We start from the raw sequence: 72089 nt of genomic DNA, 5'->3' as shown, positions 1-72089 counted from the left end.
GTTTTGTGATTGGCCAAGCCAAGAGTGGCTAGCATTTGTGAATGGGCAAGCCCACATGGCAGCCATTTTATTTGTGCACCCATGACATGCTCTTAGAACATTAGATGAGTCCTATTGGCTAAAAATAGTAAGAATAATTGGGAATTCCTCATTGATCACTGAGTATCAACTTCAAGGGTCTTGCTGTCTCTCCTCTACTGGTAACTTATTATTAATCAGGCAGTAATAGTAATAGCAATGTTATTACTATTACTCACAACAGTAAAGTCATTAATTCTATAATAAACCAAGAATTAATACTATAACATTCTACAATCAAGTATAACATCATAATATAAAATAATATATAATAGCATAATATATAATAGCATTATAAAATAATATATAGTAGCAATAATATATAATAGCGTGGCATATAATAGTATAATAGGATCAACTTCTATACATTCTAATTAACAGCTAAGGTTAAAACAAAACAAACAAAGAAGCATCACAGGAGCCCATGGAAAAAAGGCTTTTAGATTAATTATTTTAGCTGAGCTTAGTTTAATTTTCTATCTTTAACTTGTTTGTTTTTACTTTTACTGGGATTGTTCTTGGTCTCAGAGTGTTAATAAAGGGGTTTCTTTAAGTTGAAGTGTTCGAACTCCCGAAGTAATGGGAGTTGATACCAATGTGTACAAGCCCATTAATTAAAGAAGACTTCATTGAAAAAGGCAATCTAGTCTTGAAACTGTTGTGCCATTGCCTGTGAGTATGGAATGGGAGTGTAATAGGTGTGTGTGCACAGCAGCAGGTGAAGAAGAAGAAATGGGGAGCCTGGAAAGTCCCTTTATAGTTGCACACAGCTCCACTGGAGAATCTTACTAGATTACTAATAATACAACTGCTGATATTTTTGGCTGCCAAACTGTTTAAAAGACACTGCAAAAGGCACGCTCCTTGACAACATTTTTTAAAAATAAGCCCAGTTCCTGATAACACATGGATTGTACTGTTTTCTGTTAAATAATAACAGGATCCCTACCCTCACCGAAATTGGCAGTTGCCATCTGTTATTTAATCAGTATTCTTCAATGACTCATTCATTTTTATAATGTGGGATTAGAACACGGCCATTATGTTGCCTGCTTTTTTGTTTGTTTATTGAATTTCTATTTATGTCGTCAAAACTGTGCCAACCAGACAGAAGAAGGTAAAGAAAAGGATGGAAAAGGAATAGACTGAAATGGCTGAAATCTTCAACAGGGAACATTCCACATTTTAATGTTTAGTTGGTAACTTGGCATGTTCTTTGCTCTGAGTATATAGGTATACTCTGGAATAAATATAGGTATAGTCTGGAATAAAAACATCATTCTGGGTAGTACATTCATTTTTATCCCTGATATTCTACCAAGGAATGATGATTTCAACTTTTCCCAGTTTTAACAAGACTTTCATAATTTCATTCCACAATTTAACATAGTTATTCTTATTGGTCATAGTAATACCTAAATATTTTACCTTCTTTTCAGTTTGAAAACCAGTTTTGTCCATCAATTTATTGCAAATATTTTATACAGATAGTCCTCACTTAATGTCCACAATTGGGACTGGAATTTTGGTTGCTAAGCGATGGGATTGTTAAGTGAATCCAGACCCAATTTTACGACCTAGAGCCAGAGCCGGAGCCAGAACTAGAACTATTTATCCAAATATGTTTGGACAGACGGATGGACAGACAGACAGACAGATGGACGGACCTTGGGAGACTGGGTAAAGAGATGCTGCCAAGGGAACGGTCAGATAAGAGACCTGCAGCTGGATAGTGAGCAGGCCAAGAGGCTCAGAAGAGACTGGGCTGTAAAAGAGATGGGGGCAGATTTGTATTTTCAGACTTGCAAGATTCTGTCAATGTAGCTTTACAATAAAGTAGAATTAGCTCATCTGGGTTGATTCCTATCTGGTTTATCCTGTGAGGCCGACAATCCTCTTCTGCTTTGAAAACAATATTGCTTTCATCAGTCTGAACTGAGAACCATCAAAAAAGAAGCAAGAAAATATTTCTGCATAGTACTAAAGTGAGGCTTTCTGCCCCCCAAAACCTATTTCTGGATATTCAATGATGACCGTACTGGAGTTACATGGCAAAATCCCCATGCCAACCACATAATGCTTAAAAATATAGGCACTCTTCTATTTACCTATTCTCCCTCTCTGTAATTTCTTTTCCAGCTTTTTATATTTCAATATACTCAAAGTATATCCAACATAACGTTCTGTTGGAGCAGAATATCATGCATGAATGGCACTGATTTGTAGTGGTTGGGAAATTATAAATATATATGTGGGATAGGTAGAGAAAAAAGAAAAACAAAGGACACGTTTATGTGAGAAAGAAAGGGAATGAAGGAAGAAGGAGGAGAGAAATCAAGAAAGTGGCTTGTAGAAACTTCCATACTTGGATCCTCAATGTGGTGTTCCCTGCTGCCCAAATGGTCATGGACACTGATGCCAATGTGCTAACTGATCGTGCCATCTTGGTGGCCATTTAGTGAATGATTGCAGGTTCCACATATGCCGCAGACTAGCACTCAGTAGAGCAGCCATGAAGGCCTTGGAAAAGATTTTCAGATGCTGTGATACATCCCTACCTACAAAGATCAGAACTGTGCAAGCCGTGATCTTCCCTGTGACACTCTATGGAAGCACATTGGACTTTGAAGAAGCAGGATAGGAGGAGTATTGATGCTTTTGAACTTTGGTGTTGGAGAAGACTCCTGAGAATACCATCGACAGCCAAGAAGACATACACATGGATCATCAAACGAATCAGCCCAGAGTTCTCCCTCAAGGCCCAAATGGCCAGGCTCAAATTATCCTACTTCAGACACATCATGCAAAGACCCAGCTCTCTGGAGAAGGCTTTGATGCTGGGAAAGGTGGAAGGAAAGAGGAGAAGAGGAGGACAAGCAGCAAGGTGGAGGGACTCAGTTACAGTGGCAGTGAGTGCGCTGTTGGAAGACATAAAAGAACAGGTTAGGGATAAATCGTCATGGAGAAATCTATCTATGTAGTTGCTAGGAGTCAAAAAAAACTTGATGGTACATAATCAATCATATGCACCCAGCCAAAAAGTGTAATAGCAGTTCTTGACAACATATTCTGCATGGGAAAGAAGGCCCAATCTCTAGAAGTGCCCTATCTGTGCTACAAAAATCTCAGCAATCCTTCGAAGGCAGCCATGAGATAGATAAAACTCTAATTCTTTGAGACCATCTCATGGCCATCTAGGTTTTGCAGCCCAAATACGGCAACTTTACCAATCTCACCCTTTTTACTGGATCTAGGATGTCCGATTGGCATTGCTTAGATCTCACTAAGCCCTGACATTGCATTTTCATCTGAAAGCTGTCCCAGATTTGCATCTATCCATATAAACCAGCATATGGAAATTGCCCAGAAATGTGTGTCCTCTTTGACTGCATCCTGAGTCTTTAAAATGCCCAACCCCATCCCTGCCTTTCAGTATCTGAAAGGCAATGTCCTGAAAAGTTGTGCAGTCTTTTCTCTCTCCTCTCCCTGTCGCCCCCTTAAGGACATGCCTTGTGATACAAACTGCAGATGTTTGCTTTAGAAGCACCAACCTAGAGATTATCTGTGGTCCAGAGAAAAAGGCTGACAACTGGGGGAAGCAAATTTCAAGGCTACAGCAAACATAAGCAAGGATACAATGCAACCCACTATGGGTTGCTCTTCCCCCCTTCCCCTTGTGGTGATACCAGGATAGCATGTGTGGATGTGAGAAGCTGAGTGCCTTGTTCTCTGGGATTAGCACCTTGCCATTATTTGCTGTTGGAGGGAGCCTATGAGGTAAACAAGCGAGAAAATATAGAAACCATGTGACGGATTGTTCCATGCCCTTGGGTCGCTCAACATGGCAATGGAGTGCTTCTGGCTTCCTTGATGTTTGGTGGTGAAATGTCAGGGAGGAGATAAGGAAGCTAAAAGAAGTCTTTCTCTCTCTCTCTCTGCCTTTCCCGCTCAGGCTGCCATGTTCTATCATTGGTTTGACTGATAAACTTCACAGGGTATTTTTAAACATCAAAAGTTCAAAAGATAGAGGAGTTCTTTTTTAGGGTGTGTGTAAAGAGACTTCCACATGTTCAATGCCCACATCATTAGACCAACATATGTACTTATTATACTGTGTTTGCTGGTCAGATGCATGTCTGCTTTTATCATCACCTTGGCCACAATGCAACTGAAACTCTGTATCACCCAGAGGAGCTTCATTAACTTAATGCTCTCCAAAGATGTTGGGCTACAAATTCCATAACTCCCCACCTACCCTAGCTGAGGTTAGTGTAGCCCATAAGTTATATGGTAGCCCATGCTTTGTTTCATGCTTTAAAAAAAATGCAGTCCTCTTACTGGAGAACTTACCAAGAATCTGCTCACATTAATTGAAGAATTTCAAACTGGTCTGCATTTTTGGTTTTTATGTAGCTCAATGAAAGGACCAAGGAGTTTAATCAGGCATGACCAAGGGTAGATTTTTAATCTGGTCACAGTTCGCACAAAAAAGTGCTGCTTCCAGATGTCATTGATAACAGCCAAATTAATCATCTAGGAAAACGGGGTGCTGCCCTTTGAGGCAATAGATAATGTAGTCAGATATCATCAATCTGAGTAGTACCTCATTTTCAGAAAACTCCTGCATGCTAAGTTAGTATATCCAGGAGAAGGTAAACTTTTATGAATGAGGAAAAACATTCAAAATTAGATTTGCTGCCTGTGTTACCCATTCTCAAAAGTTAGTGCTAGCCCTGTACAATTCTCTTAAACTTTTCCACCATTCTGCATATACTTCTGTCAACATTTCTGCTCACTAATCTTACAAAGCTGCTGGGAGACATCCTGCAACCCACTTCACTTTTGTGGAGAAGATGTTGAACTCACCAGGAGCCAACCAATGCCTCTCTATTGGCATTCATCGGTGCTCCCACCTCTGGGCTGAGGCATTCTCCTCGCTCTCCTACTCCACCCAAGAAGGTAATAGGACCAACCATTAGCTTCTTTTCCATGTTTTCACTTCACATTGTCTGTCTGTCCTTTGCCCTAAAATCTGAGCAGCTAGCACAAGGGACATCTACCAAGCTGCCTCTCAACAATCCCTGAAAAGTGCAATGGAGAAAGACTAGCATTTTGGACACCTGGACACTTTTCTGAATAAGGCTCACTATGGACATTTTGCACTGGCTGCAGATGACCTGAGCTGGGGCAGAAAGTGCAGCAGCAGCAGCATAGTTCTCAATGCCCACCATGGTGACATTGACATGAGTGCTAAGTCCAGAGCAGCCCAGAGCCTTCCTAGCAGGTGACCCAGTGTACGGCAGCCCAGAACTAGAACTGTCTGCATCTCTTTGCCACCACTTTGGTGGTTACCTGGATTTTCGCCATCCAGGTCTGGTAGCCGTACCATGATGTCTTCTTCTCAAGGCTCCCAGTCATGACGATCTGTTCTGTAAAAGAAGTCCTTGCCTAAAATTTGACCCTGTAATAACAACATGCTCCTGAACTTGCTGATGTAACCAAAGTTGATAGGGATTATTCCTACAACAGCAAAAATGAAGCAAAATATGTTTGTTTTGAAGAGCCTGCCCTGAAGTGATGTACTTCTCAAAGCCAGTATCCCAGAATTCCTGCATGACATTCAACATGATTTGAATCATTGGCTGTCAAGGGTTTTTTTCCTAATTTCAGGAAAGAAAATATTTCCATTGAATTAGGTGGTAGAGAAAACCACAATGGGGGCAGTCATAAGCTTACAAGACACCTGCTGCTGTTTGCTTAGAACTGGGCCATTGTTGGGGTTGGGATTTTGGAAAAAAAGCCCTCAGGAAATTCCACAGCAGTCGGACAGCTGTTTTTAGTCATTTTCAAAAGAACTTTTGCTATAAACCAGCTCCAAAATGAAGTGGGGAGGAGAGAGGTCCATACTGTCAGGCAGCAGGGAACATTTTGAGACAAGAGGTGGGGCTGTATTCAGTGAACAGGCTCAGTGCAAATCAGAAAAGAACCAGGTTGCTGGCATTTGACACAAAATGATGGTTGAGCAACTTTTACACTGAACCTTGAAAGAAAGCCAGCAAGAGAGATGGGGAACCTTCCTGTTTGGGTTGAACCTTTCCTAGAGATGATGAGGATGAAAACATTTCTGTCTGGCTGCACATACAAGAATGGGCCATGAGTAAGAAAAAGAGAGAGAGATACACATTAAGAACTGTGATGTGCCTGCAGATTCTTCTCTTGGCACCTCTTTGTGTTTCTGCCTCACACATTTTTTTTAAATGAAATAGAGGTTAGGTGCTATAACACAAGCCACAAGACTCTCGCATCAGATTTATTGACAGGAAAACCTCTGGGACTCATTGAGGTCTTATCAGCATTTATACCAGAGAAAAACAGGAGAAGGGAGCAAAGAATCTGTAAAGGAAACAAAAGCCATAGTAAAGATGAGTAAGGGTGTTTGGAAGATTCCTAGGAAATTATGCAGAAGGAACAGTGAGGACCACCATCATAATTTTGTTTTTTGGGGAAAGAGATGTTTGTTAGAATAGCACCACCCATTGTGACAGCCATGTTGTGAGCAGGTAAGCCATCTTCATGGCCACCATTTTATGGGCACACTCTCCAAATTTCAACTATGCAAGACATGCTCACCTGTCAAGGGCCACAAGGAAAAAATGCACATGCCAGGGACATTTACAGAGGGACACTGCATATGGCATTTCTCTGCTAATGATAGGTCCTGGATCTTCTGATAGCAGGATGCCATTTTAATTTTCCACAAATGCTCCCTTATCACAGCACTCTGGGTCACGATAGGAAATTAAAATAGGATTTAGACCTTGCTTTCAGATACTACTGCTGCCTACCAACGCTATCTGTGACTACTTATACAAGAAGAAGCTTAGAAGAAGCTATAGAAGAAACATTTTACCTGGAGTCTTTCTACCTGGAATAGCACTAGGAAACCACAAAACTACTGCTAACTAAAGCCAACAACGAGGACTATTTCAGACAATCAGATTGAACATGTTAAGTCTATCATCTGGAATAGCTCGGGAGGAGTTCCCAACTCTGTTGAAGCTGGTTCTCTTTCTCTGAGGAAGGCAAGTCCTGGTACCTGTTCTGTACAAATCCAGCCTCTGCAGTTTATGTAGAATAACAATGGCCTTAGGCCTGAAAACGGCTTTTCAGTGTAATAACATCAGCCACCGCTGCTGCAGGCAGCATTTATCACTTGGACAGCCCTCTCGTCTCCATCTATCATGGGACAGTTTACAGCAGGCAATGCTTGACATTTCTTTCTGTTTACTAGATCTCCAAAGGGATTCCCTTAGGAATGAGATGACCTGGGAATGAGAAAGCCAGGGAGAGGGGGGTGATTTACTTTAAATAAAACTCTTCTTTTAAACATTGCTTCTTGACTCATCCTCCATCATGGCAAGAAGAACTTAAGTATACCAGCTTAGTTTGGAAGTCAAGTCCAGCGGTAAAAGGAACTTGGTTTAAACAAAGGCACTCAAGCAATACATTAGGAGTAATGTAAACAGATGGATGTTTAAATTAGGCCAAAGACTTAGAAACAGATTTTAACTTTGCTATTTAGAGCACTCATTTGTGGGGTCCTGCTCAGAACAGATGCCCTTGTTTGCTTTCCCTTGGTTAAGAACACTTTTGAAACTCAGGAGGTTAAAGTATTTATACTTCTCTAAGTCATGTAGAGACAAGATACATTTCACTAAGGTCGCAGTTTAACCAGGAGTTGTTAATAAGCTATGTCACCATGGTAATGGCAAAATAAATATTGAAAACATGGTTTACTCTCAGCCAAAGCATCCATCTTTCCTGCTATCTAAGGGCAACCGGTCCCCTTTTATTCTCCCGGCTGATAATTTTAGCATGCTGTCATTCCATTTGGGATTGAAATCAATCTGCAGAAATTATTTGACTTTTCTCCTCCTTAAATGGAAGCCAGGCAAAATGGTTCTCCCTGATTTGGTTTCCTTTTGCCCGTGTGGGCTTAAAAAAGATTTCATGCAACCTCAAAAAAAAAAAAAAAGGAAATTTGTCTTAAACTTTTAAATAAAATTAACCTGTGCTCTGGAGCAAAACATTGGAGACAAATTGCTGGGCAGTAATTTAAGTAAGTTTTAGGGTCTTCTAGTTTAAAAGGAACATTAAATACAGGTAGTTCTTGAGTTATGACTATTCGTTTAGTGACTGTTTGAAGTTACAACAGCACTGAAAAAAGTGACTTACAACCAGTCCTCACACTTACAACCATCACCAATCCCTGTGGTCATGTGATCAAAATTCAAGCATTGGCAACCAGCATGTATTTATGATGGTTGCAGCATCCCAGGGTCATGTGATCACCAGTTGCGACCTTCCCAGCTGGCTTCCGACAAGCAAAGTCAATGGGGAGTCGCATGATTCACTTAACAGCCGCCACAAAAAATGTCATAAAATCGGGTGCAATCATGTGATGCCTCGCTTAACAACAGATTTTCCGGTCCCCATTGTAGTCATAAGACAAGGATTACCTATACATCTTCAGATGTCTCCCATTGAAATCAATTGCACTTAAAAGCATGGACTTGTAAAAAAGCCAGAAATTTCTGGATTTCCTTGATACAAGGAATTTTAAAGATCAACATTCAATTGAAACCAGAACTTTTCTTGCTGGGATTAGTGGACAGCCACATAGAAAAGAGACATGGAAGATTATTTTTATATATGATTACTGCTGCGAGACCATTATATGTGCAAAAAGGGAAAAACTCTGAAATACCCACAGCAGAGGAATGCTTGGTTAAGATGACAGAACTAGCAGAGATGGCAAAATTAACTTGTTTGATTAGTGAAAGATCAACAACTACATTTAGCGGTGACTGGAAACCCCTTCTGGACTTCTTGCTGAAAAAAGAGAAAAATGAATTTGTGATTTATGGGTTTGAAGATTAGAAAGGGTAGCTGTTGGAAAGAAGGAAATTATGATGTAACTTTAGAGAGAGAGGGCAAAATATAAATGTATTTGTAACCACTGTCAAGAAGATCAGAAGCTGCTTCTTTATAACCTTTCTTTTCCTTTTCTTTCTTTTTCTATTTTCACTATTTACTATTTTTCTTTATTATCTTTATTTTCTTTTATGGTTTTTACTTCATTAAAAATTTCTTCAATGAAAATTACAGTTGTACTTAAAAGTGAAATGCTGAGGCTTAAATCAGCCTTTTGCCAAAATATTTTTATGGATCTGGGGAATGATCCCATTAGATCCTTTCCAACTTTGTCAATGTGAAGGTTAGCTTTCCCTAACCTAGTGCCCTCCAGATGGAGAATAGAAGTCATTTGGGCTGCTGTGCTACAGACCTGTCTCTTACTGTCTGCAATGCAGAAAAATACCAGATAATATCTGATTAGCAACAAGCAAACAGTTAAATTTATTTTTGTAGGAAAAACAAACCAACAAAGCCAACGCCTTTCTCTATATCAGTATTTCTCAACCTTAGCAACTTTAAGATCTGTGGACTTCAACTCCCAGAATTCTGGGTGTTGAAGTCCACACATCTTAAAGTTGCTAAGGTTGAGAAACACTGCTCTGTATGCTTACAAGTATTTTTTTTAGTCACAATCCTTTGTTCTTTATTATATTCTCCCTAAATATAAAAAGGTTAAAAAATTCAAGATTTGGGACATGCTAACCATGAGCACATCCATACAGACTCCTAGTCTTGGTGCAAGGACCTACAGCCACATGACCCTGCTTGTATCTCAAGGCCACTCAGAGGCTGAGACAGCCCAAGGATGACTTAGGGGTTCCAGTCCATTACTCACCTGGTGCTTTCCATCTTATTGTGGCTTGAATTGATCATGCCACCAACATGGGTGTGTGGATACATTTAAAGGAGGCATCTTGCCATGATGTGTCCTTCATCATGGATCTGATGGCTCCTACTGGTTCCTTTACTGCTGTTCTGGACCGCTCATTTCTGTCAGGTCCTGACCACTGAGTCTGCTCTCCTTCTTGTTTTCCCTGTGTGGGAGATCAGACCTTAATGTCATTCTCCTTTTTTAAAAAAAACACAATATTTTGGATTAGCAATCAACAAGTTGACCACATGATTAGACAATGCATCTGGCCTCTCATGCCAAGAACTCACCCCACTCATAAAATATTGCATGGGGGGGTCTGCTCAGCCAGGGTACATAGACCTATGTTTAAATTGTCCTGTTACTGCACAGGCCAGGGCACAAAGCACCATGCGTAATCACCCTTACCTGTAGTTGTATCAATCCATATGCAGTAGTTGAGTAGGCACATCATCATTCACTGTTCTCATTGCATCAACATTTGCTTAACAATGCACAGGTGCCTGCAGTTGCTTCACTTGAAGCATCATGTCAACCAGTTGACCCTATGAGTCATGTGGTCAATGGCACATACAAAAGAATTGCAAAAAAAAATAAAATTATGTGCCAGTTGGTGGTGGTCTTGCACAAGACAACTGACAGCAGCCAGGGCTAGGAAACCACCTACCCACTCACCCTTTGTTTTGATGTGCACTATGGGTATATAAGCAGCAGCACAGAGCCCACTTATTCCAAGTACATCGGACACATTGTGGGGGCAAGATTTAGGGTGGGCTGGGTTTTTGCTGGCTCCAGCACAGGATGCGAACAGGACTACCTGGTTGTGTGGATTTGACCCAAGTTACAGGTTATTGCAAATAACCTCAACTACATGTGAGGGGATGATGGTCTATATAGCTATTGAGTGCTTTTAGATTTCAGATTGTAGTTGACTTATCTGGGAGAAGCAAACAAGCACTAGGAATTTATGCTGATGGTAACTTCTGAAAGCAGCTTGGTTTTTATTCAAGCAAGTCGTTGTGAACATGACTACAGCCAATCAGTCCAAGGTGTTGTAGGCCTAGTAGAATTCAATCCCAGTGCATGAACTACTGGCTTCCAGCTTGTTTCTCATAGTTACATTTCTTCTGAAAATTTTACAGGAAACACCAAACCCTTCCCCGACATCTTTTACACCTTCGCTCATGAACATCCCTTAAAACTCCTGAATAAGAGCTAGTTCAGTTTGTTCTTTTTAGGAGAACAAAGTGTCTTACTCATACAATGGGCCAAATGAATCTAACCAGAAAATATAAGGATGAGTCAACTGAAACCCTGCTGCACTGGGGCTTAGGCAAAATTGTTGTTCTTATTCTACACTATGCTGTACTTGGAGGACAGAACTGGAAGATGATCAGCCTGGTACAAAAACTTTGTTTTTAGCCCTGAGAATGTTGCTGGTATTTTAAGTTTTTGTACTTAGCAAGCTGAATATGTTTATCCTGAAATTTAACCATGTTCGCATAAAAAGATATATAATTAGAGCTAAGGGTGGATTCTCTGCTAGTCCCATTAGTTTTCTGACCCCAAATTATTATCCTTTGTGTGCATGTTTTTAAATTTACTGCACTGCCTTGTTTTTTTTAGCCAAAAGGATTTAATTAAAACTCTTAATATCCCCTGATTTTAATGTTGCTCCTGTTTTCCTTTTATTAGAAGTATTTGTTTTAATTGTTATGTTCATCTGAATGTTCACTTACACTTTGAGTTAACTTATAAATCCATCAATGAATAAATACATTGGTGGTTCTACTTGCATATAGTAGTCACTGAGGAATTAATAAAAAGAAGTTGGAGGGCCTGCCATGCCCAGCCTGATGATATACTGGTGGTCCCACTGAAAGTGGAGGGTGTAATAAATAGATGCTTTGGAGGATCCTGCCAAAAGAAATAATTGGACTTTGCTCTGCAACTACAGTTGATGGGTTAGGTCAGGTGCAAAAATTATATCCCACACACAGCTCTCAAACCTCCCTTCTTGAAAATATTGGACCAACACTTGTCCCCCCTACCCAGTTTTTTTAATGTTTGGAGCTTGGGAGAGTTTAAGGAGGAAAATGGATGCTTGGATATTCCCATTTCACCTCCTAAAACTCCTGAAATCCTCTCCTCAAATGCAGACTGGTCCAACTACCTTTGGTGCAACCATAAAGTTGAGAGAAGCTGCACACCCATGGATGGGGTTGTCTGAAATTTTGTACCTGAAGACTCTCAAGACAAGTCTATTCATGAATGTGCTATTTATTTTCAGGTTGTACAGATCTAGGGAACCAGATAGTACAATGACATCTGCCCAGATGTTCCTTGACAAAAAGTAGCTCCATCTTGGCAGATTTCATCTGAGTTTATTTCATCCCATGCAGTCCCTGACAACTTCCAGATAACATTTCAGGCTTTCTGCAGCATCTCTGGCTTGGCATGGGATAGAGATATATAGCTACATGACATCAATGTACTGATGGCACCTCACCTCAGACCAAGAGATGATCTCTCCCACTGTTATGGATGTCAAATAACATGGGGAAGAGCACTTAGCCCTGTGAAATTTCACACTGGAGAAACTAAGGACTTGAATCTTTCCCCCATAACTGCATTGACAGTGTAATGGTATGCGGGAAAGACCTTAGGGGACTGGGCCAAGAGATGCTGCCAAGGGAATGGTCAGATAAGAGGTAGCATAGCCCACAGCTGATTAGTGGGTGGGGCAAAAGGCTCAGAAGGGACCCTCCCTACTGTCTTGAGCTATAAAGGAGATGGGGGGGGGAGGATTGTACTTTCAGACTTGCAAGACTGATGTCAGCCTCCTGTGGTAAACCAGATAGGAATCACAACCTGATGAGATAATTCTACTTTATTGTAAAGCTACATTGACAGAACCTTACAAGTCTGAAAGTACAACCCCTCCTCCACCCCATCTCCTCTACAGCCCGAGAAACTAGGGAGGCTCCCTTCTGAGCCTCTTGCCCCATCCACTATCCAGCTGCGGGCTAGAGAGACCCAAATTCAAGTTCCCATTTGATCATAGAGCTAGCTGGGTGAGTTTGGGCCAGCTCTTTTCTTTCTCACAGCCAAAACTATCTCAAAGGATAAAATAAGACCTTTCGTATATGCCTGATTGAGCTCCCAAAGAAAAGTGAGAATGTAAAATCAAGAATAATAAATAAACCTTATAAACCAGAAATGCCATCAATCTCCAGTGACATACAGCCATGAAAATTGAACTTGGAGGAGCAATGTAATAAGCAAAATGCATAACTGTAACCTAATTATATATACAGGAAGTCTTTGCTTAATGACCACAATTGAGACCAGAATTTCAGTTGCTAAGCAAAGCAGTTATTAAGCGAATCCAACCCAATTTTATGACTTTTTTGCAGTGGTCATTAAATGAATCACCACATCGTTGAATGAACCATGTGGTCATTAAACAAATCACGCAGTTCCCCATTGTATTTGCTTGCCAGAAGCTGGCTGGGAAGGTTGAAAATGGCAATCACATGACTATGGAATGCTATGATGGTCATAAATGCGAACCCGGTTGCCAAGCACCCAAATAGTGATCATGTGATTGCGGAGATGCTGCAACGGTTGTGTGAGCACTGGTTGTAAATTGTTTTTCTCAGCACCGTCTGAACTGTCACTAAATGGTCATTAAGTGAGGACTACCTGTATAATTTATACAAACACAGACAGGTCACATATTTTCAATTTGCTGGGATGGTTTGCTCCCCACTCCTGTCCATACCTACTAGCACTTCTCACTGGGCCAGATAACAACTCATTATATTTCCCCATCAAGCAGCCCACTGGTGTCCAAGACAATAATCTCTAATGCCACATGTTTGCCCTCATTTCTAGCTTCTTCAAGACTCACCATTCAGGGACAGCAGTGACAGCATCAGACAATCTGAATGCCCATCTTTTCTACTAAACCACCTGCTGCCTCTGAATGACTGCAGCTTGACGTGACACAGGCAATTATGGAAAATTGCCTCCTTTTTTGTTAAACCCCAGTTGACAGTGACAATAGTCAATCTTTGTCCAACCCAGGTGTGAATCAGACATCTGTGGAAAGGATAATGTTCCAGGCTGAATTAGCTGGGGGACATCCAAGTGTGTGACATCATCAGCAGATGAGTCACCACAGCATCGATAGGAAGAAATGGTTGAGATCCACCTTCCAAATGTACTGGATGCTGAGCAATTTGAAAGTGGCTAGATTACAACAAGTGACATCATTTCCCACCCCTATAGCAAAGGTTAAGGTTAGCACAGAAGACTATGAGGAGAACCCAGTTGGATCAGAGCAAAGTTCTATCTGCCTAGGCATCTATTGTGTCCGTCAATCATAGTAGATGCTGCTTAAGAAACCATCAAACCAAGCCTAAAACAGAGGTGAACAATGTGCAGACCAAGCCTTGTAGAAGAGTGTTCCTCAACTTGCTGGCTGGGAAATTCTGGAGTTGAAGTCCATACATCTTCAAGCGGCCAAGGCTGAGAAACACTGGTGTAGAGTCTTCAGTCAATTACTGTACATTGTGGCCTTTTCCTAATTTCAAAACCTTTTTGCAAGAGATCAGTTCAAATCTCCAGGAAGAGCCACCTCTCCCTTCCCCAAAGTGTGGGAAAAACACAATGATATGCAGGAAATAAAATGGAGATTCATATGATACCACAGTAAGGAAATAGTGTTACAAAATACCTAATCTTCAGTTCTGAAGGTACTCAGTGAGACTTTGTGCTTGCAATTTCAGGAAAGAATGTTGAGGCCAAAGAGCATAATTTTAAGGAAAAGAAACTTGGCAAGATACCTTGTTTCAGGAATTAACCGCTCAGTGCTGCAACGCTGACCAAGGAGAGGACACCAAATGATAGCAAATGTCTATTCCATCTCAGTATTGTTTGGTTTTGATGAATTGCTCATAGAAACATGATTGTTTGGTTTTGGTTTTGGTCCTCAACATAAACATTGAAGTACATAAAATTTAATGAGTTCTAGCTAGTTGCTTGAATGCAAAATGGTGAGCCGATAAAAATAACCGTGCCCTTCTCTTCCTTCTTCTCCTGCATTGCTTATGTCCACCCTGAGATTGCCTTCTGCTCACAGCCTCTATATTTCTGGATCTCTCAGAAGTTAAACAGAAACCAAGAAAAGTAAACCTTGGACACTTTTGAAGGCCCCAGTGGGAAGGATCTCAACAGAATGCCAGCTGCTTCGGAAATGAAAAGGTCAAGCCAATGCTCTGCCGGGCATTCGAGCTGTGATTCACAGTTTACAGAAGAGCCTTTGAAAAGGAGGAAGCTGAAGGTTGCCCAACTTGTGATCCTCCAAGCTATATATTGTGCCATCCCTGAAGCTCCATAAATGATTTGTTTTTGCACTGCCAGTAGACAATAAAACCCAGCTGGTTATTAAATCCTGACAGACAATAATACAGTGCTGCTCGGATGAGCTTGGCTTAAGAAACTGCAGGGTTCAAAAGCAGTTTAATAGATGGAAATACTTGGCAAATATAAGTATTTTAAATTTGGATTGGGTAGAGATATTCCTGGAGGAAGAGAAGTAATCTCCCCCCACTGTTCTTGTGGCACTAAAGCTGGACAGGTGTCTGTAGTATAAATCCACTAGCATTAACTGGAATCTGAAACCATGAATGCATAGTGCTTTCAAAATCAGATTACTGCTAATGAGAAAAGCAGTTGCTTCTCCTTCTAATGACACACTTACCCATAAGAACCACCATTGTGGTTAAGGAGACATGCTGACACAGGAGTTTACCAAGTTCCCAGCTAGAGTGATTTAATGCATTGGCCAAACACTTCCACACCATCAGTTTTCTCTGATCTTGCACAGGACTTCGTACGGTCGAAAAAAGTGTGGGGAATGTGCTTCCATATTCCTCCTTTTTTTCAATACTGTATACAACAGTAGTTATCCATCTCTTGGTAACAGAGAGATGCCCATTGTATATGGACTTGGAAAACTTTACTGAATGTTTTAACATGAACGTATATAGTTGTAAAACCTTTATGATACGCAAAATCAGTTGATCAGCACATGTACATTTTATTTATTTATTTGTTTGTTTGTTTGTTTGTTTGTTTATTTATTTATTTATAGAAAATGTATAAGCCACCCCACTGACAGTTTGTGACTCCAGGCAGCATACAACAAGAAAAGCGAGGGGGGGGGGGATAAAATCAAGCCCCCAAAAGGAAAACTGCCAAGAAATGAAATGTCCAAAATATGCTATTGGCTATAAGCTGTCTTAGAAGCTGGAAATATGCCTTACTAGGAAAAGCAAATTGCCAAAGTAGCTTTGCTTTTTAAATTCTTGTCCTTTTGTGTATCTATAAATATCGCATTATGAACTGCCTTTACAATTCAGGCTGCATTGCTTTACATCATCCTGGCTAGCAGCTAAAGTATCATTTTTTAAACCCATGGCAGTCACATTTAATAATGACACAGCAATCACATGAACTAACATTCAAGTCTGTTTTTTTCCAGTTTCATTTCAGAATCCAGATTCATTCTTTCTTAGAAGTAAAAAAATGTTGCCAGGTCCACCCTTTGTGCTCCTGCCAGTCTAAAGGCATGACTTTTAACACATAAAGTGGCTAAGAAAGAAGCAGGGAACAACAGGGCATCCAAAAATTAGCATGCAACCAAGAATACCAAACAGGAAGGCAGACTAGCTTGAACAGCTATTGATTTAAGCACCTTCCTCCTGGCAATTCAAATTATCCAGCAGCCCACCCTGAGTCTCATGGCCTCTATTTTTAGTGGTATTTCTTGTTTTAATGGGGCAAGGCAGGATGAGAAACATAGTATGCTGGACACTTCAAATCCCAAAATGTGTATCTAATGCCACCCTGAGACTAGAGACAGGCCTCATGAAAGTGGAGGGTAGGGTGTGGGTGGTCATACTCAACTATTGGCTCAGATTATCCTTTTTTTCCTTTGGCCTTGCCCCATTAACTACGAGGGATGACTTTCAGTCCACATGGAAATAGGCAGTGGCAACTAAAATCTCATGCCTGGGCTTTTCTCCAGGTCTTCTACTCAGCATAGGATATGATCAGGCCAAAGCATCATTAAACAGCATGTAGCAAACACAGAGCACCAACTGGATTTACCCAGGTCCCCTTTTATTGCCAGTGAATCCAACAGGGACTCTGCCTTTCCTATGACATAATTAACTAAACTTGAGGTACCCAACCATCAGAGGACCTATACTCTGGCACGATGCCACACCCTCCCCTCAGCTGTCCTTGAAAGCCAATACAGGGAAATTCCTTACCTGGAGAGACAATGCCCCTGTGACTCTGGTCCCATAGAAACAACAGGGCATGTGCTCCTCCAGTGCCTGTACTACAGAAACATTCATACTAGCCTCATCTTACCATTACTGTATAAATACCCAGGGTGCTCAGGACAATTTTACACCTCCCTGCTGTTGTCAAATTCCAACCCTGCTACAACCTACCATGTGGCCAGGTTCTGCACAGCAGCACTTAAAATTCACCAGATGATGACTGGCGCCATAAACTAGTTTTAATGGCATCTAATTCATCACACTAGAGCAGCCTCTCTCAAAGGTTTGACCCTGGAGGAACCCTTGAAATATTTTTCAGGCCTCAGGGAACCCCTGCACATTCAGGCTCAAATATAAGCTAGAAGCTACAAAATTATTATATTCATTTCATGTGTAGGCCTGTATATAGTTTAAGAACTGAAGATAAAGAATGAAACTTAGCTCTTTAATGTGAAGTTGCCCAAATTTAAAATAATTTTTTAAATAAATCGTGATCTCCCAGGGAATCCCTAGTGACCTCTCATGGAACCCTGGGGTTCCACAGAACCCTGGATGAGAAACCCTAAACCCATCTAATGCTCCTACCCCTCCTTTTAGATTTCTTTTCTTTTCTTTTAGACTTTTGTGTGATTGATTGATTGATTGATTGATATGTATGTATGTATGTATGTATGTATGTATGTATGTATGTATATAAGCTTTACATGCTTTTAACTGACTGTACCCCATCCTCCTCATGCTGCTCCTTGGCCATAATAAAGATTTGATGATACAGAGTATGCAATCACATTTTGAAAAATACTGGCAGGAGCCTGGGAAGAGAGGAACATGGTGGTTCTATGAAGTCGAAGAAACTCATCTGTGGAACTATGTGTTCTAAGTCATCCTGTGTTTATATGATTAATGGGGGCCTTTGCGATTGAAGAGCAGGATATAAATGATTTACAAAGGGGCAGGGCTTTGATCTGAGGTGGTGGCCACCATTTTGTCCCCCTTACCTCTCCCCATTGTAACTTGCTTCGGGTGAGGCTGATACTGTCTCCTGGTTTTTTTTGCATCTTCAGAGGTTAAGGGCAAATGCCATCCCATAACATTCCTAAAGGTCCTTTCCCAAATGGGTCTTGGCCTCCCTCAGTTTGCCATGTGGCCCTTAACACGTCATGCAAGGCTTGATAATGTTATGCCCTTCTAAATAAATGCAACAGCAAACCCAGCACAGACTCTTTTTCCTCTCTGAGCAGCCCAAGTTGCATCCATGAGTCATAAAAAAATGAGTTTAGTTGTGATTGAAGCATTAACACATAGAGGAACAAACAATGAGAAGAAGCGTTTGCCATAGGGAAGGTTGTTTTGTCACAATATGCCAGTTCAGCAGCCCACACAATTCTTATACTTGCCACCTCCACCTTTCAGTGGGAGATCCTCCAGCAAATCATTAGGAGCAAATTGCTTTTGCAGTGTTGTGCTGTTTGACTTCCTCCCACTGGCAAAGCATTGTCAAACTGAGCAATCCCTGCTCAGCACTGCTTTCACAAAGATAGGCACTACATATCCTAGACGTGCCATCAGCACTTTTCAAAACTTTGGTTGAAGGTAGGATTTTTGTTTTTTCTTTTGGTGCCTTCAAGTCAGTGTTGACTCCTGGTGATTACCTGAACTAGTCCCTGCAGTTTTCTTGGCAAGATTTTGGAAGTGATTTGCCACTGGCTGCTTCCTAGGGCTGAGAGAGAGGGATTGGCCCAAGGTCACCCTGCTGGCTTTGTGCCTAAGGTGGGACTAGAACTCATGGTCTCTGGAATCAACACTGACTTGAAAACACACACACACACAAAAGTAAGTTTGCATGTGTACCCTTGTGTCTGATAAATGAATAATATAGGAATCTTTCTCTGAGATATGGCATGTAGGTAATGGGTTACTAAAAAATGGAGGCGGGGATTAGTGTCTTTAGGGCCATCAGATCTGGGCTGCAGAATCACAACTCATTATTAGTTGGGATCAAAGAGAAAAGACTCTTAAATCTATGCTGGCTTGGAATCATAATCATCAGTCATTAGTTAGTTATTAAAATCAGGAAAATTTATATTGCCACAAATGTTTTATAGAACAGAAGAAACCTAATTAGAATATCTTCTCCTAGGTTGTGGGTTGAATTTTGGTTCACAGACAGCCGGTGTGGCGTAATGGTGATGATGACATTGGGAATATTTAGGTTTAAGTCTAGCCTATCTCATGGAGTTATTATACACAACCTTGAGCTCCTGAATGAAAGGTGAAATGTAATTCTAACAAGCAAACAAACACATTTCTAATATCAGAAATAAACAAACTGAAACATGGATGTCAAAACAAGAAAGTCACATCAGCATACCAGGGATAGAAAACACAGTATATATTAATTAGCTAAGGTTCATCTCAGAACTTCCAACTTTCAGAACTGCATCCCCTTGCTGAAGATTTCATAATATATTTTTTCCATGTAATAATAAAAAAATAAGTTCACACTGAACAAACAGGCTTTCATTTGTTGCTTCTTAAGGTTTCAGCTATTAGCATTATCATGTATGTTAAAGAGAAAGCAGAACTTTATACTCCAGAGATTCCACCTGGTCAAGGCAGAACCTGCTTGCTGAAACTCCCTATGTATTGAGACGTCTGGTGGGAAGGGGAATGGAAGTGGGCATTCTCCATGGGGTCTCCTTTCCTATGGAACTGCTTGCTCCTGGAGCCAAGACAAGAGCCCTTCTCTCATGATATTTCAGAGGCTTGTTAAAACTTGGTTACTGCTGAAGACCTTTGGGGACCACACTGGGTAGAGAATATGATGGCAGGAATGAACTTTGATAAACAAGCCATACTGAAATATGATTATTTTATCATTATATATTATTGTAATGTTGTAACTGTTGATTTACTATATATTACACTGAAAGCCACTATAATCCTCTGCAACTGAGGCAGTAGAATATCACGCAAATAAATAAATAATCTGGAAATTGCTTTTATGATGCATTTCTGAATTTAGGAAACCAGCTTGGCTCCCAATATCTCCAGGCTGCTCTTGCATTTATTATGAGTGCTTTTCTTGTGTCCTTGCCTAGAATTCAGAGCAGAAACATATTGATCCTGTTGTGATCTTCTGTCTCTATTAGCATTGCCATCTATTTAAGAAGCAGCTCAGGAATAAGTGATTTCTCCCCCCCCCCCCTTTTAAATCAATTCTTTTTAGGGGCAATTAAAATGGTGATTTAAAATGTATTGATTTAAAATCAATTCAACTTGCCACATACAGCTGCAAAGGATTTAAAGTGCCAGGTAACTTCCTTGTGGTTTCACTGAATAGACTAGTGTTTCTCAAACTTGGCAGCTTTAAGAGGTGTGGACTTCAACTCCCAGAATTCCCCAGCCAGCACTGGCTGGGGAATTCTGGGAGTTGAAGTCCACACCTCTTAAAGTTGCTACGGTTGAGAAACACTGGAATAGACTGAACCAAAGTGGAGTTAATGCTGAATAAAAACTCTCCTGGCTTTTTTTTCTCAACTGCTTTTTATTCAGTTGGATGAAAGAGAACTTGTTTTCAGATTTCTGTCAAAGACAAAACAAATGTCAGAGAGATTCTCATGGGGGAAACAGGGTGTTCTTGCATTTATTTAATTAACAAGTGGCTCATTAATTCATTGTGCCTTCTGTCTGTCTGGAGCCTTTCTAGTTTCCCAGCCTTCTACTAAATCCCCAAAGAGACATTCAAAGGAATTCCTCCCATTATGGCAGTGCTGACTAGGGAATTCTGGGAGTTGAAGTCCACCCATCTTAAAGTTGCCAAGGTTGAAAAACACTGCATTATGATATTTCAGCCAGGGAGCCTTCAGAGTGAGGGAAAGATGTATCACAGAAAATGATATTGGAGCAAAAGTCTTTTTCTCTACCACCAATGATCAAGACAATCTGAAGAAAATTCTCAAGTACTTTGAGCATAAGATGAAGAAAGAAACTCAGAAGCTGCTCTTGGAGGGGGTGGGGGGTGGGTAGAGAAAACTTCTGAGAAATTGCAAGGCTGTCTCTGCAGAGCATGGAAATTTCCCCTGGCCTTCCCCTTGAGAGAGAGGTTCCTCCTCCATCACGTGTGTCTTTTTTTTAAAACAGACAAGTGGCTTCAGGAACCTACCCGACCATATCTGTTAGTCAAGATTTCCAGCTAGCAATTTGGAAGCCCGGCACAGTGAAGGAGGCATTCAGTAAATGGCACTTAGATAAATGGCTATGGAAGGCAACTGGAAAGGTGGAGCAAAAGTATTTTGACATAGCCCTTGGTACCCAGTTCCCAGACTGTGACTCAAAATACCTGAAATGTCACAACAGTATTGTAAGCCAAAAGTAGTTTGACCAAACAGCTGGTCTTTTCTTAACCCTGTCTTAACTTTTTTTGTATGATGAGAGAGGCTGTAGATCCTTAAGCAGAAGAAAGCAGGATCTAGAACTGTCAGTCTGCCGCCCTTATGGAGAGATTTCAGGACTCAGGTAGACATAGAAGTTATTTGATTGTATAAAGTGGTGATCATGAGCATCTGCTCGCTGGGCAGTTTTGCACTTAAAGGCAAAAAAAAAAAAACGGAATACATTCTAAGCCCATTAAAGCATGAAGACTTTTTTCACAGGAACAGAAAATTTTCAGGAAACTTGAAAGTGTTGTGAACTTAATGATGCTCCTGGCACTGGAATGAAGCTCGAAGTTCCTATTACCCCCCCAAAGGGAAAACGGATATAACTATCCATATGGACTTTGTATGATTTAGCCCTTATAACTCAAGAGTTCAAGTTGGGAAAAACAATTTCAATTAGGAAAAAAATGAGGGGAGAAGGAAAGGCTGTTCACAGGGGGATCGAAAAAGTCAAGATGGCACCACAATCATGCAATCAAAGCCCCACTTTTTCTTAACATGCATCATGATACATGTAATAAAAATCCAGGCTTGGATTCCATGGTTTTGGCCACCATTTTTACTTTTTTGACCCCCTTCCTGCAAACATCCTTGCAAGAAGGGTTAAATGCTATCTTTCTCCCAGCACTAATCCAAATCCCTATGAAGTGCCCTCTCTCTCTATTTTCCAACAGTGGTGAGAATACAATGGACTAATTCTACACAGGCTGCCCTCTACTCACAGAGAGGCAAAGGATGTTAGGCAAGTAATTAATTGTAAGCCAAAGTTTTCTTATGCATCACCTGCTTTGATTAGAACTCCAAGGAATGCACAACTGAGCATTTTCAACAATGAAGATTCGGAGAATGAGCCAATATTTGTTTTAGGACAGGTTGCATTCTTGCATGAGTTTAAAAAAAAGAGTTAAGATGTCCATGTCTTTTGTTAGTCTGATGGTCAGTTGTGAGGCCTGGTTGCATGTCATCTTTAGAAGATGAGTCTGAGTGCTCCTAAATGCTGGCCATGGGGGTTGAGTTACCACCGTGTAGCCACTAGAACAATTTGTACGTCTGTAATATTCTATTGCGGTTTATTCACAATAGCCAAGGTGAGTTGCCAAGGGAACTAGGCAGAGAGGCAATCAGATGAATTTGCAAGGTGAAACCAGAAATGGATCGTCACAGCTTCAGCTCCGTGGAAGCTTTTACATCAGTCAGAAAAGGCTCTCTTGTATGCTGTGGAATACCTTTAAGGCAGTACAAGCTTCCAAGGACAAACAGAAGTTTTTTCTCTTTACTAAACTTGAAATCACTAGGTTGAACCCTCTCTAATGATATATTGTATGCTTGAGGGTCCTGATATTTGACCCAGAAAATTGGTAAGCATCAAGTTAGAAGGCATTCAGCTTGCTAAAATGAACAGGTATGGCATCTCTTGCTCATTGGAGATACTATAGTTCAGTGCCATGTAAGGGCAGAATAGGCATTCTGCCCAGGATCTTGAGAATGGAAGTCCTCCAGCTCTAGAACCTACAACTTGTAGCTTTTAGACTTTTTGCAGCTCCCAGAGATATATGTGAACTGCACCACAGTTTTTGGTTTCCCACCCATTTAAAATGATAGAAATGTAAACGTAGGCTTCTTGAGTCCAGAAAGCCCTTTGGAACTTCATGTGATGCAAAATGCATTCATAGGTTAGGGTTATATGCAGAGTAGGTGGCTTATTTTCATGATTTTAAAAAATCTGGCTTAGTCAGTTGGGTTCTCACATCCTAAACCATATTCTTCCTAGCAATACCAAAAGGTTATCTATCTATTCCTGCTCCAGTGAATCTCATATAAGACTTGGTTAGGGCTATTATATCTGAGCTGTGGAAAGACAGATGTCCCCTAGGTGGACATGAAGAGAAACAGAAAACTGTCTTTGCTGCCATCTAATGACTGTCAATATTTTTGCAGTCCAGATATGGAACAGCCAAGAACTGGTCAACTTAAGCAAACGTGAATGGCTTTTTCTTCTCTACCCCCACTCCCACCTGACATTTCAATCCAGTCTCTCGTAGTATATTTATTTATTTAGACACTGTATGGCCTAATTACTCAAGGTGTGAAATGAGTCCATTTTTAGCTATCTACTGTAAAGTTAGTGTTGGTTACTATTCTTACTCTTGCCATGTGTCACATATTCCCACACTAGGCTAATATTTAGTAAGGTCACAAGGGTTGAGCGTGCCCTTATCAAACACGTTCCTTGGAAACTTGGCAGGAGTTTCCACTCTAAAAAGACTTCTGATATGTTGCTTTGGTTACGTACTGTTGTCAGGCCTTGCTTCCCCCTTCCTGCACTATTTTCGTCCATGTAATTTCTCCTAACTGCTTTTTTTAAATAAAATGAAATAAACAGAACAGCAGGCAAAGTTTATATGTTAAGGTGGAGGGCATCCAACAAATTTTAATGGCCCTGGCATGGATTGGCATGTTGTGATTTTTGCATTAGTTGGGATCTTGTCAGTTCGTAATAGTGTAAAGGTAGAGAGTAGAGCAGTGTTTCCCAACCTTGGCCGCTTGAAGATGTGTGGACGTCAACTCCCAGAGTTCCCCAGCCAGCCATTCCCCAAGCAGCCAAGGTTGAGAAATATATTATATTTTGGGGATTAGCTAGTGAAGGTGACAAGCTGAAGGCTGAGTTTGGACAAGAAAAGGGCCTGAAGTGAAGGCCCATAGGTAGATATGTTGCGGACCATGTTTCTCAGCTGTAGACTCCTTTTGATCTAAACATCAGATCAGGGATGGGGTATCTAAGGTCTACATCCTGGTGGAGAACTGCCATGTGTCAGGCTTCCTACTCCTCCTGACTTTACATCTTATGATAGATCTATATAGCCATAGCCATTCTTTTAATTAACAAAATACAAAGGAAGCCAGCATGCTGCAGTCAGCCTCCCTTGGCCTCTATTTCTCACAGTGCCTGTGAGTTCCTCATGGGTTCCTCAAAGGTTTGCTTGGAAAATAAAAATGGTATTTCTCACTCTGTTGCTTTGAAAGTGGGCCCAGTGGTCCAGAAAACACACACACACACACACACACACACAAACCAAGGTAAGCTGTGGTTTCAGCAGGAATATCCTTACAGTGTTAGGAGGCTGCTGTGAATCATCCTCACCAATTTGCTTTCTGGTAAATGGGCATTTGATGATTGGCTGCACCCACCATGGCATCCATCTTGGGACTTAATGTTACCTCCCCCATAGCAAACATTTCATGAGAATACTCATGGCACAATATCAATGTTTCCAACGTGCTAAGAGTTCCATAAATTTGGCCTACCTCTGCATTAGACCTTCCATTTTATACCTGCGAGAGGCATCAATGAATATGATGGCACTAAGATGTGCAGCAACTTTCTAGTTGCCTAGTAACTGCAACCATTTTACTATTTCCTCAGGAAGGTAATCACTAGATGATTCCAAAGCTACTTTTGATGATAGAAAGATAAAAAGATAGAAAGATTTAGGTGAGCCAGATAAATACACTGGCAATGCATTTTGTGGCATAGTAGAAGGCAATGGTGTATTCTTTTTATTCAAAATTCAGTAATTTCCATGGAACTCACAGAATCCTCTGTACAGTTATCTTTAGTGTCGGTAAACCATTGATTGTCTTTTTATCTGCCTTGATTTGAAGTGGTGATGTCAACACTCCCAAACCAAAATAAGCTACCTCAACTACCCAATGAAATAGAGACACTCTTTTGGCTTAGGAAAAGAGCTTTTAATAGCAACCCCTTCGATTGGAGATACATCAACAGCTAGCTATTTTTGGCATAACCCCCCCTCCCCACGGGACTTTTGTGATCCTTGCCCTATGACATATTTTCACACACATAGCTTGGGATCTTCTGTTGCAATTAATTTTGGAGGCGAATGCAATCACTCCCTAGCTCAATGGCTTTGGACTTCCAAACCAAGAGGGCCCCATGACAGATTGGAGACGGATGGATTTTCGTAGAAGGGGCAAGAATGAAGGTCCGTTGTAGGGAATGTATGGGCATTAAAACAAACCACAAGAGAACTGTTTTTTTTAAAAAGAGTACTTTAGCAATAATTTCAAAAGCTGGTCAAAGGAACTCTCTCGCAGAGATTTTGGCATCCCTAAGAGAGTCAGTTGTGAATTAAAATGGGGGAAACAGGCAGGGGAGCTATAAGACTATCCCCTACTTTTCATAAATGACACCTTTCAGGAATTATGGTTGACCTGTATATTGGGGGTGGGATGGAGTGGCCAGAAGAATAATATTGAGAAGTTGGGAAAGTGATATTACTCCAGATGTTCAAGACTGGCTTTTGGAAATGTGCCACTTAACCCATTCTGGAAAAGGCAATATTTTCTTCTATAGTATTATATGGTATTTTTATTAAGCCAGTGCCTACCTACAAGTTTAATATATAAGGTAGACCTTTCTCATCTATTTGTTTTTCCTTTTCCTTTTCCTTTTCCTCTCCTCTCCCCTCCTCTCCTCTCTTGTTATTTTAGAATTATTTTTAACTTTAAGGATTTAGTTTAACTTTGTTATTATAGTGTATCTTGGTATTTTGGCTACATTTTGTTCTCTTCTAAAATAAAGAATAACGTTAAAAACAAACATAAATGACACCTCTGGTTCATGGGACCCAATTCAATGCCTTGCAGGCAGCTTTACTTTGTTTGTAGCCTGATGCGGTAAACTATGTCACACCTGTTTCCAAAACTAACATTGTGTAGACAAGAGGTGCCATCCTCGATATAAAAAGAATAGCTTCTAAAAGGGTGAGAAAGACTGGTGGAAGTGAAGGGGTTCTCCTCTTGAAGAAATCATCATGTTATTAAAAGGAAGTTGGGTGAGACAATCTGCTAATTGCTTATGTGGATAGTGTCATTAGATACTTCAGTGGTACTGGTCTTGTCATATCCAACTGAAGTTGTGGGTCTTTAATATTTGTTCTGCTCTGGCTAAGACCGCATAATCAAATCCCCCCCACCCTCCATGGGAAACAATTCTTTGCTAGTGAACCTATTATAGCAAAGAGTCACTTTGCTGTAGTGGTGAAGGTGCTGGACTAGAAACCAGAAGACTGTGAGTCCTGCCTTAGGCATGAAAGCCAGCTGGGTGACTTTGGGCCAATCATTTTCTCTCAGCCCAACTCACCTCAAAAGGTTGTTGTTGTGGGGAAAATAGGAGGCAGGGGTATTAGGTGTGTTTGCTGCCTTGAGTTGACTTATATATGGATAAAAATCTAATAATAATAATAATGACAAAAATGACTCTTCTGGTACTTTAAATTTGTCCTTTTAGACCAGGGGTTCCTAAACATTTTGCCATCACACCTCCCTTTAATGCAATCTTCATGTACACACCTCCCCTAAAAATCCAAACACCAAATGAACAATGAAAACAATACAATGAAACTTTATTTTTAATGTAGACATACTGTAAAAAATGAAGATCTTCATGCCTGCCCTGGACTCTGTCTGCCCTTCCCCAAGGGAGATACAACTCACAGTACAACAGGGAAACCCTGGTTTACATGATGTTAGATACTCAATAATCCCAACCAGCACAGCTGATGAGAATATTGTTGTTAGAAATGGCCAGTTCTGGTCATGCATCAGCAGTTGAGATTGCATCCATCACAGGGCTTACGCTGCATTTGGCAAGCAAGAAACAGATTTGTAACCAGTCATCTGCATCCATTTTCCATTTAAAATGAAGTGATTAAGCGGTCAGTAGAACATTTGCTCACCTGCTGGAATCTCTCTTGCTAGCAGGATCACATGGTTTCCCTTCAGTTCTTGCACACACAATGTCCCCAGTTCTCTTTCCAATTACCAGCTTGAATGGTACACTTGGCAAAAGGCCGCTGCTTTCTTGGTTACTGGGAAATTCTTCACTGAGACCTATTCCTCGCACTCTTTATATTTAACTCACGCTAAATCATTCTCGGAGCAGGAACAGTTGGCTCTATGCATAAGTGTTGCTATTCATTGTTCTGTTCCACTGTCTTGTTTACTTAAGAGCAAGAACTTTAGAGTAAACTTTCATCTTCAACTATAGAGATGGCTTGGTCCAGAGGGAAACTGGGAAGAGTCAAGACCTCTGCTGCTGGTGCTGAAAAGAAAAAAAAAATGCTATAAAACACAATGGTGTAGAGTGTTCCTTGCTCAGAAGTTGCATTCAGGCACTTTGACACAAAGACCACAGCCATACCTCTATGACCCCACAGCATTTGGCTTGCTTGAGAGCTGGATCAGCTATGATGTATTGAAACTGCAATAAAGCTAGACTTGTCTTTTCTGTGATTCTGTACAGCAGTGTTTTCCAACTTGGCAACTTTAAGATGTGTGGACTTTAACTCCCAAAATTCCCCAGTCAGCATGCTGGGGAATCCTGAGAGTTGAAGCCCACACATCTTAAAGTTGCCAAGTTGGAAAAATACTGCTGTAGAGCTTATGGCTGATCTGCTCTGTCTCACCACAACATGTGGCTTCAGCCACCCTAACAGGTGTTTTAAGGGAAAGATGAGTTGGTGACTTTGTCGCTTTCCTTTGTACAAACCACTTGAACATTATAGTTACTATTACCATTATCATCATTATTTTTGTCCAAATGAATATCACAGTCTAATCGAGTAGGTGTTGATTCCAATGGTTTGGCTCTTCGACAAAAACTTAAGAGGCATGAAGGCATTGTGGTAAATGTATGCTGTTCCAAGAAGAGCAGTCTTGCAAAATTAGTGGTGTCAAGTCCAGTAAGTTTTAACTTTCCAAATTCTTGGTGACTCCTTTTGGTATTGCAGTATGAGTTTGGGTTACAGTTGCTATAACAATGAATGTTTATCTCTATAATCTTTCAAGCTCAATTTGTTAATCGCTGTATTTTATTTTCTCCAGTTGTTTTTCATCAGCTTGACTGTCTCCAGCTACTGCCACATCAATGAACCACACTTTTTTCTTTCTATAACAGTAATATCTGGTGCATTCTGTTCTAAGTGTGAATTTGGAAAACACACAACATTTTATTGCCTCATTTTGCTAAACCTTTTTAGACCTAAAGCCCCAATTGAAGCTGAATTTTCGATGTAAATTTCAATGGATAATGTCTGCAGCCTTCTCATGGTATTGTAATACTCTGAACAATTCTACTACAGCCACTAATGAGATATGCTACAGTTTTATCTTACTTTTACATAATCAGCATTTGGCATTGTCGGAAATATGTTCAGTTTTGGCTTTTACACAAAAAACACAAAACTTTTACAAAGTTTTGGCTTTTTTGGCTTATCCTAAGCTGTCATGTTTGTTCCCTCCATTTCTTTTTAAATTATTTCAGATTTCGACCACAACCATGTTAGATTTTGATCTGCTTTTTCTTCATTATTGTGCATATACTGGCCATGCAATGGCTTGGTTTTCCAGCAATATAATCTTGCTTCCTTTTATTTATTATTTACATATATACGTACCTGCAGATATGTATACATACACACACACACACGGAAATGCATATACCTATAGAGATAGGTCAGCATCTGATTTGTAGGCTGTAATTCATTTTTTTTTAATCTATTCAATTGTGTCCGATTCTCAGAGACTGCCTGGAAAAATCTGTGCAGTTTTCTTGGCAAGGTTTTTCAGAAGTAATTTGCCATTGCCTTCTTCCTAGGGCTGAGAGAGAGCGACTGGCCCAAGGTCACCCAGCTGGCTTTGTGCCTAAGGCAGGACTAGAACTCACAGTCTCCCGGTTTCTGGCCTGGTGCTTTTAACCACTAGATCAAACTGGCTATCTATAATAATACATGATTGGAAAATAATTAGGTTAATGATTATTAATTTTAATTAAATGGAAATGGAATGAAATCAAATTTAGGTTTTATCTTAGCCTCGCCTCCAACTTTTGGGAGTATCGGCCCAAGGGGTGGCCTTCATTCTGGAAAATTTGTGGATTCTTACTGGAGATTTTTAGCAAGTAAATGGTTGGAAAGAGTTTCATCCCTAACAGCTGCTCTCAGATTTCCCTGAATATATGGATGCCAGGCTTTTGCCAAGGAGAATCATCATGCTGTACGTTTTTTTAAGTGATCATAATGAGATGAGATTTTGTTCTTAAATGGTCCATTGCTTCTATATATAGGCATTCGTCCCTCCCAAGAGTGAATACATCTCATCACAAAGCCTTACTGTGTTCAAAAATAACTTATAATGAGTTTGGTTAGCAAATGTAAAGACGATACTGACACTGAAAAAGGAAAAGTAATCCTTGTTCATTTATGATTAATGATTTTTTTTAAATGTTGAGAATTGAAATGGCATCAAGCAAAAGGTTGGTGGAAATAGCCATTCCTTTGAGTTTGTAGCTGAGTAGAAATACAAGCCTATCCAATTACTTTTTAAATAGAAAACTCAGATGCAGCAAGTGTAGCCACAAAAGCGGAAACAGAAGGAGTACTGATATCTAGAAAGAATATTATATTCAGTCTCAGCTCTCTGGATGCTGATGGCTATAAGTGGTCCATCCTTGCATAGGAGCATTTGTTCAGCTCAAGGGAACGTTAACATTTGGCCAAATGCAGAAATATCTCAGAGAGAAATACTCTAGGAACAGAGTAAGTGTGGCCCCCATGGCCACTAAAAGGGATTCACCACTGAATTATACTTCAGTATTTTCTATCATGGCCACCATTTTGACTTTTTTTTACTACATCCTAGGGAGACCACTGCCTGCAAATGAATATCACTACATCTTTTATTGCTGTAGTTTCTTTTCCAGGGCCATGTGGCTCTCTGCAACCCTGGGAAGAACCACATTTAGTTCCCCTTTCAATCCAAAGTGCTACCCAACCATAAGAGATAACAGCACAGCGGTAGGGCATTAAACCAGCATGTGCCAATCTGCATATGATACTAGAACTGTTTTCAGCCAAGGCTTTGTAGATGTGCAGTGGCCCTGGCATTTTCATAAAATCTTATTGGCAACCAGATCTTGTCATAACTCATTAGAACCCTCCTCTGTGTTCTGAATATGTCTTCTATCTTTTTTTAAATTTTCTCTGAAAATCCATTATCTGATTAAAAGTGAGTCCAATTTTATTCTCTCTCTCCCTCTCTCTCTTGCAAATAACCAACAGTGAAAGCAAGCAAGTTTTCTAGCTAGACTGTAGAACTGATTGAATTGGAGATTAACTTGATGAGGATGATTGATTAGAGTTGAAATGTCCTCCAAGTCCCTGAGTCTTTCCTAGATGTTTCTGGGGATGGGAGCAGACTTCATTGTCTATCATTTGTAATCTTTCCTGTCTTCCAGCATTTTGTCTGTTCTTTCTCTGCCTCCCCTGCCCCATTCATTAGGAAGGATTTTAGTTGCCATGAATGAACTACAAATGGTTAATGATTTGATTTATTATTATTCTCTAATACAAATCCCATGCTCTAATTTTAAACAGCAGCATACGCATAGATTAAAACCACCCACTCTTTTTCCCCTTGATGCTTGCAATGCATCCTGCAGCCCCTTGGTTTTGTAAACTTCCTGTAGTGACTTTTCAGCATCTAAGAAAAACTTTTTTTTTTGGTGCGCTTCTGTGATTTAAACAGCGGGAAAACAGTAAACAGGATGGAAGCAAAGGCTGTTAATTTGGAAGCAGGACATTTTTTTTCAGCTTGCTTTCCAACAAGAATTACCTTCTGTTTGTGTTCCTTCTTCGTTGGCAGGATAAATAAAAGATGAATCAGCAGGGGGAGCCATCGGAAGTACTCATTAGAAGCCGACAATGAAAGTAGCAAGAGAAGGTCTGCAAAAAGCTGGAAGGAGAATCCACTTTAAATTGTATTACATTAAGCTGGCAATGTAACCTAAGATGTGTTCTTCTGGTGATACCTTCAGGACAGCAATCAGAACAAAAGTCGTGATCTTAATGGTGGGGTGGGGAGTCCTGGAACCAAATACATTAAGGCAGTGTTTCTTAACCTTGAGAACTTTAAGATGTGTGGACTCAGCTCCCAGAATTCCCCAGCCAGCATGGCTGGCTGGAGAATACTGGGAGTTGAAGTCCACACATCTTAAGAGAAACACTGCATTAAGGAGAGTGAGCTGAATTTTGAAGTAAATGAAGTAACAAGGAAAACGAAGGGGATGGAGGACCAGAGTTAAAAATAAAGGTATGTACTGTCACTTGCTAGGTGCTAATCTGGATCCCTTTTTGCAGTCCCAAGAAAACGACAGTCTATGTAAGGCAGGATTGTAGCCCAGGAGTGACTCCCACTCCCATTCCTCTTGCCTCTCCTATTTGCCCATCTACCTGTTCAGAACATTCAGGGTTTATTTTAAATAATATATTTCCCCCCTCCTTTATTGGGAAAATAAAATGAAAGGTCTACAGGTTCCTTCATGATCAGTCAAATCTTCCTTGAGTCAATTTGACCCCTGATGGACATGTAGTTTTTTTGTTTTTGTTTTTTTAAAACAAGACAGCAACTATTTGCTATTACCTTCTTCTGGACTACCTGCACACACATACAGTATGTACACACATTTTCCAGTTTGGCCTACACTTCAGTGTTTTCCTAGTGTCTCCCATCAACCTATTCACCAGGACCAACTCTACTCACCTTTCTGAAATCAGCCAAGGTCAGCTAACTGCTGACCCTGCTTAGAACAATTCTACTCAATTGTTCACAGAAAACAAATGCAATTAATGCATTATGTTGATTCGTATGCAAATCTGTTTAAGTACATTGGTGCTGATTTCCAGATGAGTATATAGACCTTAGCAACATTTTCTAAACTTGCACACCTTTCTCCCCTGCAGAAAAATAAAATCAGAACTTTTTGTGAGATCTCATGGAAGACTTGGGTACTTGTCAAGCCATGTGAGGCCAGCATATTCAGGAAACAAGAACCACTTGGATTTCTGGAAAGATCTTTATTGCTAGTAAGGTAATATAACAGAATTTTGGGAGCATCTTAAAGTAATTCCCCTGCACAACTTATTTATTCATTTGGGTGTCTTCAAATCAGTGTTGACTCCTGGGGCCGCCTGGACTAGTCCCTGCAGTTTTCTTGGCAAGATTTCAGAAGTGCTTTGACCTTGCCTCCTTCCTAGGGCTGAGAGGGAGGGACTGGCCCAAGGTCACCCAGCTGGCTTTGTGCCTAAGCTGGGAATAGAACTCACAGTCTCCCAGTTTCTAGCCTGATGCCATAATCACTACACCAAGCTGGCTCTGTTACACCCAGGGTAACAGGCAGAGTTACTCTGAGTCTCTTTCTCACATTTCCCCCCTCCCCTGGACTCACAAATCCTCCACCTCCCTTAACTGTCTTGTTGCCCTGTTAGACATTCCTTTCCTGGGGGGCAGGGTGGGGGAAACAAGCAGAGCATATTCTTATGGATGCAGCAGGCTGCAGTTTTTCAAAATCCAAGTGCACAGCATTATAACTTAAATAACTTATAACATATTGGTTCACTTCTCTGGATATTCTGACTGCTCTGCATTAATTTCTCCTTTGTTTAATTTATTCCATGCAGCATGCCTTCTCACCAACTGAAAATGTCAAGCAAAATCTGTAGTGAAAGCTGTGCCCTGAAATAAAACAAAATATTTTTAAACTTGCAGTGAGGGGAACATTTTGTTTTGCATGTAGATCTTATGCTGTCTACCTCCTTTTCTTTTTCTCTGCAGATTCCTTATCCTAACAGTTCACCAAATCCTGGAAAGGAGATATGAAATTCTAAACCACTGGACTGCGTTGATCCTAACACTTGGAAGTCTTGCTAGCCAACAGCCTCCCTTTATTTATTTGTTTATCAAATTTTTATCACCGCCCATCTCCCCCCACAAGGATCCCTTTGCTATCTATGCAGTCAGTTGTGAGTTTTCTTTTGGACAAATGCGGAATTTTGCAAAGGATATCTCAACAGCTGGCATTGGCAGCTTGGAAGGGAAACAGGTTGTTAGTTATTTCCTTTATTTTGATTACTTTGTAACTCCTGGGGAGAGGTGCTTGTGGGATTTCCTACCTCAGGAGCCAAAGCAAATAAACCAGCCTGAAGCCCAGTTCACTTGATTTTGGAAAAAGGCAAGTAATGTAAGAAAAATAAGTTTTCAGATGAATGGTCCCATTTAAACCAAATTGAAACATAAAGGTATGCGGCAACAACCTTAGAAGTTATCTCACACCAGCTTCTGCAGCTTTTGCTAACTTTTATCAGGACATTCCTACAGCAACCCATGAATCCCTGTATTCAAGAAGTTTGCTCCCTCCCTTCTTCCCACTAAGACAATGGCTTTCTTCTGAGTAGATAATTAGGGCAGAAAGTAACTTGAGATCTATTGCTTATGAATATATATGCTTGCCTGCATCATCAAATGAATATGTATGCTTACATCATTTCCTTTTCTGTAATGTATGAATACCAGTGCATTTCTTTTGTCTGCAGGAGAGGCACCCACCATCTTGGTAAGAACCCCTCCAGTGCGCACTGGATCAATAAACACTACAGTCAGCCTTGATTATTTTTTGCTTTGAGTCCTGTATTGATTCCACAGAAAGTACTATCCAAGTTATACTGCACTTGGAATTGTGCTCAGACACTTCCCTTTATGTTGCAACAACCAGTGATCCAACTGGTTTCATTCACAAGGGTTTTATGAAAGTTCATTTGAGCAGTTTCATTCAACAACCAGAATGTTCTCTTGCTGTTTTGCTTGTGTGAGTTTTTCATGTTCATGCTTGCTTAACTGTAACTTATTGAATAAAACAACCTGGCTGACTTCACAGCATCCAAGAAGCCATACCATAGTTTGATCCATGGCTTTTGGATTAAGATGGAATTGCCTGGATTTACTCAGCATGCTAAATAATAAACTGTGGTTTACAAGCCACATTGGCATGCTAAGCCAAAATCAAGCAAGATCTAATAGAGCTTAGCACAACGTGTGACTCTAGAAATGTGTTTATCCAATACCCTGCTTGAGATTACAGCCTCCTCCTTTGGTGCCTATGGCAATCAGTTGCAGATAATGGGTTCCCACTGTTTTGCATCTTCTTGTTTCCTCATCCCTTTTGCCTCTTGGTCACATGAGATGCATGCCATGTTGCAGCAACAGTGATCTCTAGTTCTTAATTAGTGTCATGTGAGATTCTGCAAGGTGAGAGACATTGGTTCCCAAGTATTGAATAGCCATCAAGGCATGGTAGCATTGGTTGACCTTGTCTAGGCTCAGTAGAATCAGGACAGGTTAATACTTGGATGGGAGACCAGCAGAAAATCCTAGGACTGTAGATTAGACTAGGAAGTTGAAAAAAACATCTTGGGAGAATGCAATGGCCAACAATTTCTTCTTGCTGCTGTACACTACCTTATCATCAGAAGCTGGGCTCAACCTGAAGGAGATGTTACCTTTTTAAGGAAAAGCTAGGGACTTCTTGCAATCTTTACTGATCCCCATATGGTGGGAAGAAATGGAGAAAAAGTAAAAGCTCTCCAAAGGATGCAGCCATTCAAGATGTATAGAGACTCCCTTTTGCAAAAGCAGAAGAGGAGCCAATGTTATTTTAGGCAGCAGTTATTTTAAAACTGTTCAAACTGTTCAAATTGAGAGGGAAGCAAACATCAGTTGGTTGGTCAATTGGCACTGTTTACAACCAGAGTTTACTCAGGCAAAAAATGGTTACATAAGATGAAAAATTCATAAACTGAGCTTATTAGTTGAACTGCCAGGAACATAGAAAAAAGGGGCTGAATTAGAAAAGGAAACAATAAACATTTGCACTCACCAGCATTCCACCACATTGCTTTGCTCCTACTTGTTCCTCCAAATACTTGGCTACATGGATTGAAGATAGCTAATAAAAGCAGGCTCTGTTTCTCTTGGAGTTTTAGTGCACTCAGAAACTGGGATGTGTATGTACAGCAGTATGAACTTTTCACCATTTAACTTGCAAAAGTTTGGTCTAGGACTGAAAGGAAAAAGTGAATTCGTCCCAAAGAAAGGTTATCCTAGCTACGATTGCCTGAGATTTTGCCATGCCAAAGTCAAGAGTGACATCTTGTGGCAGTTCCTTGCTATGCCCTCTTCAAGGTTTGCTCACAGTGTGTTTCTCAACCTTGGCAACTTTAAGATATGTGGATGTTAACTCCCAGAATTCCCCAGCCAGGCTGGCTGGGGAATTCTGGGACTTGACATCCATGTATCTTAAAGTTGCCAAGGTTGAGAAACACTGGCTTAGAGAGCGAATTTTGTCAGGTTTAGGGTTGGAAGCCAGATTGAACACTGTCTAGGTAGAACCGTCTGGATGTTGGTCGCTGTAATGGAAGTCCAATGTGTCCATGTTCTGCTGGTGGGGTCCAGCGGAATCAGACTGATTCCTGATCTGCGATGGAAATTGGATGTTGAACCTGGTGTACCCTTGGCTTGAGCCAGTAGAACCTCTCTTGAGAAGCTCCCGCTAATCTCCTCCTAAACAGAAGAGAAAAAGCTGCCTTAGCCCAAATGTTATCACTTAGAAGTTGAAGGTATCCTCCGATGCTGCAGACAGCAGGACTGGAACCGAGCCAACGAAAAGAACAAGAAAGCAGTTCTTGGCTGAATGTTAGGAGAAACATCCCAAGAGTGAGCCTGCTGGTGTGATCTGCTGCTTCAGGAGGGATGACTTTCTGTCACTAGAAAGTTTAAATAAAAGCTGGGAAGACAATCCATCAAGAATGTTCAATTGCCCTTGCATCCTGCAGGGTAGATGTTCAATTTAATAGGAAGCTACGTGCAAGTCTGTACAGTGTTGCTTAATTCTAAGAAGAAAAAATACTTCTTCATGCACTACCAGGCACAAATGATAACAGGTATGTTATCATTACATCTTGTTGTAACCTATAAATTCTTCTCATTCTGATTATGGGAAGCAACTTGAGAACTTGGAACCCTAAGTAGGGGTCTCCAATCTTTCTGAACTAAGCATATTTGGAATTTTGAATGTATGTTGTGGGTGTTCTCACAAAATGCTGCTGTTGGAAAGTTTGGATGAGCTTGGCCATTCCAGAATGCCTGCTATGGAGAACATAGCCATTTCCAGAGCCCTGGTTTCCCAGAATGCTTCCCATCACCCCACCCTTTTTGCAGACCACTTCCACATCGCTCTAACCACAGGATAAACATGCCCCAGGAACCCTTTTTCTTTTTATGTTATGCCCTTGTGACATTATCTTTGTCTCCTCTCCAGCCCATAGCTGTGGCAGCCAGATATGAGCTGGCATGCTTCATTGGCAAGGTAGTTGATGATGTGGTCAGGGGTTTGGATCTGACCCCTCCAAACTATTCTCTATGGCCATCTGGGCTTGGGCTCCAGAAGGGAATAGCCACCTGGCTTCCATGTAGGAAACCATGTAATGCCCACTCAGCACTTTTTGAAGTAAAAAAGTGTCTTATGCGGGTGCCTTATGTATATGGATTTGGCACTCTTTTGGAAATACGCTAGACAATTTTTTTTAAATACTGCATGGGTTTAGTGCTCTTCTGAACAACCACTAGATCTGTTTTTAAAAAACTGTTGGCATTTTTTTCTGCTCTTGGCTACCATGGTAATTAAGTACTTCCTTAAGCATCGGCTGGGTGAAGAGGTCAAATTTAATTGTCCTCAGTTTAGGTGCTAATAGTTGCATTGCCTGAGGGGAAGGCAGCTTGCAGGACTTTTGTTTAGTTTTCCTTTTGCATAGTTTTCCTTTTGCAGCCAAGCAGCCTGGTGCTCTGAGAGCGTGTGTGAATGCACAAGCCTGTAGATATGTTTTTGTGCTTTCTGTAAATAAATTTATTTTTATAGAAATGCCTGGTGTGTGATTTTTCTGATCTCTCTGGGCCAAATGCTTTCCAGAACTCTGCAAGAAAAACAAGACAATTTTATTCTTTTGAGAGTCTGCCGGGCCTATGCTGCACAGAAGATTGATTTAAACCTGGAAGTAAAGCTGGGTACTGCCAGTTTTATATTGTTGGTTCTGTCACCGGTGAGTAGATTATAGGTTTTTGACTTCTTTTTCTGACAAGGAATTTCACATGGCTGTACTTTTTACTTTTTTATTACTTTGGCAGGAAAGCACTATTTTACTTACTCCACACAGGCTGCTTCTGGATGCTGCAGGCCAGTCACTCACCACCAACCCTGTTATGTCCAGGCAGAACTAGTGAAGGATGATGCTCCCTTATCATTGGCTTCCTCCTCTGTGTCTGTGACCAGTCAGCCAAGCTATTGGACACAAGTTTAGCACTCTTTCAGAATGGTGCTAGACCTGTATTCAGAAATAGTAACAAGCATAGAACATGGCTACATTGTGACCTGTCAGCTGAACAACTTGACAGGGGGCTAAACCAGCCATTCTGCCTTCACTTATCCATCCCCACCCTCCACCCACTGAGAGCAAGGTCACATTCAATGGGACAGAAATGAAGCTGAAGGAATATATCCATCACCTTTGTTGGCCCACATTAAACCAGTAAGGGCAGCATCACTCAACAGCATTATGAGGCAGAATAGAGATCAGCAGGGGGCAGTACAATTGATTCCAACTTACTTTTTCCTGGAGTGTAATATTTTAATATGCTTTCTGACTGTGCCCCCTCTTTTTTTTGAAAAGTGGGAAAAGTACATGATGCCAGAAAAAGCCATGTGAATATTGCAACCAAAAGCATTGCAAACTCCAGTTGCTTCTATATGTTGATTGGGTTGTATCGTACAAAATAAAGGCAGGATATAAATCTAAACATAAATACAGTATTAGTTTTTTGTTATTTCTGCAGTTTTCAGTCAACTAATGTATTTAGGTTCAAACCATTGTCCCTGCACTTTTACGTATTGATTTAAGCAAGGGTTTATCAACCAGGGTTTTGTGGAACCTCGGATTCCACGAGAGGTCACTAGGGGTTCCTTGGGAGATCACAATTTATTTAAAAACATTATTTCAAATTCAGGCAACTTCACATTAAAGAGGTAAGTTTCATTCTTTATTTTCAGTTTAAGGACACTGTTAATGCATATATACAGGCTTACACATGAAACGAATATAATTTTGTAACTTCTAGCCTATATTTGAGCCTGAATGTGGAATTCCCCAAGGCCTGACAAATATTTCAAGGCTTCCTCCAGGGCCAAAAGGTTGAGAAAGGCTGACTTAAACCCTTGCTTACTCACTTGGTTCCTCTTCCTTCCCATCTGTGGTTCTCCCCTTGGCCAATTGCTTGTTCTCTAGCCAATTTTACAAACTGATTTTATCAACCCATTTATTTTAACCCCTCCTTATCAGAGTCACACAGTCTATAAAAAGGTTTCTGGGTTGAATCTCCCTGCTTATATTGTTGATCCTTGAAGTTGAACAGTATTTCTGGTGACTTCATGGACACTTCCACAAAGGAATATGGAATTGGTTTGCCACTGCCCCCCCCCCACACCATTTGCCATTCTACTTTACAGCCCTGGTGTTCCTGGAGCATTCCAATCCAAGTCCTAACCAGACCTAACTCTGCTTAGCTTCCCAGCCCAGACAAGGTTGACCAGATGTTGTCAATTCTGAGACTTTCTATAGAAAATGTCCTGGTTTGATTTTTCCTTGCTTACATATATGGTGATTTTTTTTCCTTTAGCAGCTTCTTGCAGTGAAAATGGATAGTGCCATAACTTTGAAATACATTATGCTTAGCAATACACAGAAGCCAAGGAACCATAAAAAAAAAGTTTGAATTTTGAGGGAAAAGAATACCAGGACAATTTGGGAGGGCAGGACATATGTTCCATGAGTAAGGCAGTTGACAGATTGATGGTATATAATGCCTATACAGGTAGTCCTCGTTTAGTGAGTGCCTCAGACAGCAACTGTTCACAGTTATGACAGTGATGATAAAGCAACTTTGCAACCAATCCTTGCATTTATGACCTTCGCAGGTCTGTAAAGCAAAGCTGAAGTCAGATTGTAAGCAGTCACAGTTTCACTTAGTGACTGCTTCACTTAATGATCGAGTTGCTGGTCCCAACTGTCGCTAAATGGGGACTACCTGTATACTGTATATCTCTTTCAAGATTCAGGATGTACAGAAGAGTCTTGAAGGACAATCATGACATAACTGAATAGTCTTTTGCAAGAGAAAGCACTTACTTAGATTTTATGGACCTGTGACATGGAAGGGGTTCCCTTGAAAAGTGGTCAAAGACGATGATGGAACCAGGATGCAGCAACCTTAGTAAATCACAAGGATGGTATATTTATGGGGGAAAAAGCCCCAAATACTACTCTGCATAGCCATACCCTCCTCTTTGATTACTCGAAGTCCTTTTTTAAAATTCAGTCCGCAAATGAAGCAGACCACCTGATTTGGTGCTTCATATTCATTCATTCCAGGCACACATCCAGCGTGGTGTATTTTACACATAAGAAAAACAGCAAAACTGGCTTCTTACTCTTCCATTCGTCCTAACTTCATGCCTTTATTCCCCATTACAATAAGCTGTAAAAAATAACAAAAGTTTGAACCTATTTTTAAAAGTATATACTGTACATGTAATAAATGTTCTCTTCATTTCAATACTAGCTCACTTAACATTTAAAAATGCTTGAAGTACTGTGTTAAATTAACATTATGCACAAATAAATAGGCTTCCTCTTGAAGCAAAGACATCTGTTATATTGCAACCACAGTCCAGAAAGATGAATGATTTCTAGACATTACCGACCCCATTTTTACATAAATTGTTGAACTGTATTTAACTCAGCCACAGACCAGCTTCAAAATGTACAAAATTCTGAAAAACTCCTCTGAAATTAACCATACAGCACAGAAATCTTGCCATGAGACCCTGCATTGTTCTGGAGATTGGTCTTCAAAGACCACTCCAACTGCTTTGTTATCACTGATACTTCAATATTCAAGGATATATTTGTCTATTCTAAACAAAATAAGGGTCTACTAACATTACTGAATTTCTAAGGCTCTAGGATATTTTATTCAGCAATATTATTAAACTATATAGCCCAGAAACGATAGCCTTGATGCAGAGAATACACTCTACACCAGTGTTTCTCAACCTTGGCAACTTGAAGACACATGGACATGACTGGCTGGGGAATTCTGGGAGTTGAAGTCCACAGAATTGGATGCACTGTAACCTATGCAGAACAGGAATGTAGAAACTGCAAGTGTAAAGTGGGCAACAATTTAGGAAACAGTAAGGTAACATTGAGCACCTCAATTGAGTTGACATTTAATAGGACGCTGGTAGATCACATGGCTCTGTATGCATACATTCCCAGATTCAATCTCAGTATCTCTCTAGTTGAGAATCTATCAAATAGGTATTTTTTTGGGCCTTTTGGCTGTAAAATAAATTAATAATAAAATGAACAAATAGGTATTTGCAGTTTTTTGCATTAAGGTATCAGAAACAACCTTCAATCTCAATGACATTGACCAGGACAGCTCAGAGATACATCCTCTCCTTTTTGGAATTGTTTTGCTAAGGCAGGTTTGAGGAAAGTTCTCTGGATAAAAGTGCTGATGGGTGATTGAACCTAGGGCGAGAGGAAAAAACTCAACTGTATAAGAACATCTGCAAAATGTGCAAGAAAGGCCACAAGGAAAACTGGAGAATGAGGTACAGTCAGGACCCTTAAGGACAACTGGAAAAGGAAGGATCAGGAGGGAGCCAATAAAAGCACATAAAGAGATTGAAATAATCAAAGTGAAAAGTACATTAAACAAAATTGCTCTGAATAAAGGGATCAATCAGATAGGCAGAAAACAAGGAAGATTTAATAGATAAGGAACCAAAACAAAGTCTTCAACCTTTACAGATTAGGATAAGCCCAGGGTACCTGAAATACAAGGCAAATCCTGGTACTGTATTTGGGGATCCAGAAGTAGTCAGCTCCTACCACACATGAAAGTGAAAGCAATTAGCAAAACAGCTACAATAAGAATGGACATCATCCAAAATATTATTTGCCTATCTGTTCAAAAATAGTCAAGGCTATCAGTTTTTATCATCAGCTGTGACAATAAAAAGTTAAGCATGACTTTTGAAGCAGTAATTGCTAACAAGTCTTGTTAAAGAAAAGACCTGTTACCTTTATTACTTGTTACATTCCACTTGCTTGTAAAATGACACCAAGTGATCCCCTCTATTAGCTTGATGGAGGACAATGGAAGGTCAAAGAAAAACCTGTTCAAGGACAAAGGGCAGACTGCTCTAGCAACCAGCTGGAATCTCTCTCTGCTAAGAAACTGTTCTGCACATTTGATGCAGTCCAGTAACACTTAGCAACATTGGTTATAAAATGCAGGACCTTGATGGGTTCCCGTATTAAGCAGTATTTTATGGTTAAAATTCACTTGTACGCCAAAGCATACATAAAAGTTTTGCTTAAGCTGCTAGCAGATTAGCCCTTTATGTTTTTCTAATCCAAAATTTAACAAAAGTCTTTTTTCCCCTTTCCAAATCTTTAAGCACAATATATTGCAAGGTTTTTCTCCTTCCTACTACTCAGCTCTTCTTAACCAATTTCTTCCCCTTTCTTGTAAGTTGCAGACCACAACATTCTTGGAACTGAAAGGGGAGATAACAGGCTTCTTTTATCTACATCAAATCTAATCAACCATTCTAGCTTCATTCAGCTGCCCCATCCCACCCACTCCTTCCTTTGTGTCATTTGAAGACTTTAATTCCCTGGGCATTAGTCACAAAACATCTACTATCAGATGTGTCCTTCAAAAACTCATCTTATGGAAAATTCCACTGTCTGTCAATACAAGGCGATTGTTTGGTTTTTATGTTGAATTGGAACCATATATTTTTCTTAAGAACATAAAGTGTAATTCAGCAAACCATTCAATGGAAATGAAATACAGCATTGCAGACTTCCCTAAAATCACGATTCAGACAGTGAGTAATGTGTACTATTATAAAACACTAATCTTTTCCAGAGAACAGTCATCAACACAGTGCATTACTCATACATGACTGGTACCAGATACATATTCATTTCCATCCAGTTTTCAAACAGAATGTTAGTCAACAGTTTTTTTTAAAAAAAAGATCCAAAGTAAATAAAAAGTACAATATCTGTCCATTTCTAGGAAATCAAAGCCATTCATTTTCAACATCATGCGTTGATCCAAGGGTGCATATATATCCTTCTCTTTGCATTAGAAAATATCTTACCATTGCCTTTCAAGAATGCAGCATAGCTACAAATAGTAATCCTTTTCAAGGCTTTTTTTTTTTAAAGACAAGAGGCACTCATGTACAACTTGCTACGGTAGCAGAAGCAATCAACAAGGGTTTGAAATCCCTGAAGTAATATCTACTATCTATTCAAGCAGCAATTAACACAGCATACGAACAGTAGTACAGTCCGATTAGAAAAGAAAAGGGGTTGCTGGGCTTCAAGCAGAAAGCTAAGAGAAAAGCTGATCACATTGAACCCTCTGTTTAAACAGCTGAAAGAAACCTTCCCTATTGACATAATAGGATGAAGCAATTGAGAATCTCTGCTAGTGCCTTGGGAACAGAAAACAAAATTCAGCATTGCAGAAATGCAACGCTGTTTCAATGACCCTCCACAGTCCTATGAAAACACTTATCTTAAGGAACTCCAGAGAACTGGGGAATTTGACCCAGCACAGGTGGACATTCTCCTGGCAGAAGGACCCTGTTGGATACAGTCTATAATTCTTTGAGAGGCTCAGAGTAGCTTCCTATTTTGAGCAGCTTCTCTGCATTACAGTACAACTCAGGTTGTATGGATTGGAGTCCCCAACCCCACCACAGCCCAAATTGATCTCAGAAACACACCTAGAATAAGATAATTCATCTTTCCCCTGCATGCAACCTTTTCACCAATGACACTTCTGGAGAGCTCATAGAGGGAAAGAATGTTTGGCCATTCCAATCTATTTTAGACATTTGGATCATCACAAGCAGCTCAGAGACCACCCATCTCTAGCTACATATTTTAGGTTTCACATTAAACAACTAGCACTACCTTCTCCCAGGCATCCAATTTGCTACAAAGCCCAACTATTCCACTAAAATCAAATTATTACCCCCACATAATTTTACAAGTCAAAAATGCATTGATTTTTTACAGGAATTCAAGGCTGAGAGGGAGCTAAATTCAGAATTCATGCGCTTCGGACTCCTTCTTCATCCTCTTGGTAGTATCTGTCAATTACATCTGAATTAAAGTAGACCACTGTAACAGTGATATCATCCCTATACATACGTGCCAAATCATCAGGAAGAGTCAACATTGCCATAAGCTTTTCCTGGTCTATCTCCCCATAGTCATTAGTGCCAATGGCGTGTCGGATAACGTGGGTCGCCACGTTCTGGTCACAAGGCTGGACAATCTGGGCCTTTCTCTGAAGCAGCAGGTTTTGCAGATACCCCAGACTGGTTGGTTTCTTAAAAGCAAGCTGGGTTTTCTGGACATCAGCTTCAACTGTATGACTTGCAATGAGCTGGACCACCTCTTCATTATTCAGCATGTCCCACAGGCCATCAGAAGCAAGAACTAAGAATTTATCCTGCCTCCTGATTTTGTGGTAAGTGACCTCTGGCTCAGCAGTTAAATAAGGGGGTGTATGGTAACAGGGAGGGACATACTCATAAATGTTTAAACCCTCCAGGTTGCAGTGGTTTTTAAGGATACTCTGCTGCAGCTCCTGACTCCACTTGAACATGACATCTCCAAAAGCTCTGGAGGGCATAAGGATTCCCAGCAACCTGTTGTTCATAACGAGAGTGTCCCCTTCAGAAGCCGGGTGCTCACTCTTTAACCGCAAGATTTCGGATTCATTGAAAGCATTGTGATCTCGTGTAAGGGGTAAAGCAGACCACGTGCCATTGGCATTCTGAACTCCCAGGATCACTCTGCAGTCCCCAGCATTTGCAACGTGCAAATGAATCTGATCAACATGAGCTACACATGCAGTTGCACCTGAGAAAGCCACTTGAAGAGCTATATTTTTCAGCAGTTCATTTTTAGAAGGTGCCTGAACTTCCAATGATATGTCTGAGTCAAGCCTTTTAAAAGCACTGATCAAAGCTTCTTCCACTGTTAGTCCAAGTTCTGTGTCCGGGTTCAGTAAGTCTTGCCAATAAACTCTGAGCTGCTCCAGGTACAGGGAGGCAACCTCATGGAAGAAGCTGTCATTGGGGTGCTTGTGCCACTGAAGAATAGGCAGAACTGGTTTCATAGACTCCATGGCCAATTCAATCTCTTCCAGTGTTTGCCGAGACAGAAGAGAAACAGCCAGGTAAGAAAACAGCCTCTCGCTGACTGACTGAGCACAGGCATAGCCCGCATGGCCATCAAAGACACCAAACATCATTCCTCTGGTCTGCAAACAGGTTACAGCACTTCGGCGGTCTTCTATGGGAACATTGGCCCCCAGGTGGTTGGACTCGAATTTCAATACTGAGCTGGGTTTTTTCCCATCAAATTCAGGGACAGTGTAGGACAACTCACTTGCCCTTAAGACATCATCGATCTGTGATGGCGTCAAATGGAAAGAGAAGTCTTCTTCCTCTGTGGAGGTATGTCGGAAGGCTTTTCTCAGAGGGAAAGTATTATTGATGTTGCAACTGCAGCCTGCTGGAAACTGATTTGAATGACTTCTGGCTAACAAACTCTTCCATGCTACTCGATTCTGGGGCAGAACGTATTTGGAATATAGGCGACCTCTTCCAGGCAAAGCGGCAACAGCAGACCTTGAAATAACAATCCAAGAAGGCATAATGCCCCTCGTAGGATTCCGTAGCCTTCAAATTGGCACGTTTGGAAAGTCTACAAGTAAAACAAGAACCTAATTAAAGGAGAAAATATGAAGACCACACAATTTCTACAGCATGGCGTTGATTTTCCAAATGACCTTGCACCAAGAAGCTCCCGAAGATAAATTATAATAGCTTGTAATTGTTCTAAATAATTTAGTGTGCACAGGAAGCTTACAGTCATTCTGGCAACATTCACGTAGAAGGAATCAAACAATATGTCTGGACTCTAGCGGGGGTCCGCAGGACACCTTCATATTTGCAGTCTCCCTAAATAGCCTGTACAACCCTGCCAAATTCAGTATTTTTAAATTTTCAAAAAATGGCAATGGCAGAAACCTTTTGAGACTGAGATTGCTAGATTTTGTGAGGTTTTGGGTGTTCTCATGTCATATTTGTATGTAATGGTATGTGGGAGTGACCCTGGGAGACAGGAGGAAAAGCCGCAGACTAGACAACCATCAAGCAAAGAGTATCTCAGCCCACAGAAGGAAAAGGGGTGTGGGAAACGTTTCAGCAGGGACCCTCCCTAGTTTTCTGGAAAGTAAAAGGAAAGGAGGGGAGAAATGCTTTCAGACATACAAGATTCTGTTACTGTAACTTTATAATAAAGGTAGTGTTAGTACTCATAGTTTGTGCTTCTTGTCTGGACTAACTCTAAGGGCTGACAATATCTCAGGAGTATGGTAGCTGAAATCTTATGACATCTGGTGATCTATTTATTTATTTATTTTCTATCCCGCCTTTATTATTTTTATAAATAACTCAAGGCAAGGAACATACCTAACACTCTTTCCTCCTATTTTCCCCACAACAACCACCTCTGAGGTGGGTTGGGCTGAGAGAGAGGGACTGACCCAAGGTTACCCAACTGGCTTCCATGCCTAAGGCGAGACTAGAACTCACAGTCTCCCGGTTTCTAGCCCAGCACCTTAACCACTAGACCAAACTGGCTCAGTTTCTTTTTTAAGTAAGAGGCACGGCAAGCCACTATACATTATAGATACCCACTGCCTGAAAGGTTTGCTGGTCTCTGGACCACCACAACATAGGTAGATTTCAAAACTGCCAACTGTAGGCACTGTTGGAATGTGTTCAGACAGTAAGATAGCAAAAAGCATTTACTTTGACATCATCTCTTGTTTTCAGTGACCATTTAACATATGACTGCTCATCTGGGTTAATTTTGCAAGGTTATTTCATCAGAATGTGCTTTTTTACAATTAAAGAACCTGCATCACCCAATGCTTTGCAGAGTTTTTACTCAATGAAAGACTTCTAACTTGCTTTCTTAAATAGCTATAAATGAATGGAAAGTCAGCCATGTCACAGTCACATCTTGTAAAACTCCGTCCAGAGTCCCTCCTTTGGGGGGGAGATGGGCGGTGATAAAATTTGGTAAGTAAGTAAAACTCTCAGGTTTAAGTAAAACACTCAGATTTAAGAAATCTATTTTGTAACGTCCCACGTAAGGAGCAACAACCATGTTTAATCCTCATGGCTAGTGCAATAGAGGTCCAATGAGCGAGTAAGGCAGCATCATACATTGCTGCCTGCATCTCTTCAACTGCAATTTGATGCACATACTTTTGGGAGGAAATCAGGCCCACTGAAGTCAGCAGGACTTGTTTCTGAGTAAACACGCTCAGTAGTGAGCAAAAGACAACTTGCACGTTTTGGAAACATTCTTACCTTGATGGACGTTACCCCAACAAAGAGCATTCTATCTTGTGTACATACACACACCATGAAGCATTTTACTGTTGTACACCATTGAGTTAAACAAGTCCAGTGAGGACTCTTTGTCCCTAGACCTTCTACAGATGTTCTTCAGGGAGAAAAAGTATCCCCACCCCCACTGCCAAAATCTCCTCCAACAATCTAATTATGGTCATCTCCTAGGTAACAGCTGAGCCTGGCTTTTGAACTCTGTTATTAAGAACCATGAAACCATAAGGAGGTATGAAAGCAAAGGACACCAGCATTTCCAAAGAAATAAATGTCTGGAGATACACAACTAGTTACTTGTGGTTGTTCTCTTTTTATCCAATCTTACAAGTGATTTATTAACCTAGCTGATCAGGAAATGCCTGAATCTCCGTGGAAGAACACTGGCTTGCCATACAGAAGGTCTCAAATTTAAGTCTTCACCCCAAACTGGCTAATTGTTTCCTAAAACTCTGGAGAGCCTTTCCTTGTCAGAGGCCTGGTTCACACACTGCCCTAAGCCAGCCTGTATTTTGGTTGGTTCTGATTCAGTTGGGTGTGTGAACTATCACTGGTAAAGCATGGATTCGGATTTAGTACAAAATGGGAGCCAAGTCAAGTGAGGCTTCCTCAACAAGCATGACTTAGGACTGGGTGGGAGTGAGGAATTGTGCAGAGAACGCCATGCAAAATGGGGTTCAGGGTTTAGAATGATTAGACCAGTGTTTCTCAACCTTGGCAACTTTCCGATGTGTGGACTTCGACTCCCAGAATTTCTGGGGAATTCTGGGAGTCGAAGTCCACACATCGGAAAGTTGCCAAGGTTGAGAAACACTCGGTTAGACAAATTGATAGCTTTTCTGCCTTCTATGAAAAGTACTGAGTTAAGATAGAAGAGTTATTTCAGTATAAGCTTCTCCATACTGAAAAGCTGACTGTGATGGCCAAAAAAAGAGGAGAGAGGTGGAAAAATTACACTGATACTGTAATTTTTGTGAGAAGAAAGAAGGGGAAGCCTGAAATGATACCCCACCCCAGCCTGGTCCATCCAGCAGCTCTCTCCGTCGGGGTCCCGTTAAGAGGCTGGAGTTTCTCAGGAATATGCTAAGAGCTGGAATGAAGAGAATGTCAGCATGCAGCCATTTTCAACTGTGGTTCAAGGGAGCGTGGGAAGAGAAAGGCCAAGGAGATTGAAAGTCTGAAGTAGGAGTGGTTATAAATTTTGTGTCATCTCTCACATTTGCTCAGAGAGGGTCTTCCTTTCCTGAATTACAAGAGTTTCTAGCTGTGCTTGTCCATGTAACTGGGGAGTTTACTGCTCCCTTCAGGGTGGGCAGGGTCAAGGAAATGACACGGCAAGAAATCCAGGAATATCTTATAGCTGTAGGGTATGTAAGAGAATCTTGAAGGCTTTCACTGCCCCTTTTGAAGGACAACAGTCTCTTTCTCGCACTTTCTACGTTCCCAGGGTTGAGTAACTACCTTCCCTCTTCCTTCTCAAGGCCAGAGCTAAATTCCTCTGAGAGTTCCTCCCATCTCAGAGGAACTTGACACCCCACATGGGTTAGCACAATTTGTAAACTCAACCCGCATCATAAAGCTGGGCTGGAGGCATCAAGGTTCCAGATCTATGTAAGGCTGCTTCCGATACCAGGCGTGGGTTCAGATAAAGTGCTGTGTCTTCTTAGCAGCTCATGATGTGCAAATCCACATACGAAATACATAATTCATGAGGTGCAGAACTAATCCCCAGTTTCAATGCTGCAACTCAAGGTAGCTTTGCCCAAACTTGATGCAAAATAGAGGGAGAAAGACAGGCTGCTCCCTTCACCTCCACATAAGATCTATTATCTCCCTCTGACCTCGGGAAGGATCCCGGAAGAGAGGCAGAGAGGCAACAAACCTGCTCAACCAGATTCTTCTCCCTCCTGCCCCTGCCCCACAATCACAATAATCATCAACTGCCCGAGAAGCAAAAATGCTGTTGTTCATTGATTGATTTTTCAATAACATCCATTGCATTTTATTGACCATTATTTATACTGCTTGTAAATTGCTTTGGGAGGGTATGGAGTCATGTTAGCTGTTGGTTTCTGACCCCCACCAGCCTCAAAAGTAGGGCTCCTGGTCTAATTTTGTAAGTGGGGCAGTTTGGTCATGAGACAACTTCTGCTTGAGACATGTGGAGGAAGAAAAGGCAGTGAATGAACCCAGATAACACTCATACAGAAGTCCTGGGTTGTTCAATCATTCGGCACCCTCTCTGTTTTTGCTTTTTTACATGTGTTAGGGAGCTAATGTCTCTTAGCTGTTTCTGACTATTTACCCTAAGATTACAGCTGCATCAGTACAGTGTGCTATTCCAGGTTTATGGAGTAACCCACAATTGGCCAAGTTTATAACAACTTACTAAGCCAAAAATTATGCTTTACAAGTTAAAATGGCAGGACTTATTAATTTAAAAGCAAAAACACTACATTGCATGTCAACTCTTGGCACTGTCTATGCCTGTAAGTTTAATCTAGTTTTTAGTTGGTACTGAGCTAGACATGATTCCTGGTCATTGCATGGACAAATGCTTGCTATCTGTCCACTTATCTTCCCCTTCTGTTACTTGTATGGAACTTATGATGTATAAATTATTTTTTCTAGTCATCTACTTGCACCACATGTCCAAAGTATGCAAATTTCTGTCCGCTAATCAAAAACTCAACCTGTCTTTACTAAGTTCAGGACTGACTAGTTTGTCTTTCAGCCCATGGATTGTTTAGTAATTATACATTTAATCTATATATAATACTGGCAAGATTCATTCTCCACTTTCTCATTAAAAACAGAAGTTGTGAAGTTTCCTTTTCACAAATACAACAATTACTTCCACTTTCCTGATGTGTTTCTGTCATCTTCCCTTTGTTTGTGCTAGAAAACCTGCCAGATTTTTCAGATCACTTTTGTTCTTTAATGCTTTCTTTTTCACATAGACTCCCTTCTTCCCTTCCACTGCACTCCATTCTTTCAAATTACAATCAGTTCAGTTTCTTCTATTTATAGAAACAAAGCAAACAAAAATACAAGAAGAAATTATGAAACATTTCAAAGTTATTTACCTTGTTAACCGTTCATGTTTTTGCTTTTTCCAAGTATTAGCAGGGCAGATGTCCTTCACAAAGACCTGTTGAAAAATCAACGCAGTAAGATTTTAAAAAGACGGAAACATGCCAATTGTCAGGGCTCACAAAATAAAGCCGTTATTCCCCCTTAATTATAAATTCTAATGTATTCACAGTATGTTCCTGACCATCAGATAATGTTTGCTACCCACAAAGACTTTTCTCCTTGCATAGAAAAAGGATTCCACTACAATGCACAAAAAATATGGCAGTGCATGCCACACAATAAACAATTGCTGAGACAAAAGTAGTGGGTGCATACTGCCTTCCAGGGTTGGCTTCCCATATCATGCTGAAATACCTTTTCCTTGATTTATAGCTCAGATCAGCTGCAGAACCTGTTATACAAACACTTGTTTTAAACCTAAGTATTAAAGCCTCTCTCTTTTACCATGCTACGTATCTCGGGTTTAAAGAAGCAACTTTCCACCCTACAACCACGCCTGTGTCATTCCCTTCCCCTAATTGCTTCACAACCTCAGCGAAAAATACAATGCACAGCTCAACACCAAAACAGAACCTAAAATGTACCTAGGTCGAGTTAATCAGCCATCACATTTGGTTCCACACATGGGCACATCAAACTAAACTTTATGCTGTTTGAGTAAGAGGTCAGCAGCGGGAATGTTATTTTAGACCCTGATAACAGTGGTTGTGGCTGAGGACTGTGGTTGGTTGCCTTTGCGTTTGTAATGCTGTTAGAAGTGTATTGACCGTGTTTGCATGACCAAAAAGGTCAGCCAGCAAAAACAGAACACAAGAGAAGGTAACAGTGATAATTGGGAACATATTATGGGGCTGACGTTGTATACAAGCCTTTAAAAGTATGTAGCAAGCTGCAGTAAGAATCATGTTAAAGATGTGCTACCTTAATGAGCTGGGTCATTAAAACTCCAGAACTAGACCTGTCTGCTTTCATGGTTAGCAGACAGCTGCTGCAGTCACTCAAGCACTTGTTTCAAATCACACGTGATGCATGCACAGCTCTGAACATACCACGCTCCTTATTCCATGACAAGTTGAACAAATGTAGACAGAAACTGTTCCTCTACTAAACTTACACTCTGCAAGAATGACCACTTTGTAAATCCATTCCCAACTTGTGCAAGAGATTTTAAAAAAAACCCTCTAGCAAATGCCCCGCTACCTTCAAAATTTCACAACTTTGGAAAATGTCGGAAGATTCTTTAGAATCTTTTTTTTTTCTACTTCTTTTTTCTATGTTTCTTTTTCACTTTCTTATTGTTGTTGTTTATTCGTTTAGTCGCTTCCGACTCTTCGTGACTTCATGGACCAGCCCACGCCAGAGTTTCCTGTCGGTCGTCAACATCCCCAGCTCCCCCAGGGACGAGTCCGTCACCTCTAGAATATCATCCATCCACCTTGCCCTTGGTCGGCCCCTCTTCCTTTTGCCTTCCACTCTCCCTAGCATCAGCATCTTCTCCAGGGTGTCCTGTCTTCTCATTATGTGGCCAAAGTATTTCAGTTTTGCCTTTAATACCATTCCCTCAAGTGAGCAGTCTGGCTTTATTTCCTGGAGGATGGACTGGTTTGATCTTCTTGCAGTCCAAGGCACTCTCAGAATTTTCCTCCAACACCACAGTTCAAAAGCATCAATCTTCCTTCTCTCAGCCTTCCTTATGGTCCAGCTCTCGCAGCCATATGTTACTACGGGGAGCACCATTGCTTTAACGATGCGAACCTTTGTTGTCAGTGTGATGTCTCTGCTCTTAACTATTTTATCGAGATTTGTCATTGCTCTTCTCCCAAGGATTAAGCGTCTTCTGATTTCCTGACTGCAGTCAGCATCTGCAGTAATCTTCGCACCTAGGAATACAAAGTCTTTCACTGCTTCTACATTTTCTCCCTCTATTTGCCAGTTATCAATCAAGCTGGTTGCCATAATCTTGGTTTTTTTGAGGTTTAGCTGCAAACCAGCTTTTGCACTTTCTTCTTTCACCTTCATCATAAGGCTCCTCAGTTCCTCTTCGCTTTCAGCCATCAAAGTGGTATCATCTGCATATCTGAGATTGTTAATGTTTCTTCCAGCAATTTTAACTCCAGCCTTGGATTCCTCAAGGCCAGCTTGTCGCATGATGTGTTCTGCATACAAGTTGAATAGGTAGGGTGAGAGTATACAGCCCTGCCGTACTCCTTTCCCAATCTTAAACCAGTCCGTTGTTCCGTGGTCTGTTCTTACTGTTGCTACTTGGTCGTTATACAGATTCTTCAGGAGGCAGACAAGATGACTTGGTATCCCCATACCACTAAGAACTTGCCACAATTTGTTATGGTCCACACAGTCAAAGGCTTTAGAATAGTCAATAAAACAGAAATAGATGTTTTTCTGAAACTCCCTGGCTTTTTCCATTATCCAGCGGATATTGGCAATTTGGTCCCTAGTTCCTCTGCCTTTTCTAAACCCAGCTTGTACATCTGGCAATTCTCGCTCCATGAACTGCTGAAGTCTACCTTGCAGGATCTTGAGCATTACCTTACTGGCATGTGAAATGAGTGCCACCGTTCGATAGTTTGAACATTCTTTAGTGTTTCCCTTTTTTGGTATGGGGATATAAGTTGATTTTTTCCAATCTGATGGCCATTCTTGTGTTTTCCAAATTTGCTGGCATATAGCATGCATTACCTTGACAGCATCATCTTGCAAGATTTTGAACAGTTCAGCTGGGATGCCGTCGTCTCCTGCTGCCTTGTTATTAGCAATGCTTCTTAAGGCCCACTCAACCTCACTCTTCAGGATGTCTGGCTCTAGCTCACTGACCACACCGTCAAAGCTATCCCCAATATTGTTATCCTTCCTATACAGGTCTTCTGTATATTCTTGCCACCTTTTCTTGATCTCTTCTTCTTCTGTTAGGTCCTTGCAATCTTTGTTTTTGATCATACCCATTTTGGCCTGGAATTTACCTCCAATGTTTCTAATTTTCTGGAAGAGGTCTCTTGTCCTTCCTATTCTATTGTCTTCTTCCACTTCCGCGCATTGCTTGTTTAAAAATAATTCCTTATCTCTTCTGGCTAACCTCTGGAATTTTGCATTTAATTGGGCATATCTCCCCCTATCACTGTTGCCTTTTGCTTTCCTTCTTTCTTGGGCTACTTCTAGTGTCTCAGCAGACAGCCATTTTGAGTTCTTGGTTTTCTCTTTCTTTGGGATGTATTTTGTTGCCGCCTCCTGAACAATGCTGCCAACTTCTGTCCAGAGTTCTTCCGGGACCCTATCTACTAAGTCCAGTCCCTTAAATCGATTCTTCACCTCCACTGCATATTCCTTAGGAATATTAGTGAGCTCATATCTAGCTGATCTGTGGGTCTTCCCTAATCTCTTGAGTCTGATCCTAAATTGTGCAAGAAGAAGTTCATGATCTGAACTACAGTCAGCTCCAGGTCTTGTTTTTACCGACTGTATAGATGTCCGCCACCTTTGGCTGCAAAGGATGTAGTCAATCTGATTTCGGTGTTGTCCATCTGGGGAAGTCCATGTATAAAGCCGTCTCTTAGGTTGTTGGAAGAGAGTGTTTGTTATGCAGAGTGAATTGTCTTGGCAAAATTCTATCAGCCTATGTCCTGCTTCATTTTGTTCTCCCAGGCCATACTTACCTGTAATTCGAGGTGTCATTTGACTGCCCACCTTAGCATTCCAGTCTCCTGTGATGAAAATAACATCTCTTTTAGGCGTGTTGTCCAGTAGGTGCTGCAGATCCTCATAGAACTGCTCTATTTCAGCTTCTTCAGCATTTGTGGTTGGGGCATATATTTGGATCACTGTGATGTTAGATGGCTTGCCCTGAATTCGAATTGAGATCATTCTGTCATTTTTTGGGTTGTATCCAAGCACTGCTTTAGCCACTTTACTATTAATTATGAAGGCTACTCCATTTCTTCTGTGGTCCTCTTGTCCACAGTAGTAGATCTGGTGGTCATTTGATGTGAAGTGGCCCATTCCAGTCCATTTCAGTTCACTGACGCCCAAAATGTCTATCTTTAATCTTGACATCTCACCAATAACCACATCCAATTTGCCCTGGCTCATAGATCTTACATTCCAGGTTCCAATGGCGTGTTGATCCTTAGAACATCGGATTCGCCGTTCACCACCAGCACCGTCGGCCGCTAGCCGTCCTTTCGGCTTTGAGCTAGCTGCGTCATCACGTCTGGGGCTAGTTGAGCTCATCCTCTTATTACATTTCTTTATTCTTCCTTAGTTCAACATTTGTACTGTTTTTAATTCTGTTGAAAAACTTCAATATTTTTTTAAAGGAAAATGGAATGCAAAGCCTCCTTTTTAAAAAAAATCTGCTCTGCAAAATGCAAAGCCTCTTTTAAAAAAACATCTCTGCTGCACCAGCTTTGCTGCTGCACCTTTAAGAGCAACAAAACTTAATTTAATATCAACACATAAAATGTAATAGCAACAAAAATGGCAAGCTGGGACCTAAGCATTAAGCACTATTTTTATTGTATTATTGTATTTGTAATCGGTCTGAAGTTTAATCCTGTTTTATTGTAAACCGCCCAGAGTCCCACCCCGTGTGGGGGAGATGGGCGGTGATAAAGTTTGATAGATAGATAGATAGATAAATAAGCAAGCAAGCAAGCATTGAAGGTGAGAAGCCCCACCTTGGAAGTACTTTGTTAATTCTTGAACCCAGCTCCGTTTTCGAACCAGCGTCGATCCGATCTGCAGCAATTAATGGCTGATCACGTTTACATGACACTCCCTTTCAAAGTCTATAGAGAAACACAACAGATAAAGAAATAATCCACGCTTAAAAACCAAAACAAACAAACACACCCTGTAGGGTTTTCACCTTCTGACTTCCTGCATACGGAAACTTCCGCCCAAAAGATAAAACCCGCTTCTCTCCCCCGTACAATTAATACATCCTGATTTGCGGCGCCCATAAGAAGCGGCCGGAGAAAAACTACAGTATCGCAAAGCGAAGCGAGGCTGCAATAGAAGCTTGGCTCCGCCCCTGGAGTGCACAGCCATTGGCCACGGAGAGAGGCGTGAGAGGGCGATCAGGGAGCTGAGTGGCGGCCATGGACAGAGTCACGCCCCACGCTGCTGCGAACTCGTTAGGGCCACCCAGCTGGGTTCTGCTGCCCCCTAGCGGCCGTTCGGATTTTGCACCGGCCCCCGAAGACGCGGAGACCTCCGAGGCATACAGAACCCGCCGGGAGGGTTTCTTAGAATGTGTGAACGGGCGTTTTAGAAGTGCTCGGGCCCACGTCCTTTTGGATTCGCGCAGCCCCAGCAAGTAAAGTGAATCCGCGTATTCTCAAAGCTAAGCGTCCACGCCCGTCCAACCAAGAAGACTATGAAGAAGACGTACCTCTCATGTCGGGTCTGTCTGCCTGCTGAGCAACCGCAGCCGCGTGGGTTGCCCGGAGGCGAGGCGAAGCGAGGCGCTCCCCCCCTCCTGTACGGGAAGTGACAACGAGCCCAACCCCAAACACGCTGCCTCGAGAATAACACCACCCCCGCCCCGGTCGTTTCCAGTGGGGAGGTGCTTGACCCAGGAGCCTTCCAACGAAACGGGGTTGGGGTCCCCCCTCCCACGCCGACTTAGCCATTGTTTCCTCAACAAACCTGGATGAAGTCGGTTTGCACCCCAGCTGAAACCTAACCCCACGCCCAGCCATCAGGGCCGTATTTCCCCTCCTAGTAAAACCCCCAGGAGCGCAGCTTGCAACACGGAATGGTCGGGGATCCACGTGCGCACACCTACCCATGTTCTCCAGAGCGGCGTGCAGACCAGCTTGTTTTCTGGGCTGGAGAAGCGACAACAGAGCGCTCTCCCCGAGCCGCGGGAAGCGTCCGCTCCGCCTCGCTACGACCCGCCCTCTGCCATCTAGCCAGCCTCCTGTCCTCGGGTGGCCTCGCCTGGGGCGGCTCCCGAAGCGCATCATGCGCTGCGACCTGCCGTGCGAAGGGCCAGCCAAGGTGCCCGCAAGCGCTCCACTGACTGCGGGCAGCAGGCGGATTCAGACGAGGCAGAGGATCGCGCGAGCTACTCCCGGGTTCCCCAAACGTTTCAAGCGCCTTGCAAGGCTCTGTAAAAGCCAGCTTCCCCGGCCCCGATCCCTGCGGTTTGGACGGGCTAGGCTGCTCCTGTAAACGTCAAATCAGAGCATTTTGTTTGGATTTCAGGTGGACCCAAAACCAGAAAGTCCATCTTTGGTTTCGTTTCGTTTTGTTTTTTCTGACTGGAAGGAAAGAAAGGATGTTGGTGGCCGTGATGGAAAAACCCGGGTGAAAGTTTGCCACGATTTCAGCTGCGTACCTCTCCAGACTGGAGGCTGGGGTTTTTCCATCACACTTCATACTTGGTCCTCCCCTCTTCCACCTTTTAAATGTCAGCAGGTTTCTTGGCTCCTCTTCTGTGTAACAGCCTAAAGGAATATTTAGAGGAAACAACAAAACGCATTTAAAAGAAAAAAAATAACTGGCGCCTAGGCCCTTTCTTTAAAGATGTTGGGTGACACCCTGTGGATGCTTTCAGTTATAATCTTCAAAAGCTGATGGAATATAACCGGAGAACCATTCAGTTGGTTTAAAATGCCAACTTCTGATTTAATCTCAAACATTACAAGAGTCCAGGTTGTTGCTATGAATCATCAACATCTTTGCATTCTTAAGTGAATATTTTTTGTTAATTTTCCAATAAAGATGCATTTGGAATGCTCTGTATTACAAGAATAGGAGACCTGGGTGTTTGTGTTAGTTTTGAAGTTCTCTTCAAAACTTTTAATAAAATTTATTTTTAAAAAATAAAGACCTGGGCAAATGGAGATCCCAGGGTCTCATATAACCTCTGAACCTCCTTTTGTGGTCTCCAGAAGCTTCGTCAGGCCACAATTCCAGAAACGAGGAGAGCAATTTCCCACCATTTTGAAGCTGAAATCTCCGAGACTGAAGGAGAAGCCCTCAAAGGTTAACTTCGTTAGCAACAAACAAACAAAAATTACACCTAGCCATCCCTTTCTCACTAACCCTCAGCAAAAACAGAACATCCTGTCCTCATCCATGGGTGTGATGCAACCCTTCCCACTCTGCCTGCTGTGGCTTTTGACTTCCCCAAAAATAAATGTGGATTCTGCCTGCCCAAATATGTTGCCTCTAAAACATGGCTTCTATGCAGAGTGTTTCTCAGCCTATTCAGCTAGTGAGAAAAACCAGCCCATTTCCAGTAGGATCTTCTGCCTCATTTACCTAGAACTGAGTCCTATGGAGTTGAATGTGGAGTTGAATGTGGATCCAGTAGTATCTTCTGCCTCATTTACCTAGAACTGAGTCCCTACGGAGTTGAATGTGGAAAGTCCTACGGAGTTGAATGCGGAGTTGAAAGAAACCTGCTGACATTTAAAAGGTGGAAGAGGGGAGGAACAAGTATGAAGTGTGATGGAAAAACCCCAGCCTCCAGTTTGGAGAGGTTTGCAGCTGAAATCGTGGCAAACTTTCACCCAGGTTTTTCCATCACGGCCACCAACATCCTTTCTTTCCTTCCACTCAGAAAATAAAAGGGGATGTATGATAGCAGCGTCACAGGCAATTCCCATATATCAGTTTAGAAGTAAGCCCAATAATCTCTGGTAAGGGCTATAGCAACCTTCCCCATCCTGGTACCTGCACACCTGGAGGATACAGATTGGAGAAGGACAAGGTACAGGGCTAGAGTCTGTTAATCAAGGCCACCAGGTGGCGGGTGTGGATTTTCTTCCCTTCATATATTATACTTGCTACCAATATATGAGCAGGACCAATGACAGGAGTGATAAAGTGTCCTAAAACCTGAAGACAACAAGGAGTGGTTGAAGATGATCCAAGGTCAGCTGCTCGTTGTTAGATTACATGTCCTATTTGGAGAGAGTCTCAGATTAAATCACTAGCATTACTGTAGAGATGGAAAACAGGTTCCTGCTGCAAATCTTGAAGAACCACCATCAGTCAATGGCTGGGTTGGTTTGGTTAGAGCTTAAGGCAATGTGTAGACTCAGCATATTGGAGCATATTCAAGAAAACATGGCTGAGCCCATCACAGCTTGGTGTGATGTGTGAATCTAGGTCTGCAAAGGCCTGGAATGAGTGGGTGGTTCTCCAGATAGTATTAAACTAGCTGACATCATCCCTATTATCCATGCTGGTTAGGGCCAAGTTGGAGTTTTAAGTCAGCAGCATTTTTGAAGGACTGCAGGTTCTCTACTCGTGGCAAACAACTTCAAAGAGGATTGTCTAAAGCAGAAAAATATAGCATGAAGGACAATGAAGTTCAGGCAAAGCAATGAAGTATTGATGGCTTTAGTCAAGCACAACTTTCAATTGCTTATTTTAGGCTCTCTGGCTATAAGAGCACATCAGAGGACAGCTACTGTTGAAGGCTGTGAAAAAATATTACCCTCCATTAATTTTCAGGGAGAAATACTGCAGGACTTTTCATTCTGGTTTCCTAAATTATCCAACTATTTTTCTATGGTTGGTGACAGGTGTTGTGAACATAAAATGATAGGAATCTCAGTTCTCCGAAATGCTGGTCCTTACATAACCCCACGCACATCACAGACAAGCTAGGAGGCTCAGAGACCACTTGTAATTTTGAACAGTTCAGAAAAAGTTTGTGGGTTCCCACAAAATGCCTGTTGAGTGTGGGGAGGGAGAATTTACAGGAGGACAAGCCTGGCTGAAATTAAAAAGGAGCATTGCACCTTTGAAGTGACTTTCAGACATTCTGATGAAGGCACTATTTCCTCAATCGTGCTCACATATTTTCAAACTACTTTGCAACCTTGAGGACTAAAAGCTTGCACAGATTTTAAGATGCAAAAAAACCTTATGTCTACATTCTCTTCTTTCCTTTCAGAAGAAAAGGCTGGCAAATAAAAAAGAGATTTCAGAAGCAATAAAAGGGGATAAATGCTCTAGGAAGGGAAGGGAAATGAAAGAGGTGATCGAAAGTGGGTACAATAGGCAAGGAACAAGAATAGGGCATCTGCAGGGGGGATCAATCAAATCTTCATTATGATTAAAGATCATAAGTTATTTGCAAGACAAAAAGAAAAGTAGAGATTAAAAAAGTACAGATACGCTTGGTTCTGCCCAAATATAAATATCTTAATATTTATGTTAGGGATTTACATTTCATGACAATTGAAACACTTTTTCCTAGACAAAATAAGGAACAAAAAACCCCAGTGTTCCTTCAGGAACATGGTAGTAAAATAATGGCTGTATTTTATAAACTAGAACTGAATGAACTGGGAAGGAAAGGAAGGGAGGGAGGGAGGTGTTCTTAAACATCTGGAGTGGTATGGATGCTTCACACGTTATCTTGAGTTTGGAATCGTGTCAAACTCAATAGATGTCCTGCAGTCTCCTTGCTGTGGCATTTTAAAGCCCAGGATGAAAATCAGAGTCTTATGTTTGCTGATTTAGAAATTCTCTGCATGTTTTGCCTTTTTCTTTCCATCTATTCTTCTTACACCTTGAAGGATGCACGAACAACCCTTCCCTTAAGAGGCTGAGGGGGCCGAAAATTATTCACCATCAAGATCTTTTCATCTTCCTCTGTTGTAAAAAGGAGAGTTCTGAATTTCTCCATCTGTAAAGGCACAAGAAACAGCATTACAGCTTAAAAATACAGCCTGTGAACACGCTTACGAGCAAATAGTAAGAGTGAAAATGTAGCACTTCCATCATTTCTTTATTTCACTCTACTCATCCAGTAATACTCATAACTAGATTATTCATCCAGGGATACTTGTTTTTTTGCAACCAATTTGCAAAATTTCATTAAAAAATTGAAAGATTGTAACAGCCCAACACATACAAAAAAGACTACACATTAGTGCAAGTATACACAATGATTTTAAAACTAAGATATAACAATAGCAACAACAACAACAAAAGAAATTTATGTAAGACCTAAGGAGTTAAAAGAGGTAAACAATATTACTGAAAACACAACATAGCCCAGCTTATGACAATCAAAAAGTAGGCTCTTACCTGATGCTTAAAAGACATTTTATTGTGAACCGCCCAGAGTCCCCCATATGAGGGAGATGGGCGGTGACAAAAATATGATTGATAAATAAATAAATAATTTTTTTTTTCATGCATTACATTCAGAAATGAGAATAATTTAACAGAAATACAATCCATCTCAGCCACAGTAAAACACACACACACACACACACACACACCTGTGGCCAAGTGAAGTACATGTCCATTCAGTTCATTCTGCAGATATTAACTGTTGGGTGGGCAACTTCAAGAGCCTGTTTTCTTCTTTGCATCATTTTTTGTTTTCAGTCTTTATAAAGAATGTTTTCAAACAGGCAAAACTGGGCAACTCCCTTTTTGAATGTCACAGAATTCTTTAGGACCACATTTTATTGTAAACTGCCCAGAGTCCCTCTTTTGGGGGAGATGGGCGGTAATTAAATTTGAATAAATAAATAAATAAATAAATTACTCTGATTTGGCAGAAAAATCAACAAATAATAGCAGTGTAGTTTCCTGATTTTAAATGGACCTCCCTCCCAACACATACAATAGACACACGCTATATATCCCTCTCCAAAATGATAATAGTTAAAAAAAATCCTGGAGAAAAATATCAATTTATAGATGGGATACCCAAATCCTTTGTAGCTGGGTTGCTGAAAGGGATTTAAAAAGTGCATTTCCAAAAGCATAACGGTTTTTTGTTTTAAATAGAGCATTTTCTCCTGATAGCTATTTGGAAGAATATTTTCCATAAACATGGAGCAACTACATTCTCAACACTCACTCACCCTCAAGATTTACCTGTTTCTCTGATACTTGGATAGCTTCCTTCAGCACTATCCAGGTTACACTCTCGTTGAGAGGTGGTGTTGTCAAAGATCCAGGATATGTCCAATAATTTAGGCAGGGGGGAAGAAGGGTGCTTGGGTTGAAAGCTTTGAACTCAGCTTTTGTTCCCTATGAGAAGTTTCAGCAGGAAGAAGAACATGTTATTTGACGCTAGGGATCTTTTAAAAATTAAAAGAGACAATTAAAGATGCAAACAAAAATGGTTTTACAGAACTTCTTGGAAACTACCAAAAACAAACATGAGAACACACACACACACACACACCCAGCATTGCTCAGAACAGTTGTGTCAATGTTTAACTGGTCAATAGACAGGTGACTAGAAAGAAAAAGACACAAAATGGATCTGTGATAATGGGGTGATCTAAGAAAAAACAAGATTCCTTACCAGAAACCCACTGTAATTTTTTTTTTGTTTGCTCTGAAAGCTTAAAGGACTTTCATAAAAGTTAGGAAAACTTGGGGTTTTTTTGCGTGGATAATGTAATATAACCCACATCCAGGCTCCAAATAAAACATCAGCACAAGAGGTATCGGTTTTGTATTATGATGATACGGCTAAGAGAACACTTGAAGAAGGTGCAGAAAATCTGCAGGACAGCACCAAAATAAACATACAGACATGCACACTTCCATAAATGTTGCCTCTTGCACATTTTCATTGGGATTAATTTCCATAATTCAGTTAAGCACAACTCAATTCAGTTAAACACAATTTCTACATGTTATCTCCAAGGGCACTAAATCTGGATTCAATCTAAAATTTCTAGGATGTCCATCAGCAGGTCATGAACACAATATTCCTTCTTCTTGTTACCACAAAACTTAATCTTTCTAGTATATACAAGGGTTGTGCAGTGTTTTGGACTTGATTCCATAAATGTGCTTTGGAGAATGCAGGGCCACAAACATAGCATGTCTGAGCTCCATAGAACAGCTGTGTCTTTTTTCAGGATTGTGCACAATCCCAGGAAAAGATGCGGCTGCTTTAAAGAGTTTCAGATGGGTGCTATGTCCCAACCTCCATGAGCTCTGAAGCACCTATCCAAATCTACTTCCTCCTTAGAAGTAGCACTGAGGAAGGATGGTGGAAGGAAAACTCCTAAAGCTACCTTAGAATTGTACCAGGAAGGAATCTGATAATGTGGTTGGTACTATTTTGAGAGAGGAATAAAGAAGAGGATTTCTAAGCCATTTGATCAACTTCCGCCGAGTTATTTTATTATATTTTAACATAATTTATTTTTTCTCCCTTTCTTCTCTACCATACATCAGGTTCATTGAAATTCTGTTGTAAAGTCAGATGTTAAGCTTCAGTACAATTTGAACTATCTTGAAACTGATGCCTGTACTTTGTTTTTCATGAGTTTAGCAAAATGAATCAAAGCAAAAAGACAGAGGAGGAACACCACAGAGGAAGCAACTGCAAATATTGTCTATGGCTTGTCAAGTTCTTCTGATGTTGTGTAAGCACAATAAACCAAGCACTTTGATTTTATAATTGTTGGCTGTTGCTCACTGTGGGCTTTACATCATAACAAATAGCTTCTGACATGATCTGTCCTCCACATGGTCCTCCAAGGACATTGTCTTCTTTTAAAGATACTTCAGGTAATGGCTGTCATGTCCCAAGAGGTCAGCAACATCCTGAAAACTTACCTGCAGGTAAGTTCACATAATATACTAGACTAGGTCAAAATAGAGTTGGTAGTTTGTGCTTCAACATATAGTGGAAACTCAGCCATTTATCTCAGCATGCTGTTTGAATCAGACCATTACATTAAGTCATGATGTAGGAGACAGTGGTATGCACCTTCCTGAAGAAACTCTCCTTCAACCCAGAAGCTCTGGAGAACTTCTGAGTTGATTCCAACTTCCTCTTTGAGGGAAAGGCTCTTGAGAAAGTGGTTGGGGCTTGTCTACAGAGGATCCTGGAAGAAACGGATTATCTGGATCCCTTCCAGTGATGTTGCAGGCCTAGGCCTGGGACGGAACTGCATTGGTCACTATTGTTGATGATCTACAGCAGGATCTGGATGGAGGGAGTACAGTCCCATTGGTCCTGCTCTCAGAGTGCTCAATATAATTGAACACAGTCTCTTGATATTGGCATGCACATCTTATTTGTGGATGCCCTGGGGGTGCCACTGCACAGAGCACCTGGCTAGAGAAAAAAAAAATTAAAACCCACACTCAGCATTGGATCCTCCCAATGTATATTTCTGATTGTTCACAGAAATTTAAACAAGTTGTATTTCTGTATCTATATCAGTGGTATTCCTAACCTCTTTCTTTTCTGCATTAAAATTTCTTTTTCCACATCTAAGCCCAAGTAACATCTAACCACTGGTTCAAAATGTCCATAAAAGAAGGGTGAAATTAATGGACACTCAAGACTCATTTGCATTAAAAAAAACCCAAGAAGAAATAATCTTAATCTTCATGTCCATATAATTCAGGAGTATTCTACTTTGAAAACTTACTTTAAATTTGACCATATAAAAGGCATCAGTCAGTCTGTTCACAGAAGCATGTTCTTCTCCAACCTAAATGTTTAAAAGGCCAGAGGAGGAAGAATTTGAAAGCAGCCACAATACAGAGCAAGTTAATAATGATTTTCTGTCTGTGGCTTGTAGACTTCTCCCCTGCTCCGCCCACTACTCTTGAAACCATTCAGCTTTTTAGAAACACTGTAATGGTACAATAAAAGGGGGGAAGTTATGATCCACCACACCTTGCTTTTTCCTTTCCTTGTGCCTGGAGTGACTTCCCGAGGGGGTCTGCATAATGCCACTATCTAACATCATTTAGATTCCCCTTGCACAAGCCCACTTTTTTGGCATCCATTTCTCTCAGCCCAACTCACTCCCAGAGTGGTTCTCATGATGAAAATAGGAGGAGAAAGCATTATGTTCCCTGCTTTGAGTTGTACCCTACAAAAATGATGGAATATCAATCAAATCAAATTAAATATTCAATCAATCAAATAAATATTAGAATATCCTTTCAGACTTGATTGCCTCCTGAAACTACACATTCAGCATGGAAAGCCTGTTCATGTCTGCACACAGAGAAACTATAGCATTGCAGACATTGTAGGAGAAGAGCCATGTTAGTTGATGGGGGCAAAAAGTCAGGAGGATTTCTGACTACAGTTAGTCCTCGCTTAACGATGGTTCATTTAGCAACGATTCAGACTTATGATGGTGCTAAAACCCGACTTGCAACTGGTCTTCGCACTTATGACTGTCACAGCATCCCCACGGTCACATGATCATGATTCGGGTGCTTGGCAACCAGTTCACATTTACAACTGTCATAGCATCCCGCGGCCATATGATCGCCATTTTCAACCTTCCCAGCCAGCTTCCGGCAAGCAAAATCAATGGGAAACTGAGTGATTCATTTAATAACCACATTGCTTGCTGCAAAAATGGTCATAAAATCAGGTTGGATTTGTTTAACAACCGCATCATTTAGTGACTGAAATTCTGGTCCCAATTGTGGTCGTTAAACAAAGTTTACCTGTAACAAATTTTATTAAAAGGCATAAACTTTTGTGAGCTGCATTCTGCCTTTTAATAAAATTTGTCAGTAGGAAATGTGCTACTGGACTCCTCCTGATTCATAGCCTTGCAGTTGTCTGTCCTCTTACACTGACACTGCTCACCGATTGTATTAAGCTATGTGTTTAATGACGGTTTGCTGAAGAAACTGCAATATGGTTTTTTACTCAATGCAAGCTGTAAACCAGGGTTTATAAACCAGTATGGCTGGCTTTACTTAACATATTGAGAAAACCAAACAAATCACATTATGGCATAGGAAAGGTGTGACCGAGGTGCTGTATGGGATGCACTGATGGGTGATAGGCATATAACACATACAGCAGGTACCATGGCTCTCACCTCTAAAAAAACACCAACCACCACCAAGCCATCTGGTGCTGCTGCAGCTTCTCCAAACGTTGTGTATTTCTTGGCATTCCAGTGAACTAAATGGAGCTCAGGGGGAGAATCAAGCAAACATCATTACTCCAAACATAAACAGACAAGATCTTGTTCAAGTGGCTGACCACGTCAAGCAGGTGAGCTGAATGTATTGCTTTGTTCAGAAAAGGAAGTTGTCTGAGTTTCTGGGAAGATCCAATAAAGTTGGCAGAGAGCTGTATTTTTACCGGGTAAGTCAGCCAACTGGGGACTGGGGAAGGTGACGACTGGGGAAGGCAATGGCAAACCACCCTGCTCTATAGTCTGCCAAGAAAATATCATGAAAGCAGCATCCCTCCAAAGAGTCAGGCATGACTCGGTGCTCACAGGGGACCTTTCACCTTCATCACCAAGTCAGCCAAGGCCAAATATGCTAAAGAAACCCCATCTACAGAGGAGTGTCTAGGGATCCACATAGGTGAACTAAAAACATGAGCTTAGTTCGGTGACTGGCACCAGTTTTCAGTGCTCACCAAGGATCACTTTCCAACCTATACCCCTCTCCAAATGATAAACCTTTTTGTAGCTGCAGGATCCACTTAGAGGAAGAATAAAGGAACAGCTCCTGGACGCAGCAAGATTTGCAGAATACTAACATTGTATGGAAAAGGAGGTCCTAAGAAAACAAGATCCAAAAAGGATTCAGGGAAAAGACAACATCTTAAATCATTAATGGAGTTTGTCTGCAAGTGGCTTAATGTATTAAGTGTACCTATCCACTGGAGTTTCCAAATCATAGTTTATGAATAAGCATGTGTGACTAAGCAACTGTGGCTTAGTCAATAAACCATGGAGAAGCAAAGCATAACTTAGTGTGTGGGGTGAAATTTTACTTGTTATGTGAAATTAATTTCTTTAATTAGCTATTTGCTGTTTTTCACATTCTTGCTAAAATCTGTTCTCCCGTAGAACAACATATGATCAAAAAACAAGCCTGTAGGTTTGTTTTTATATAGAACTATTAAAATAACATTATTTTTAAGTTACCATACATCCACACTGGGCATAAAGCTTTGCTTCTGAAAATCTGGAGACCACTCAGCAATTTCTGGCTACATGTGGGATGTCCATAGATGCTCCATCTCCTCTACGCTTTCTTTTGTGCGCAGCTTTGCTCTGTCAATGTTTATAAAATAACTCACCTCGCAAGGAAAAGATTTCCCATTAATGGTATGTTCAGATCCAGAATTCTGGCTTGTCCCCCAATGAAAATGGAATTGTTTCAGCCTATAAGGATTTTCCAAGGGGCCTCCACTGACAGCTGGAACCCAAAAGGAAAACAGAAATTGACAGAAGTTCCATCAGAACGGCAATAGTCATACATTTCTTTTTTCCCACCTTCACGGTCCAAAGGCAGAGGATAAAAGGGTGGTTGGTGCAGTGGTTAAAGCATCAGGCTAGAAACTGGGAGACTGTGAGTTCTAGTCCTGCCTTAGGCACAAAGCCAGCTGGGTGACCTTGGGCCAGTCACTCTCTCTCAGCCCTCGGAAGGAGGCAATGGCAAACCACTTCTGAAATCTTGCCAAGAAAACTGCAGGGACCAGTCCAGGAGGTCACCAGGAGTCAATAACTGACTTGAAGGCACAAAACAAAACTGAGAAATTGAAGGGATTACAATTTGTTTTCTGTCTGTAAGGGAAGACTGGGCACTCTCTATATCTAGAGTTTTATTTACAACACACAGCAGAGTACAACCGCAGGCAAAACAGTCCTTCTTCAAAACGGCAGGTTTTGCCTCCAAAACCCCAAAGAGACCCATGAGGTCACGTCCTTTCCTCTCAGCCCTAAGCTCCAAAACTCCTTGATTGGCTCACGTATCAGATTAAGACAGTTTGCTTAACCAGGGTTTGTTGAGTATGTAACAATTGTCTAGTTTCACATCACAAGCCATAAACACTGCAATGCTTTCTTACCATATTTGGCAGCAAATGGAGTAACACCCAGGATCATCTGCAGAAGCCCTCACAGCAGGATATCCGATTCCAAAGTCCAAAATTATTTAACTGCCAGGGCTGGAACGTATTTATTGAAATCTGTGTAAAGTCATTCATTTTAGTCCCTTCAGGGACACTAAGTCCTTATGCTGTGCTGAGTTCCGCAATTATTTCCTAGCAGAAGGGGTTTTTGATGGATTAGCTCATTCTCAGGATGCTTGAGAATGTCTTTCCAATTGATCTTGAGATGTTTTTGAGACTACTGGGGGTAGTGGAGGATGCAACTCCGGTATTATTTTCTGTGATTCATTTTTTCCATCATTCTAAAGCCTCTTTGGCTGCCCCCACTTCCCAATCTGAAGAAAAGAAATATGGGGGGACTTCCCTCATCTTATTTTCTTTGTGATTTATTGAAACTGGGGGAATCCGAGATGGTAGCAGTCCACTGGAGAGATGACTGTACAAGGCAATATGTGGCATTCCCACACTTTACTGGGCCATTTCCTCACTTGAACAAGAGAGTTAAACTCCAGCCATGAGAATTTCACAAACATTCTCTTCTCCTTGGAAGGAAATTTGGGGAAGCAGGTGTGTCCACGGGCAGGGGAGTCAAAAAAAAGTCAAGATGGTAGTCACAACCATGCAACCAAAGCCCCATCCCTTTCTTATGTGCGCCACATAGTTCTGGCCAAATTTTGACTTTTTTGACACCCTCCCTGTGGACACCCCTGTGAATTCTCCCTCATTGGATTTAACAAGAACTGGAATGATAACACACAGGAAGATTTTTTACCACGGCATTACTAAGTTTTTTAGGCTTTCAATGGTTTTAATTTTTAATGTGTTTTAATGGCCTTCTGTGTTATTGTTTGATTATTTATCTGTATTGGGGGGTTAACTGTGTGAGCCACCTAGAAAAGCATATGCGAGATGGGCAACTATACAAATTGAATGAATAAATCAGTATGATTGGAAACTAAATACTTCCTGAACAGTCACAAACACAATCAGCAAAAGTTATCTACTGTGTTTAAGACCTATCCTGCTTTGTGTTGGGCAAGTCTCTGGACCTGTGCCCTCAAATCCTGCTCTTGTGGTGCCTTGAGACTCCATCTAGAAATGAAATGTAATGCACTCACAGGAGCGGCATCTGATTTTGTGCAGCTAGAAAAATCACCTTTTCGCTTAAGGAGCAGTCACTGAGCTCCTTCCAAGGATCATTCAGAAATCCATTCCATCTTTAAGGCCATTCAGAAGAAACTAATGCACAGAATGTAGCCACTGACTGGAATGTAACTCTGTTTGGTTCATTTTGCATCTTATGGTTGTCATAGATTGTATCTTGTGTAGCGGGCTAGAGGGGGTTAGAGGTATTAAAATCAATAAGCTCCGTTCACCTGTTTTATCATCAACATCCTTGAAATCCACCATGACTGAATGCCCATTGTTGGAAATGTCAAGAGATGAACCTGATTCATAGGAAATACTGAGAGGCTTCAAACTGGGGTCATAGATAGCTTGCGTGGGGATGATATCAATCGGAGACTGACGGCTGCCTTGGGCAATGGGATAGGACTTGTACCAGAGAGAAGGTCCTTTGGGGAGAGAGAAAGAGTTATTTTAAGCGAGTCTTTCAAAATCATAGAAATTGTTTCTTCCTCCTCTACATTTTTGGAGTCCTATTAATTTAAAGTTGACACATTAGCAGAGAACTCTTTTGCTGAGGTCTCCTTAGCGAAAGAATGCACATTCAGGAGGAGGATTCTCAGCATGCAAAAGGTCACAGGCACAAATCCTGGCACTTCCTGTTAAAAGTTTTGGATTTGGGGCAGGAGATAGGAAAGATTTGTGGAGGGAGATCAGCATTGTTTAAAAGTCAGATCATGATGAACAGCACCTACAGTACTTTTCAGGCACAATTTGACTTCTGCTTGTTCAGAGAGCAGACAATAAAGTTGTCAGTGATCACATCTGATAAAGTTGATTGTGATTTTTAAACAGAGAAATAAATCTAACATGCAATCCATCAAGGCAAAATGCTCACTTATAAAACAACCATTAGGTTTACTAGAACCATCTTTTTTGCCTGGTGAGGGATGAGTTTCAGCCTCCCCAAACAAACCAGGAGGGCTCTGGTCTGCCTTCTTTCTGAGGTCCAAAGGCTTCTGCCTGAGACTTCCATCTTGATAAGAGGAAGAAGTCCTGGATGAAGGTCCACCCAGGCAGTGATATTCAAAGGCTAATTTAGATCTAATGTGAACAAATATATGATTGCAGGCTTACAGATAATCTAGGTTTTGTGCACTGTTATGGGTGGACATGTTATTCATGCCTTGCTCTGGCTGAAGGGCCTTTCCAAGATCCCAAGCAAATGGCCTTGTCACCTAAGAGCCTTGTTTGGGGACAATCTGCATGGAATGCTCAGAGATGCTCAGCCACTTCCTTAGGAAAGTTGTCAGCTTTTGAATGTGGCTTGATAGCAGATGTGTTTGCATAGCTCTGAAAAGGAAATCAAATGAGGTAGACCATCTTTTCCCACCCTCACGCAACTGGCCCAAGACATTTTGCTGCCTGAGATAAGCTGCAAAGAACAAGTCTGTGTACAGAACTCAATAGGACCGAAATCTTTCCTCAACCCTGGATGATGGGTCAGCATCCTCAATTGCCCCTGAAGGCATCAGATATAGTTACTCCACCACCACCTTCCTGCCATCTCCCATCTGAAGCAGCTGTCTTCTTATGACTAAGGGTAGGGCCAGCCCACTTATCCACCTCTTCTGTGCCAAACTGCTTTGGGGACCATTTGTTTCCAATTTCTTATTTTTAAAAGGTGACCTATTCCCTGATCAGTGTTGGAGCACCCATGTTCTATCTGCTTCTCTTCCCTGGTTTACTTTGCATACAGAATGATCTTTGATCAGCACTTCTTGCAAGCATCTTTTTAATGAGTTATTTGGAAAGGCCAACAGAAAGGATCCCAGTTCAGCAACAAAATGCAGTAGGGCTATAGCCTAGGAACTTTTTTTTTTCCTAATAAAAAAAACTGAAGAAGCAGGAGTGTCCAACAGATACTTTAAAAAGCCCACAATCAGGGCATATTTTGTCCCAGCAATAACATAAAAGCTGGTTGGAAGTTAACCCATTAACTGCCTGTTTGCATATTGCCTGATGGTGGTGGGACCTACTGTAGGCATGAACCCAAGCAGTATAATACAACTCTATTGAGTAGTAGGAAGATGGGATGCATAGAAAACAGAAGGGGAAGGGTTGTGCAAGTCACCTACCATCTTTCTGCCTGTATCCCCAGCAGTTATGGCCTGTCATTATGTAGATTGCTTCCTTCTGCCTGGCTGCCAGATCATTTAATCTAAGAGCTTCAGCTTACCTGCCCTTATAATAGCTCACTTGCAGGACAGTGTTAGGCTCTTAAAGAGACAGCAGCAATTTTTTTATCCTAAATTTGCACAACTAGAATTATTGTGTGTGTGTATGAGAGTCCCAGGAAAAGATAAACCACTGCATTTTTCTTTCATGTACAGATTAGACATTGTAATTCTTCAGGTTGTCTGTAAGAGGCCCATCAACAAGGACAGCATGGGACATGAGAGATTTGGTGCGTCTGATTGGTACATCTTCGCTCTGAAGTAGTCTTATGGATGGGCTGATTATCCTAAGATGATTAATTGTTCTGCTGAATTTAAAGCCAGTCTGAGAGCAGAAGCAAGGATTTTGCCATTGTTCAAAACACATTTGGGATTCAAAATACAGTGGGATTAGAATGGGGAATTCTAATTTATTTGTCCTTACGGAATGGTTAGTAGATAGTGCGTATTAATCAGCATGGGAAACACATTTCTGATTTTGCCAATATTTTGCACCATTTGAAAGATTAACACATTTATTATAGTATGAACCTTTCTGAACCATGGCCCATTTTATAAATTCACATGGGATTATGGCATAATAAAAGCTGTTGTTTTATGTGTCAGAAGACTGCTGGCTAACAGAGCAGGCTAAACCAACCATGGGATTGTTTTGGTTTTGCTTTAATGAGTAGTGTAAGCCAGCCATAATAGTGAGGTTTATGTTGTACAATAAATAGACTTTGTGGGTTAGCATTACATGTACGCCAAGCCAATTGCATCTTAATCGAAGTATGGATTACTTGCAATATGCGAACGTAGTCTGTATGTTCAGTCTTTTGGACCTTCTGAATGGGTGTTACATCTTTCAGGACATCTGTGAACTTTCTTTGACTTGAAGCACCTCCCAAAAACAAAGGTGCTAGTCACCTGAACCCTGCAAAGGGTGTGTGTGTATACATGTGCACACACACTTTATAAACTTAATTCTCATCACTGCTCCATTCGAGGACAAATTAGTCTCCACAGCACACATATAATATTGTCCTTGAACAGGATCAATAATGTGAATTTAGTTCCTCCTATGTTATTATCTCTTATTGAAGAGTAACGTGTCATAAAACACTTTATCACTGGATTGGTTAATGAGAAACACCATTTCAGTGGCCAATTCTGAAATATGTGTGTGGGAACACTTGTCTCGTTAGTAAAGCAATGTACATGTTTTAGTCCAGAGGTGCACAATCTGAGGCTGCTCTGAAAGCTTTTGGCATGGCCTACATTGAGCTATTAACACAGTATTTAACAGGATAGAAAATTATCAAATACATGACCAAAGAGCATCTTATTAACTTTAACAGCAATTACGAATATGCATTAACCCTATTTTTTAAAGTGCAGTTCATCAGTTGAGCATACCACTCTATGCCAAGTATGGTCCTCAGCCCATGAAACTGCCCAATCCCTGCTGCTGTGGTTGATTCAATAAACCATGGTTAATCATGGCTTAGTAT

General features: G+C 41.1%; 2 protein-coding genes and 1 long non-coding RNA gene across 5 annotated transcripts; 1 reads left to right on the top strand and 2 right to left on the bottom strand.

The window, feature by feature from the left end:
- The first annotated feature begins 31469 nt into the window (after positions 1–31469).
- On the top strand, positions 31470–33519 carry LOC134503953 (uncharacterized). Its single transcript, XR_010068614.1, has 3 exons — positions 31470–31560; positions 32543–32670; positions 33414–33519. It is a non-coding gene; the product is annotated as an uncharacterized LOC134503953 (long non-coding RNA).
- A 7427-nt stretch (positions 33520–40946) lies between these two features.
- On the bottom strand, positions 40947–56271 carry PDP2 (pyruvate dehydrogenase phosphatase catalytic subunit 2). 3 transcript variants are annotated; one of them, XM_063312749.1, is made up of 4 exons: positions 56168–56271; positions 55056–55166; positions 50358–50422; positions 40947–45556 (listed from the first exon to the last, which is right to left on the bottom strand). In XM_063312749.1, the coding sequence occupies exon 4, from the start codon at positions 45504–45506 to the stop codon at positions 43890–43892; it is 1617 nt and encodes a 538-aa protein (XP_063168819.1). In that variant the 5' UTR covers positions 45507–45556; positions 50358–50422; positions 55056–55166; positions 56168–56271; the 3' UTR covers positions 40947–43889. The 3 variants fall into 3 exon arrangements, with proteins under 3 accessions (XP_063168819.1, XP_063168821.1, XP_063168820.1); XM_063312751.1 differs by lacking the exon at positions 55056–55166; XM_063312750.1 differs by lacking the exon at positions 56168–56271 and having other exon boundaries at positions 55056–55329.
- Positions 56272–59441: 3170 nt separating this feature from the next.
- On the bottom strand, positions 59442–70565 carry CA7 (carbonic anhydrase 7). The gene is made up of 7 exons (XM_063312973.1): positions 70498–70565; positions 68611–68808; positions 66422–66540; positions 65199–65294; positions 63774–63836; positions 61243–61398; positions 59442–60034 (listed from the first exon to the last, which is right to left on the bottom strand). Exons 1-7 carry the CDS (start codon positions 70535–70537, stop codon positions 59912–59914), a joined length of 795 nt encoding a protein of 264 aa, XP_063169043.1. The 5' UTR covers positions 70538–70565; the 3' UTR covers positions 59442–59911.
- Between the last annotated feature and the right edge of the window lie 1524 nt (positions 70566–72089).

This window comes from Candoia aspera, chromosome 11 (genome assembly GCF_035149785.1).
Source record: "Candoia aspera isolate rCanAsp1 chromosome 11, rCanAsp1.hap2, whole genome shotgun sequence".
Lineage (NCBI taxonomy): Eukaryota > Metazoa > Chordata > Lepidosauria > Squamata > Boidae > Candoia > Candoia aspera.
The sequence above is the reverse complement of the archived record's forward strand: the minus strand, read 5'-3'. Positions and strand labels throughout refer to the sequence as shown.

Coding starts and splice junctions, on each gene's coding strand:
- PDP2 (XM_063312749.1), bottom strand. CDS start 45,506: ATGCCTTCTTGGATTGTTATTTCAAGGTCTGCTGTTGCCGCTTTGCCT.
- CA7 (XM_063312973.1), bottom strand. CDS start 70,537: ATGACAGGCCATAACTGCTGGGGATACAGGCAGAAAGATG. Junction 66,541..68,610: donor GGATGTTGATGATAAAACAG/GTGAACGGAGCT, acceptor TTTGGGTTCCAG/CTGTCAGTGGAGGCCCCTTG. Junction 60,035..61,242: donor TCCAAGTATCAGAGAAACAG/GTAAATCTTGAG, acceptor GTGCCTTTACAG/ATGGAGAAATTCAGAACTCT.